Here is a 72,089-nt window from a genome sequence, read left to right as displayed (position 1 = left end):
GAACTGTTTTAAAAAATTATGATAAACATCTCAATAAATTAAAATAATTCCTTAAATATGCGTATTGACCTTAAATGGCGATATAAGCGACTTCCTGCATCAAAAGGTTCTCTCATTTAACTATGCAGATTCATTGTTTGTAATACGAAGTGGGTGCCACTTTTCTGCGAAATCATGGCATCAATAGCAGCAAATTCTCAAGCAGCCATGGCACCCAGGATTGTCTCTTTGGCCAATGCAGCGCAACAGCCTTATGTATCGGAGCTGCTCTCATATACTCTCGATCGATTGCACAAGGTTCGGATTTTCATTTATGTGTATGCTTCTCCACAAATATGAAAATTACATTGTTGTCATTATTTAGGGTTTGGGCAAATAATTTTTGCAGGAGCCAGAGCTTCTTAGAGTCGATGCAGAGCGCTTAAAGAGGCAAATGCAAGAGGTGGCTGTTGGCCATTACAGAGCATTCATTACTGCAGCTGATGCATTGCAGTCTGTTGGGGAAGAAGTAAGCTCAATTGACAAGCATTTGCAATCATTGGTAAGATACTTATATTTTTTTGTCTATTTTTGCAAGAATGAATTTTAGAGCCCATCTATAACTTACTAGAGCTGCTGCAAACCTTAGGTCTGAAAATAGAAATGTAAATCTGCACCGTAGGAATAAAAAATGACAAATTTTGAATCAGCAATTAGATGCTGCAACTTTAGGGCAGACATCCTTGATCGCGAAGCCTAGATCTGAACTGAAATCTGAATTTTCATCTGTTCATGCCGTTTTCCTCTTCGTATACTGAAAGATCTGACTGCCTCTTGAAAATAAGAAGAAACAGGAACTGCAATATCATTTAGGGGTTTCTGGTGTTAATTTTAATGACATTTCGGGTCCTACTCCTGAATTCATCTTCGGATATTTATGTTCAAGGTTTTTGGAGTCAATTGTAATTTTGAATTATTTTCCAACATTTCGAATCATTCACCTGGAACCATCTCCAAGGAATTCTTAAGGTAGAATCTAATTATATTATTAATTAATCTATAGGGATTCTGGCATAATCCTAAAAGCCTTATACATATAAAGAACCTTTCAGGATATCAACTCAGGCCAAATAAGTTTGAGATTGCAGTGCGGTCACCACTTCTGGTCAAAACAGTCTCCATCTAACCGTCCACAGATACTCTCTTCTCAAATATTTCCTTAGATGAAAACACCCTAGCTAATTCCCCCATTAAGGTCTCTCTCTCTCTCTATATATATATATGATCAAGAAAAGCTTCTATAGAGCGTTACTATTATATAACAATGTAGACAACAATAGAAGCCAGCAACAGAAATCCAAGAGTCACACCTTAGATAAGATGTCACTTGGGGGATTTGAACTTCGGTTTCCACAGTGAGAACCCATTGATTTAGTCAAGTGAGCTCAATCCTTTTGACTTGAATAATAGTTTTCCTAGTGTCTTCATTTCTTATATATATTTGTATCCCTTATCATTTGAAATTTGAAAATAAAAAAGAGCTATTTATTCTGATTTCTACTTTTATCTCTCGTGGACATAAATGTAATTTGAAATTTGAATCATGAAATTTCCACAGTCCATAATATACTTTCATCTCATTTTATTTTATTTTGTTCTTTATGTTCCATTATTAGGAGAAATTTTCTCCTTTTTATCCAATTTCCTTTTTTGTTTTATTATTAGTTTTTCTTAGTATTTTATTAGTTCTTTATCTTTGTCTTTTTACCCCTCTTTCTTCTTTTCTTTGGTTTTGTTGTCTTTAAGTTTTTCTTATTATCCTTTTAATTTATTTTGGTTTTTGTGCCATTGACATTGTGTTCCAAATATTCCCCCATCTATTTCGACTTCTTGGGCTGCTAAAACTATCAATTTTGCTCTCTTCTCATTTTTTCTAAAAATCTGCACAGTTGAATCCAGAAGAATCTCAGTGTAAAGGTAATTTTTTTCTTTCTTGTGTTTGCTGTTTCACATTCAGAAAAGTTGCTTATTAGGCTTTACTTTATAATATATCCTACAAATTAATGAATCTGAGATTGCTTCTTGCAGATATCAGAAGCCCCAAAGCTGAGCAATGGTTGTAATGAATTTATGGACTCAGCTCAGCAGATATTAGAGAAGCGGAGGCTTAACCATACACTTCTTGCAAATCATAATGCACTACTTGACTTGCTCGAGATTCCTCAGCTTATGGATACGTATGTTTTTGCTCAGAGCCTCCAAAGTTCATTCTTTCTTGTTTTGTCTTCCATATTATAGAGACTGCAGTTGACAATTAAAATGAAAAGGAGTATTCTTCAAGTGAGAAAATGAATTGTTTAAAGCAACCACATCCGTCGGTGGTTGGAAGTCAAGCTGACATGTGTGACATTATGAAGTATTTGATGGGTCTCATACAAATCTTAGACAGAGAAGGTAACTTCACTAGACAATGCATGTACAACCTTAAAAAGACCCAAAGCCGTGATTTATGGTAAACTAGCCCTAAATTGGCAGTAAAGTAGATTTAATAGTCATTGTTTTGAATCTGGACAATATCAGGAAGTGAGAATATTCAGGTTACAGTCTAGTTCTATCTGCAATTTTTTTTCCGAAAAACATTAAAATTGTCTGTTTGTTAGTTGCATCAAATGATCTAGATGCTTAGTGTGTTACAAGGTAAGTTTTTAGCATATTATTTTTTAACAGCATGCCACAATAGAGTTAGAACGATGAATGCCAACCTAATGAATTGAGCTACTGAACCTATCTCCCAGCAGAACCGGTAGTCGGGTTATGAGATTCACTCAATTGAACCGGCGGGTGCACTATAGATGTGTACCCACTTGAATTGAACAGCAGACCTGGATTACAGAGGGATTCAATCTACATTGACAAGTAGTTAAAATCGTTTATTTCCTTTTTCTGTCTGTTCTTTTTGAGATATTCTAATAAGACAACATTTATAACCAAGTCAACAATGAATCTGTGATGTAATAACTAAAAGTAATAACCTAAGTTGGTGGTTCTGGTATGCTGGTACAGTGAATTTTTTTTCGTTGGGTACGCTATGGCTGGGTACAACTGTATGTATATATATATATATATATATATATATATATATCTTATATGCGATTCTTAAAAAAAAATATACAGAATTGTAAATATATTTGATATAGATATATTATATAATATTATATATTGAAACTTTGATAATTGATAGTATGATACTTCATCATTGATCAATGGTAGTGATAAAGATAAATTTCAATATCTGTGTGCTTGCAGAATGCCTCAAACTCCCCAGAGGAAAACTTCCCACCATTATTTAACCTTTGTTGTTTGTAACTAGTTCGAAAATTAATTATAAAGCAAAAATCAAATTGCCCAAGGCAACATTTGATTTTTGCTAAATAGGGTTGGGCCCGCCCTTACTTGTATCCTAAGTCACAGGATACGGTGATTTTCATGGATGAGGTTCGAATTTAATCGAATTTCAAACTTTTATAAAAAAAATCGAATTTAATCGAATTTCCTCTATAAAGCACTGCTATCTGCCTCTAAACACAACTCAGCTGGTCGTGGGTATTCTTTGTATATGCTTTGTATCTATTGGGTCATGGATGTCTGCAACTGCTGGGTTGCCCTCGGATTTTCTCCAACAAGGGTCGCTATTCTGATAATTTATTAGAAGTATATATATATTTAAAAATAAACAAAATTATAGAAGGCGAATTTTATCCGAATTTTTTTCGATTTTTCCCTTGTCGAATTTCATCCGAATTTCATGGCTGTCGAATTCGAATTCGAATTCGAACCTTGTGACTTAGCTTGTATCCACACCCAAAGGTAGCGTGGGCATTCAAACTAACACTAGCGCCAAATTCAATATAGGGCCGACCCTATATAATATAAGGTGGAAGCATTCAAATATATATACATTAGCGTGGAAATCAAATTTGAAGTTGGCGCCAATTACTTATTGGGCCGACCCAATAAGTCAGCAAGCACCATATATATATGGTGTCATTTGGAGTGCATGATATAAGTTTTTCAAGCAAGCAATTCAGCTCCAAAAGATTGATGCGAACTCTACCTTTGCCCTATGGTGCGAAATTCTCCAGTCGTACAGTGCGAACCTTCTCAGCTATTATGTGCAATCAGTATATGAAGAATCTGAGCCAACTTGGTGTGAACTATCCCTGCTGTTAGGAGCAATCCGTGCCTGAAGAATCTGATCCATTGTATGTGAAGAACTGATGCTATATAGATTAAAGGCGAATCCCATTCATGGGCATAATCCTAGATGCATATTGAAGACAGGTTATCAAAGCTCTGAGACATCATATCAGACCTGGAGCAGATCTAAAGAAGAAGGCTATTTTGGTGCAGTCTTGGTCAAGCTTGTGTGCTGACCTAGTAATCAGATTAGAACAAACAGATTGCTGTTTGTTCATCATCATTAGCATTAAAGGGATAAGTATTGTAATCTATCCAATTGGTGACTATCAGATCTGAGGATCATTCTTTGCTGGGTTTTTCCTCCAAGAGGGAGGTTTCCCAGGGTAACTCGTGTTTTGTGTTATATTGTTAATGCATTTCATTTAGACTATGTTTGTTTAATTGTTCAGCTAACCTTCATGTTAATATAAGTTGTCAAAGATACAATTCTGATTTTTGTTCTTACTGTTAATCTGAGACCTAAAATCCAACAACCTTGACACTTTAATCTTCTTAATAGCTTGATTTTTCACAAGTGCTTTAAATTTCTTAAAATTGAGAGTTACTTCAGACATTTTCCTAAGAAAATATGTCCAAACCCAAGCATGTCTAGAATAATTATGAATAAGAGAGACATAGTACCAGGACTTATTGATTGAGTGTACATCCACAGGACCAAAGACATTTATGTAAATTACTTCTGAAACATTCCTTGCTCTAGAACTTATCGAAGTAAGCTGCACTTTTTTTGCTTTCCAAACACACAATGTTGAGAAAACTCAAACCCAACAAAATAATTTGAAAGACTTTCCACCCTATCTTTACTTACCAAAGTTTTCAGACCTTTTTCTTGAATATGACCCAACTAGTGATGCCCCAACAAACGTGACTCAAGTAACATTGAAAGAGCTACACAATGTTGATGCCTCCAACCTAAATAGAGTTCCCATGCTTCACACGTTTAGCCAACACCAAATTGCTTCTAGCCAACCCGTCCCTGTTTCATCTAATTTGATATGCACACCAGTCACTCATTTTAGAATAGAAATCAAATTTCTAGCCAAACATGGTATAACTATATGCAAAAGATTAGAGAGTGATCTCACTCACTCATTCATGAAAGACATTTACAGCTACCCTCGACCAACTATTTTAAGAGAGCTATTATCACCAAGGAAAGTCTGTCCTCCATCGCACTTCTTGTAATCAGAGTATTATAATTCACAGGACAAGTTTATGCTATTTAGTGTGCTTCAGTTGAGCCCTTGAGTTCCATTGAAATCGGGTGTATGCATCTCAAACGCCTATGTCACTCCCCAGGACAAAATGAAGTTTATTACAGGCAATACACAACCACCTAGTGGTCAGTGCAATATATTCCAGGTATACATTTTAAAGGTAAAAGTGGACTGCAGCATGCCATATCTTCGTGCATTGGTCTTAGGACTAAATCTCAGTCTCAATTCTGGTGCATTTAACCTTGCTTTCCAAGAAATAGCTTATACAACAGGGTGTTCATTCAGGATACCATGAGAACAACACGTGATAGCACATTAGTGCTAGGCAATAGGTTTAGAGTAGGTTTGTTCCTCAGTCCATAACCCTTCTGATCTGCACACTTCTGCAGGATGTAATTGTTGCCTCCATTCAACCCAAGGATATTTTGTTTGACTACTATGCAACCCGAGAATGTTAAAGCAATATACTTGTACCTTTTATCCATAGCTCATTATCTAACAATTCGAATTGATAAAATAGCCATATAATAATACCATATTTTTCTTCCCATTACTCAGCAAGCATGCATCTAAGGCATACATAGCTATATCTTTCAGTACAACATGACTTTAATATTATAAGGTGCACAACACTCACAAATTCATCATTATGCATTTAAGTACACAAAGGTCGTTCATGCCCTTTTCTTTTCAATATTTCAATGACTTAAATTCAACCAATGGTATAAACCATAGCATTTCTTGAGCTTTTCATAAGCAAATAATAGGTGGTCACTTTTAACAAGGTTGCTAATATACAAATTGCAATAAGTATGGATCACTCAAATTTTTCACATATTTCATTATAGCCACATTCTCTCTCAAGAGGCATGAGTTAGAAAATATTGTATATCCATTAAGATTAGGTGTTGTACACCTTGTAAATTTGGGTAGACATTGTATTTATTTTGTATTGTAATATGTTGTAATATGGGACCACATGGAAAAGGGTGCTTCACTTGGGAGGAATCTCAAAATTCCTTTGGTATGAAATATTATGCCACTTGGTGCTAGTATTGTAATTTTAGTGTTAAAGATAATATATTGGAAAACCAATGGACGAATCGATATATAGATTCTCAGATTTGCTTTACAAATTGCAATTACCAATAGATCCACTTTTTCAGCTTTAACAAATCGCATGAAGGACTCTAAATCAGAGGATTGCTTACCTCTCCATCAAATATGACATCATCAAATGCCATAGGTTGTAGCTTGGCACACTAGTTAACCCTTGGGGTAAGATGATATAACATGCACTGTAAAACAATCAAGCCTCACAGAGATTTATTACAACACATCACGCAGTTCTTGGATGACTATGCCCATGACTGTTTTGCAAAGGTTCCAACGGGAGAGAGAGAAGGGAAGAGAGAAATTGCTACACCTATATTTTGTCACCCGTGCATAGCACTCAAAACATCCGACCATTAGGATGAATAGGTAGCACTTATGCATACATCAATTTATGCTTTATCAGAAAATTCTTTTTCACAAAATTACTCATTTATTTACCATTGATGTGTAGCACTTAGAACCCTTGGTGACCTTAAAATGAATAGGCAATGACCCTTTGTTATGCACCTAATATTCTATCTTCCCAAGTGTACTAAGGTTATGGATGGCCAACTTGTGGCATGCTTAACCTTAATATTGTCACATACCAGTCCTATTTAGTTTTTACGTTGACCTAATTAGGATGAAGGGGTGTGACCATACATAATTATGTTTATAACTAAGAAAGAGCAAGCTCCCTCAAGTCATTACAAGCTTTATTATTGAATTCATTTCATTATATTCTGATTTTTGGAGGTCACTCCCTGGTCTTATATTTGTCTGTTTTTGCCTTAATTCTAAAGAAATATCCTATCAAGCAGTATAAGACCACTGGTTTGGTGAAATAATATTTTTACATCATAGCTTGTAAACCATTTTGAAAATTTCAGTGATTTTTTTTAAGGAATTTGGGAATTTATGCAAGGAAGCTACCCTTTGATTTTTAGCTTACTGTGATCATTTTTGACCGAGTTATTGTGATTTTACTCTTTTTTATAAATTTGCTATATAGGGTGCAATTTTTGGAACTTTTTTGTTTTTTTTAAACATTTTCAGAAAGCTTGTAAAAATTAGGTAGGGCCTATTATTTTATAGTTTTTGAGTGGAGGTAGATTACATTCTGTAATTTGGTGGTTAAAGTTTTGTGAAAGGAGGAACACCATATTTAATTATAGCTCATGTTTTAAGTTTTTGTGGTTACAACTTGCACCAGGTATTTTTCTTTCCTACTTAATCACAAAACCTAGATTTTGGAAAACAACCACATTAGAAGCCATTATATCTTTTTTCGTCTAAGGATACCTAGTACTGCATCACGATAAGCATAATATTTTTATGTTTCAAAACAAGGAATGTAAAGTGTAGGGGCCTATTATTTTATAGTTTTTGAGTGGAGGTAGATTACATTCTGTAATTTGGTGGTTAAAGTTTTGTGAAAGGAGGAACACCATATTTAATTATAGCTCATGTTTTAAATTTTTGTGTTTACAACTTGCACCAGGTATTTTCCTTTCCTACTTAATCACAAACCTAGATTTTGGAAGCCATTATATCTTTTTTCGTCTAAGGATACCTAGTACTACATCACAATAAGCATAATACTTTTATGTTTCAAAACAAGGAATGTAAAGTGTAGATGTTTCCAAATAAACATTCAAGCATAGCTCTCATTAAAACATAAGTGGCAATACAAAATGATTAACGCAATGGTGGGGCTTAGAATTGTCACATTGTGAACCCTAGGTACGTTTAGTCGGAAAGAATTTCTAAGTAGTTAATGAACTTATTTATCATGTGTATAAGTTGCAATTTTGGGACTGGTTCAAGGGAAATATGGGCTTGGGTGTCTGCATATGCTGTTGTAGGTTCTTCATTCCCTACTGGGGTGTAATAGGAAAGATATCCTGACTGGTATCACACTTCGTGTATTTTTTCACGGTTTGAAGGATGCTTTGTAATTAGATAAATATGTTTTGCATTATGATGGAAACCAATTTTGGAATCACATTTTTAACTTACATTTTTAAAGTTTAAGTTGTGTTTAGACAAGTAATGTCTATAGTCTAATGCCATCTGATATGGGAACTATTCTTAGTTTTCCCAAATTTTGTCTTCTATTTCTGTCATCTGAAGACTGTTTGTCATAGTATTATAAAATATTGTTTTAGACATTCCATCTTTGAACTAGAACAACCCAACTATGCAACATTTTGTGTTAATGTATGTTTAAATGAGTTGTGCATTCCCCAATTCCATCCAATCAGACATCATATTTTATCTTTCCAAAGTATAACCTTCTCCAACCTTATCTGCAACCTTTAGACTTTTCGCTTAGATAAGATGTTTGTTATTGGGTTAAATCTATATGACATTGGCATTAGAGCAGTGTCCCAGCATCAACAAGCAATAATGATGCATGAAGTGTTGTGTATTTTCCATATGTGCATTTAAAATAGAATTGCACTCATGTCTCTTGAATGTGCTTTCGTTCTTTTGTGGTGCAACTGAGGCATTTTTTGTGGAACTGGCCATTTCCTGTAAATCAATTTTGATGGCAGGTTGAATGTATCACTGAGTTTTTGTAGTTCTTTCACTAATTAGGACTCATGATCTAGTGCTGAAGGTATTTTTAGTAAATGCTTTATTGATTCCTCAAGAGTCCAGTCCAAGACACTGCACCATGTTCGCTCGTTTATAGTATTATACTGTTAGTGTGTGTTTGTCATCAAAATGGAACTTTTTTACGTTTGACTGGAATTTTTATGTGTTAACCGAGTTATGAAATTTTCACATTTTACTATGATTAGCTGCATGAATTCTATTTTCATGCTTACTACCTTTAAGCGTGGAAGTTATGATATTAAAATTGACGGTATTCTTTTCTCTTCTCTTTCTTTAGATATTTTTTTCTCCATGTCAGTCTGCTATTACCAAAGCATGCAGAGGACTCTTAATGCTGGTTGACCTGAAATAGTTAATTTTATGTATTTTTTGGAATGTTGAATGGTAAGAAATTTTATAGTTGCTTTCATTGAGTTTGCAAAAGCCTGAATACTGAGAAAAACTTACACTTCTTTTTGTAGGTGTGTCCGAAATGGAAATTATGATGAGGCTCTTGATTTGGAAGGATTTGTATCAAAGCTGGCAACCATGCATCCCAAGTAGGTTCCTTCCTGAATTATATCCGTTCTATGTAAGGCTAAGATATGTGGTCAAATTGGAAAATAAACTACATGCTCTTTCCAGAATGAGCTATACTAACAATAAGCTGCAGCCCTGAAGGCCGACCAAGGCTTGGAAACCTGCTGTTCTGTTTTGCAATGTGTTTTATTGTTTATTTTTTTTACATTAATAAATCTCTTCTTCAATTAAAAAAAGAATGAGCAATAATTTTAAGGTTTGAGTGTGCTGCCATGGCTAAGATTCTTCGAAACATGCTGATCAGCATGATGCATTCGTTTTTACCTTTACATATTTACTTTCTCCCACAGAGTTCCCCAGCTGCTATGTAGCTCTCTTAAAGTTTTACTTCCTTTTTTCTTCTTTTGTTTGACTATGGTTTCCTGCGCATTCCCTTTTACCTTGATTTTGTCTCTGGAAGTGTCTTCGGCTTCCTTGGCTTCAGTTTGCTTTATTCATGCCTCTTATTCTGAAAATTTGTTATTAGCATCATAATTTTGAACCATAATGACATATTTCAATGAGAAAGATTGTCCTTAAAATTATCAATTTATCCTTTAGTATTGAAATTTCAGATTACCCGTCATTCAATCATTGGCAGCGGATGTTAAGCAGACTACACAATCTATGCTTTCTCAGCTTCTTCAAAGACTCAGATCAAATATTCAGGCAAGTATTTGATGACTATATGAACTTAGAAATCTCACCTTTACTTCTCCAAGTTTCACTTTAGATGAAAAATGAACAGTCAGCCAAACTATGAATGATGCAGAGCAGCATCATTGACTATGCATTGATGACTAAATGCCAATCAGTATAAAGCTTTTATTGCACATTCACATTCTCTTTCAACCTGTCAATAACCTTTGACTGCAACTTTTTCTTGATAGAGTGCAGTTGCCAGAATGTCTTCGGGTGATTGGATATCTTCGACGTCTAGGAGTATTTAATGAACAGGAAATGCGCTTACAGGTTTTCAATATCTCTGAACTTTTCAATAATCATCGTGTATTTTGCTGGGTGTTTAATGAGAGGTATTGAGGTTACAAGGAAATATATGCATTATCATAGAGCTGTGCTTATTTGGTTTTCAAAGTTTAAGACTCTTTCCTTGTACAACAGTTCTTGAGATGCAGAGAGGCATGGCTTATGGGTATTATTGATGAATTGGACCAAGGAAATGTGTCTGAATTCTTAAAACGCATGGCAGATTGCCATAGAGTACATCTTTTTGATGTTGTCACCCAGTATCGGGCTATATTTGCTGATGACACATCTGGAAATGAAGAAAATTATGATGGTGGTCTACTTTTCAGTTGGGCCATGCACAGGATAACATCACATTTGAATGTCCTCCAAATCATGTTACCAAAAATAACTGAAGGAGCTGCATTAGCCAATATTCTTGATCAATGCATGGTAAGAGCTTTTAGTTTCAGTGCTATCTGTTATGATAGTCTATTATGTTAATTATTTGAGAAGCTTAGTGACGAATGCTTTGAATATTAGGATTTTATTCAATCTCTTAATGAATTAGTCATTGTAACCTTATTGATTTTTTATCATTCTCATTTGTGATATGTAATATTTGTTTCTTGCCAGCATTATTTATCTTCCGTATGGTTGGTGTTAACCATTAGATTGACTTTGATGTTTTGGTGATCTGTTTTGCTTTTCTTTGTAATATGTGTGTGATGTTTCATAACAGATGTATATCAAACTTTAATGGAGTTCATTGTATATAAAAAATGCTTCATAATCTGCTGTTTAATAGTAAAGCTAAAAATCTTTCTATATCTGTTTGCTTCTTTTACTGAGGTACTGAATCATTTATCCTGACATAAAGTTGTGTTTGATATTTTTCCAGTATTGTGCAATGAGCCTTGGATGGGTTGGGTTAGATTTCCGAGGTCTTCTTCCCGCGCTTTTTGAAGCGTAAGTAGGCTGGTCAACATTGGCAATCTTAGGCTGTGAAATATTATCAGATTCTCTTTGTCCTCACTTTTGTTTCTTTGTCACCATTTGTTTTTCTTACAGGTCAATGCACAATTTATTTGTGCGCAATATGGCTGCCACAATTGAAAATTTTCAGGTATCATGTAGTCTTTTCATGCAATGTTCTCCTTAGTTGGAATCCAAACTATATTTTTAATGGCTCAGTGAAACCTGATAAGATTCATACTGACTGTTATCTCAGTTCCTAGCCATTCTTGATTGCTTCAACTTTACTAACATTTAGCCTTTGGGTTTTGTTTCTTGAGCTTTAGCTTGTGTTGGATTCACATCGTTGGGTACCACTTCCTCTTGTTAAATTTGTTAACAGAGGTAATACTGATGAGACTGATGATGGTATGGCTCCTCCTGACTCTTTGATGGAGCATCCACCTTTGGCAATGTTTGTGAATGGTAAGGTTATAACTTATAGAGGAACAACATAATTAAGTTCCATTTATATCTGGTTCTACTTATATGCAAAGTTGATAAGTTCTTTCCATCTTGTTCTGTGCAAATTCCTCAGGCCGATCTCAGGATATTTATGTCAGGTGGCACACACAGGAATCTTAATTAGTAAATACTAAATAGAAATGAGACTTCAAACTATTTAATTCTTGTCAGAGGGCCACATGAATCTTGGTTAGTAGAATAGAAGATAATAGGTTTGAGTTCCCTACTTCTATCTGCTTCACAATATAAACATGTAACATTTCTCACAAGGGCAATAAACCCATTTGTCTGACCTGCCATTGGAATTCCATGGAGTAGTCTTGGTGCTTGTTGAATAATCTAATACGACTTCTATCTGAAGAGGTTTGAATTCCTTGGAGGATTTATGCTTGTTCTAGAATAAGAATTTCCTGGATTATTAACTACATTCATGTCAAGGATCTGTCAAATGTGTTATTAGTTGTGTAGTAGAACGTCATATGCAGATTGCTTTGTTTAGTAAACAAATGTCTATATCAAAAACTTTGTTGACAATTGGTAATATTTGAGTGGGTGAACGGAGAGAAGAATAGTGGGCCAAGGGCAATGCAGACGAAGTGAGCTTAGGTCAAAGTCAATGGATCACCAAGGAACAAGTAGATGAAACGGATGCATGGGTTTGAGATGACACAGCATAATGGGTTACAATTCAAGCAAGTGTAGCTAGTATCACTGGGTTAAGGGCTAGCACATCTGAAAAAGTACTGCAAAAGAACCAAGGAAGCACTTAACACAGTGGCTACTAAAGCAAATGCTATATGAGAGAATCCAAGTATGATCGTAGAAAAATGTGTGATGGCATCAAGATAGCATGACTACATTCACTTGAATGAGCGCACCTTCTTATCATACTAGTAGTGTACATTCCAGAAGCTAGGTTTGCAGGGAAAAAAATAAAGGAAGAGATTGAATAGCTCAAATTTGAAAATGTTTTTGAAATTGTATGGTATCGAATAATTGAGAATGGAAGGAATACTCTTTATAAAGAAAATACAATACAGAAGTTTCTAAAACAGAAACGAGGAACAGAAAATAGAAACTACCTAAACAATTGAAAATAACCAAATGACCATTGAATACAATATAATAATAATTACTTTAATACTAATAGTTCTGGATTCACCGTAGGTGGAAAACATCCTTTAAGAATGGATCTGGTTGTAGCAGCAGGTGTATGAGCCTATCCAGATTAATCATCTTCTCAAAGGATACTTGATAATAATACACATCCAGTTTAAAGATGTAAGTTTTTCTTAAAAAATTTTGTAGGAAAGGTCATGGAAGCTCAAAGCACTGGAGCTCTTGCCAAAACCATGGATCCATCACAGCTAAGAGAAATCTAGCTAAGGCTATATGGTTTCCGTTTACCAATTTAGTATTGAAATAACAAATATCATTGGGAACAATTCAACAAAAAATTGAAGATTGATTTGTAGTTGTATAGATTTTTTTTCCCCTCATATGCCATGATTTCAGTGTGTCAATGGATGTGGCTAGCCCCCTTTCGAAAGTGATTTAAAATTTTAGGCTGCTCACAGTCATGTGGCTCTAAAATTATTCCACCTAATGCAAAAGTTGAAATACATAAAAACTAAAATTTTAAAAAATTGTTTGAAATATTTGAACAATAAAACCTTTGACAATATATTCGCTGAAAAGGCATCATTGGAGTTTTACTTGGAAAAAAACAAACAAAAAAAACATCAGCTTCAGCCAAGCAATGATGAAACACTTCACAAGGAGGTAGAGTTTCTAGGTAGATTGGATTAGTTGGTACTTAAAAGAAGAAATCTTTTGGAAACAAAAACTACTGGAAACTTTAATAGCAGAGTGTGAATGCAAAATTCTTTCAACAATTCATAGTTTCTAGAGCATAAGTCAACAAGGACTGGGTCTACCAATTGAGCCAAAAATGCTAAAGGTAGAGGTGATAACTTTCTCTGAAGTACTTATTGAGAACTCAAGTTCTTTGTTGGAGAGAAAACATGGCATCTTTAGTTCAATTTTAAATCAGTGTTCCACGGAAACACATTTCCCCTCCTTTTGACCCACGTTTTCGAGATGTGGATGTTTCAAGACAAGGAGACGGGGGGACGTTTCCGGGACAAGGAGACGGGGACATGGCATCTCCCGTTGTCCCACCATCACCATTGGTGCTCTGCTGGAGAGGGGGAAACGTCTCCGTGTCTCTAAGGATTCTTGGAGACGCCGAGATGTCTCCATGTCTTCGAGCTGGAGAGGGGGAAACGTCTCCATGTCTCCAAGGATTCTTGGAGACGCCGAGACGTCTCGGCGTCTCCAAGTCTCCTTGGGAGACTTCTCAACATCGCCAAGAATCCTTGGGAGACGCACAAACGTTTCTTGGGGGGTGGGGACGTCTCGGCGTCTCCAAGTCTCCTTGGGAGACTTCTCAACATCGCCAAGAATCCTTGGGAGACGCACAAACGTTTCTTGGGGGGTGGGGAGACTTCCAAAAGTCTCCCGTTGCCCAACTGTAAAAAGCATTAATTTTTTTTTTTAAATGAGCTATTTTTTGGGGTTGGGGGGTAACCCTAATTTGACGTGGGCCCCACCACTTCCCCCAATACAACACAAAACCATCAAATTTGATGATTTCATTCACATTTCTAAGTCTTTTTTTTCCAACAAGTTGAATAGGAGAAAAAACTTGGTGAAGTCTGATTGAAGGAATGAAAAGAGAGTGCAAGTGTGAGAGGAGTGAGAAGGAACAAGAAGAAGAGGAGGAAGAGGATTCTACAACATTTTGGAGAGATTTTGCAAGCACAAGGTAGGGTTTTTGTTTGTTTAAACTTGTTTTTTTTTATTCGTTTCAAAATCAGATTTGATGTTGAATCATTCATCATTTTGCCCTTAAGATTCAACATCAAATTTTAAATAATAATAAATATAAAATTATAAATTATAAACTTTGTAACTTGTTTTCAAAATTGAAATTTTAAATTTGTATTTCAATTTGTTAAAACTAAGCTGAATGTATTTTTGTTTTTATTTTGTGAAATGCAGTGTCACTATCACAGTGAGCTCCCATGACATGAGTGAGGATGAGATGGAAATCCATTCTCATAGTGAAAATAATTTAGATTTTGAAACTGAGGCTGAGGGGGGTGACCATGGGGCTGATCTTGGAGCCCAATCTAGTTCCATGGCGAGTGCAACAACTAGTGTAGGTTGCCCTTCAGAGTTGTTGGCACAGTATGCTAGGGGTGCTTATGATCCTAAATGTCCTCTAAGACAGTTTGTTTCAAGAGTACAAGGCACATCACATACAGGTGGGGGAACAAGGTAGTGGCAGTGCAACATTTGTGGAGTTGCATGGTTTGGTAGCATCACTAGAGTGAATGCACACTTCCTTTTTTGGAAAGGAAAAGGTGTGGACCATTGTAAGTTTTTGGCAGAACCTAAAAATATAGAGTACAAAATTGAGATGAACAAGCTTTTTGGGGCATTCCTAATGATAGAGAAGTTTCAGTCTCTACTACTTCGTCTACTAGGGCGCCCCTTCAGCATGGCCAGCAAGTGCAACACACTTCTACTCATACATCGCAAATGACAGGAATGATGTCTAGAGCTTCACCCACTTCCACTTCTAGTGCCATGCCCCAATCACGAGGGGCTAAGGGGACAGGTTAACACACGATGCAGAGTAAGCCCATAGCTGATTTGTTTAATGTGCAGCTGAAGGATGAAATAGATGAGTCCATTGGCAGGTTCTTCTTTGCCAATGACATCACATTTCATGTTGCACGATCTCCTTATTATAGGGAGATGATGTCTATGGTGGCGAAGGGAGGACCATCACATGTGCCAACAGGTGAGACAAAATTGAGGACCACGATCTTGGATAAGAGCTATTCCAAGATCAATATTTTGATGGAGAAGATGAAGGCATGTTGGGTGGCATCTGGGTGCAACATAGTTATGGATGGGTGGACGAACATTAGCCATCATCCACTCATCAACATCATGGTCACATGTGTAGAGGGCCCATACTTAGAGCAGTTGATTGTACAAGGCATCACAAAGATGATGATTTTTAGTTTCAGGTCCTTAGGGAGGCTATTGAGGAGGTTGGGCCACAAAATGTGGTCCAACTAGTGACAAATGCAACCCCTGTGTGTAGAATAGCAGGGAAACTCATTGAGACAGCCTATAGATATATTTGGTGGACTCCATGTTGTGTGCATGCCATGAACAATGCACTCAAGGACATGGGGAAGATTGACTGGATTAGAGGAGTGGTCGACGATGTGAGAGATGTGCAGATGTTTATCTGCAACCACCACACTTCACATGCACCCTTCAAGACCTTCGGGAAGGAGTTCTTGAAACCAATTGAGACCAGATATTCATCCTATTTCATTCTCTTGGAGAGAATGATTGAGTTGCAAGAGGCATTGCAACAAATGGTTATGATTACAGAGTGAAATAGGTGGGCTAAGGCCAAGACAGAGTAGGGGAGAAGGGTGAAGGAGATAGTGAAGAGTGATGTGTTTTGTATTGATGCGAAATACATTGTCTCTGTCATTTCTCTAATATTCCAGGTCATTAGATATGGGGATGGGGATACACCTAACCTTGGAGAGGTGCATGAGTGCATCGGCTCTATGCTTGACTAGATGAGGGCTGCTGTGCAAGTGAAGGACCCCACTCTAGCATTCTATAATGAGCACATCCGACCAATCATTCCACACAGATGGGACAAGTTGAACACTCCTTTGCATATGGCTGCCTATGCCTTGAACCCTAAGTGTTACAAGGCTAGACTGGGTAGAGTGACACCGATTCAGGATGATGAGGTGAAGGTAGGGTTCTTTAGGTGCATAGAGAAGATGTATGATTCTAGAGATGCTGACATAATTCGCTTTGAGTGGGGAAATTTGCCACTCTTAGAGGCTATTCAGATGCGGCAAAGATGGATATGGAAACTATGGCACAAGAGGACACACTTTTGTGGTGGAATTGTCATGGCCCAAAATCTTTGATCACCACTCTAGCTATTCGTATGCTATCCCAGGTTTCCAGTTTTTCAGCTGCTGAGAGGAACTAGTCTACATATAGCTTCATCCACTCTCTTAAGAGGAATAAACTTACCTCTAAGAGAGCAGAGAAGCTTGTGGCTGTACATAGTGCTTTGCGTCTCATGGACCGCAAGACATTTGTGTACAAGGAGAGTTCAGCGGCATGATGGGATGTAGAGCCAGAGGAGCCATCACAGATTAATGAGGATGATCCTACTACTTCATATGCAGGGCTGGTTGGTGTGAGCTTGAGGGATATTGACTGTGTGGAGTCCAGCAGTTCCAGTGATGAGGAGTTTGCACTTGCAGATGATTATAGGCCTCCCTTCACTACATTTTGAGTTTTGACATTTTGTCTTTTGTAATGCTATTGATATTTGCTACTCAATGTAATGATGTAATCATCTTTATAGACTTTGTGATATCTCATATCAGATATTCATATTTTCGATATAATAGAAATCTCCAATTTGACAATTTCATTTGTCAAATTTTATTTAGCAATTAGCATTCAAGAAATCTTTGTATTTAGATTTAGTATTTCAAATTTTGCTATTTAGTATTTTAGTATTTTACTAATTTCCTATAGTTTCATTTGAAATGTAATTCTTGTATTGTTATACATATTTTCACAACTAGTTTTTCAAGTACTATAAGTATATGAATAACTATATCAGCAACACCACCCTGCCACCCCCCGTCGCCACCCCCCCCGTCTTCCCCCTGTCGTCCCCAAACTTAGGCCCTTTGTCCCCGAAACCCATCCTCGTGCCCCCCCGTCTCCCCGTCCCCAACGGCTGTGGAACATTGTCCTAAATTGATATTTGAGTCACAAAGTGATGAGCTGATGAAACCATTCACATAGGAGCAAACGAAGGCTGCCCTATAGTTGACATAGAAAGACAAGGTTGATGGACTGGACAAGTTTCCATTGTTAGACACAATTTCAGTGTAACAAGGTGGGTTTATGAAGGGAAGAAAAATACTGGATGGTATCATAATTATTAAACTTGGAGATTGCACATCATCTCCAAAAGATTCAGGATAGAAGCATGTTATTAAACTTGGGAATTTGCAAAATGTTATGAGCATGCCAGATGGTCATTTCTCTAAAAAAATTCTAAATTCCTTTGGCTTTCTTGGTCACAAAAGTGGCATTTGGAGTATTTTTCTCTATCTTGGTGAATGAAAGTAAGATAGATTTCTAAAAACTACAGGGAGATTAGACAAGGTGAACCCCTCTTGTTAATCCAAACATCATCATGGTGCAAGCTTTAGGAAGGGCTCTATCAAGGCAAGATCAGTGGGTAATATTGAGGGATCTCTTCATCCTCCAATCCTTTTACTCATCTGTCATTTGTCAATGCCAATATTCTCTTTGGAAAGGCTGAGATATGAGAAGCCAGAGATTTCAAAAGAATATTGGATTTTTATGAAAAAGACTTTGGAAGGCTATAAATGATGAAAAATCCAAACGGAATGAAACACTACCCTCCACAGGAAACAACAAATTGTACATATTTTCAAATTTCAAATTGAATCCCTGGCTAGCAAATACTTTGGAATTTGCTAGTTCAGAGCTGCTAGAAGAGATAGATCTGACTAGTCCAGGATAAGGTTAGAGTTGCATTTGCGACTTGGAAAGCAAAGTAGTTATGCATGCAGGTAGGATAACTCTCACCACGGCGATTCTTCAAGGAATCCTAGTATGATATTTTCTGTCCGTCAAGCTTCAAAAGACATTATTGAGAAAACAAACAAAATAATAAAAGATCCTTTTTAGTTTTTACGGTAAATTTTTGAGGGAGGAAAGAAAATCATCAATTCTGACATGGAAAAAGGTATGCAGAGACGAGCAGAAATATGTACCTAGAATCAAGGGCCTGATGATCCAAACCAAGGCACCAAGACTAGAAGTGAAACTAGCATGGCATATATACGAGGAACATGACCAGCCATAGAACTGGCAACTATAGAGTAAATACTTGGGATGTTGGAGGTTCAACAGGTGTTTTCATGGCCATTCCCCTTCCCCAAAGGTCACACATTTGAAACTTAACTGCTTTTGCATGGGAAGTTAGTAATAGACATATGCTAAAATTTTGGGATGACTCATGGTAGGTTTATCAAGTTCTCAAAGACATTCCTGAGCCCACAAGAAGCTTGGGTATATTTGAATGTGACCAAAGTTTGTGATTATTGGATGAAGATCAGGTAAAGGAAAGGACATGTAGAGAATGGATGCCTCTTCGTGACTGCTGCATTTCAGAACCAGCAAATGATCTGTTTTCACAATACTTGGACAAATGTTGTATGATCTATGGGTGAGTATAACCGCTTCAGATGGAATGGAAATAAGACAGGATTCTTGTAGGAGATGGATATGTTGCAGTGACCAAGGATGATCCTCAAAGAACATGGATTACCAGCAAAGTTTATCTGGAATGGCTTATACTCCAAAAACAAACTCTTTTGCTTGGTCTGCAAGGAAAAACAAGATTCTCACTTAGCACAGGATTCAAAGAATGGGCATGTAGGAACCCTTAATATGCATCCTGTATAAAGAAGTAAAAGAGACTACATAACATTTCCTGCACAAACTTTATTCAGTGAATTTGGAACCACCTGTTGATTAACCTGTGTAAGTTGTAGATGTTCTCAAATCCAAGAAAACCCTACAGTCATGGATAAGAGGATCAAGGAATCTTGAACCAGTATGGCAAACAAATGTCTGCCAACATCTTAAGGAGTTTATGGCCTGAAATGGGCAATAGAATTTTCCAAGAGAAATATTTGCTATTGGGATGATGTTTGGTGAGAAAAGAGATGGTAATACTGTCAAATGTATCCACCAAATTCAGAATTAGAGGCCAATCTAGCGATTCGCATTTGAGATGTTTTGGGGGTGGGAATGATAAGTCTCCTCCTGACCCTTTTTGAACTGCTTGTTATTGGATACATAAATCTTATCAGAGTAAGAAAAAATAACAAATGTAAAAGGAAATGATTGAAATGATAAGTCTCCTCCCCATGCTTTTGAACTGCTTGTTATTGGATGTGTGGATCCTATCATTGTAAGAAAAAAAAGAAATAACCAAAATTAGGTAAGGCAAAGAAACTCAGATTTGGGAAAAGCAAGGCATGCCATCACAATATTGTAAAGTGAGAAGGTTTATGGGGCTGTTTAGATTGAAAAAAAAGTTAGTGGGGTGGAATTAGTACCCACTTTCATGATGATATTAATTCTGCATGTTGCCACCTCTAATTGATGGACACCTCCCTAATGTTAAACTCTACACAATTATGTTTAGTATAACTTTCAGTAACTAAACTGTTAGCCATTGATAATCACCTGATATTCTCAAGGTCCGTTTTCTATCTATGGCCGATATCTCTAGCGGTCTCCTTGTTGAATTAGATGTTTTAGAGGCAGAGTTTGTGCAAGAGTGCAGAAGCTGCCCCTAGTGGCTTTCATGTAAGGTGAGGCTCTTTGTGATGCTTTTTAGTTTTTACTCTGCCGCTGTCTCAAAGTTGCTGAATGAAGCATACCTTTCATATAGAGAATTTTGGTACTCCAGAATGACAACACAAATTCTGGGAAGAGGAATTGGGAATATGGGGTTGAAGATGACAATGCTTCAATTGAAGCTGATTTCCAATATAAATGGGTTGCAATGGTAAAGAATGAAGCTTTACAGTTCTGGTACTGGACAAGATAATGTTCAGCAAGCTCTACATTCCATGGGAATAAGAGCAAAAGGTAGAAGAGGATGAATCAAGAACATGAGGAAATTGCAGTGCTGAGGGCAGGGAGGCAAGTTGTCTATGAGAGGTGGTAAGTAGTAAAATGCAACTATCTTGATTTTTTTTAATATTTTGAAGGATTTGGGGGTAGTCCACAACTGCACACAAATGGCCTATTGTGATTGGCAAGCTGCACTACCTTCCTGATCCTGAAGTAGTTGAAACTTGAAAGTCGTGTATAAGACTCTTTAGAAGTATGCTTTGTAGGAACCTGGTGCATGTTTAGGCTTGACCTTAAATGTGCCACTGAAGGAATGGGATTCCCTGTCATTGGATGTGGGCGTTGCTGCTCCACATGATTAAAGGGCTAATTTTGAATTATCCAGGTCTCTTGACTAGGCCACTGAAGCCTTTTAAAGATAAATCTTTGATAGTTGACGGTTCAAGGCATTAGCTCCTTTTTTGTTTTATAAACTATGTTTCTCTGATGGGGTATGTTCTTTGATAAAATGTTAACAGACAAGTTCTACTTCCCGTGTCACTGCATATATTTGAAACGGTTCTTTAAAAAAATAGATGAAAAAACTAGGGGAAAATCAGAATGCCAAACAAAAAAGAATGATTTGTTTTGGTGGGTTGGACTATAGAACACTTCTCTACACTCCTTTCTGCTTTGATTTATTGTTTCACATAAAAATAATATAGAAGCCAGTGAGAGATCCTTGGATGAGAACGCTGGTCTGCTGCAAAGTGAAGAATGTAGCAGCTGGTAGACTATATGTAAAATTCAATCACGTCTTTTCATTCAACAAGACAAGGTAATTCAAATTTACATCAAATATAATATGTTGTTTTTTCTATTTTGCAGTTGAGGAATCTTAAAACTGTGCATGGTTTCTGTAAACTTTCATATGCATCTGGTTTATTGTTTTTCAGCTGTATTCATCACTTATGGGGACCCATTGCAACTCCCAGTTTACTGAGCATTTTTTTTAATTGACAATTTGTTTTGTTCTGTCAGATTTATCATTAAGAATGCAAAAATTCACTGATTTTTCCTATGCTTTACAATGATGCCATGTTTAACACTTCTAACTAGATCATCATGCTAGTGGATTATATTTAAAGCATGATGAGGAAACACATGGACTAAATTTAGATTCCAATCTTGATGTTTATCTTCTGTCCTTTATTAATGTTTACAGGTGTATTGGCAACACTCAATGAATTACGGTATTGTGCACCAATTAATTTGAAATCAGTATTAGCATTGGAGCTTGTACGCACATTTCAGACTATTTCAGATTATCTGGTGCTCTACAATAGAACACGAATACTGAGAGAGAGTGAGTCAACTCTATTCCTGGCTATGTGTCGGGCATTCATTGAGGTGAGGCTAATTTGTGTTCCAAACGTGGTGGTTCATATTGTCTTGGTGTTTACTCCAATTTTGTTATATATATTTTTGGTTCAACGATTTAAGAGACAATTATCTTGCACTTCACTATTATTCCATCATTTAACAATTTGATTGAAATTTCAGGTTGCATGCCCCTACTGCATACGCTGCTTCAGTCGTAGCTATCCCGGTGGAGTTAACTCAACTGAATTAAACAAATCTCTAGAAGGGGTGTACAATCTTGTTGGAAGTACTGCATTGAGTCCTTCTCTAAGTCATAGCATCCTGAATGAGACATCGGGCACTCAAATATTGCCTTCAAAGCATAATAGCCTGGATTCAAGAAAGCAGGCCTTGGAAGATAATCTTCGGGACCCTAACGTTCTCGAAAATGGAGGAACAGCCATGTCTGAGAATGGGGATCAAATTTTGGTAGGCAGTTCTGGTGCAAATGATAGCAAACTTAGTAATTCTGAACAAGTACAGAATATGATTGACAATGTTGATGGTGAGTCCTCCACAGTGCCTTTGAGGCAATCACGGACAAATCTCCAAACATAACTTTCTACAATCTTGCTGCGATCACTTGTTTAGCAAAATGTACATGATTTTTGAACTCTATTCTTTGTATATCTTACCCTGATTCAGTTTATATAAAATGTGTTCCTCCTGAAATTGTAACCATCAAGGATAATATCCTGTCAAAGCTCAATTTTTTTTTAGGGAATCTTAGTTTATTGTCATTGAATTCTTATTCGCTATTTGGCAATAAGAGCATTAAGGACAAGAATATACCAGATATTAATGCGTTAGTCTCGGATATAACATTAAATTGTAATATCAATGTTGAGCAACGAGTAAAAAACTTTTGAAAGAAGATTCAAGTTTGAACAGGACTATTATCGCTGAGAATGCCCATGCATAGCCTAGATTTTTGAGAAGAAATTTCCTCTTGATTATCCTCTTGGAGTGTCAATGCATGTCTAGTTTTTGCCGTAGAAATTTTGATGTGTTTGTATTCTCTTCGTTAAAATTGGCTGGCTAGTTCAAATGTGTAAAAGCATGGGCATTTCATCCACAAAATTGTTGTCAATGTGAGCATTTTAATACAAAATCCATTTAGATATTTGGTCAACTTCTCTATCTTGCTTATGGCTAAGAGTCATAATCATACGTGTGTTTACTGTAAATGTGCAACGTTTTATGACTATAAGCCTAATGGTTAATGCTTAACATAATTTTTTTTGTTCCTGTCAGTAATTAAATATTTTATTAAGGTTGAAGTGATCCAATAGCTATATAGAAAAATATAACATTATGAAAAACAATATTTTTTCATCGACGGTCTGTAGAAATATACCAATTTTAAATTTTATATAACTTTAAACTAAATTCAAATTTAGGCCCAATTATAATGGTTTTGAGTTTTCAATGTAGAACATTTGCATTTGCTGAATATACATTTGAAATGTGCCATTAATCAATTTTCTATAATAAATCTAATTATCAATTAAAGAATAGGGGACCATTTATACCATCATTTGTTCACGCTCTGCATCTTGTTTCTTTCATATCTTACAATACTATTTGAAGCCAAATAATCTCTCGGTGAACTTTTTATTTGGCATTCTTTTCAGTTTTGTTTGGTAGTCTTCTGAGAAAATAATCTCGAAAAGTTGTTTGCTCTTGATAGGCAAAGGCTCGGGGCCTCTAATTACAATATAGATAAGCTCATGTTAAAGGAGGGAAAAAAATAGATTACAATATAGATAAGCTCATGTTAAAGGAGAGAATCATTTCCAATATAAAACCTAAAATGAATTTCCGACTGGAATTCCATAGGACCTGTTGGATCTCAAATCAACAGATTGGGTAGGTTCTAAGGAAATGTCAACTCCTATGATCAAACCCTCCAATTTGATTTGGCCAATTTATAGAGTGAACCTATTTGGTTACTAACTCCTTCACTTTAGGCTCTGCAAGACCTAGGTGAGTATACCTATTCACTAGTGTCTTTCGATGACTAATGTTTTTTATAGCAGATTGAGTATCTTGATCTAAATTCTTCCCTACCTCAGAATGACATAGGTTCCTAGGATAGGTGGCTTTTATATAACTCCAAGATTGTTGTTGTGAAAGCTATTTGATCTTTGTACTTAAAATTTATATGTTTACACTACTGCTAACTGATTTTATATGTCCTACTCAACTAGTCCTATTGCTTTAATGTAAAGGTAATTGATATGGTAAAAAGTTATAATTTGTGAATGACCAGTGTCTTTCCTGTTATTTGGGCTACAAAGTTTATATTTCTCTAGGACTTAATGTATGATTTGTGAGACAGTTTTTAAACTTACCCCCTTTGATAAATCTGTCAGTTACTGTTTCTTATGAGATCTGCTAAATGTTTATATCATAAACTGCTTGAATGAATTTAACCCTAACCTTAAGGGACCATTCAAGGAAGAACTACAAGGAACAATTACAATCCACGAGTAGATATTTTTAATCCAAATTTATAACATAGGAACATAGACTTCATTGTAAGAATACAAATAACCTTATCTCCTTTAGATAATATCACAAACAACTGCCTACAGAAAATGAGATAATCCACAGAACATATGCGAAGGAAAACAACTGATTGAATTGATGGTTCAAAAATAATACAGTATTATCCAAAGTATATATTATATTTCTCTTCTATTTCCTCTTCTTCCTCTCCCTTCATATCTACATTTTTTAACCACTTATATATGTGGTTGAATGGGCACCATACCCCTTTTGGGGGTGAAAAATCACCATTTTACATTAAATTAACAAAACCCTTTGAAATTAATATGCAAACTAGCTAGTCAATAACCTTGCTTTAAGCTATTTTTCGGGTTTTTGTTTGGTTGGCAACCTTAAACTTTAGATACGAATTTGAATTTTTTTTTTGTGGTAGGAAACATCTATTTCTAAAATTGGTCTTCATCAAATTTGACATTTACATACATTTTCATTCCAAATCGACATCTTCTTTCATGTAGGTTGAAATAACAGGCTTTTCAGCCTTCTTACGGTCTTCTGTATGGTCTACAACCAAAAACACATTGTACAGTTCTAATATTTTTACTGGAACTTGGAAACTTGATTTTCTGAAATGGATATTTCTTATATTTTCATGTTTCATTCATTTTAATTCTCTGTTCATATCATATTTTCTACAGATAAAAAACACTAGTCTTTCATGGGGTCTATTGGAATTAATTTATTCATATCCTCCTTTACTCTAGGTGTTCAAATCATTAATCATCCATTATGTGTCATTTCCATGAAGTGACCACCATTTTCAATAGTAGGGTGCTTTAAATTACTTGGAAATTTGAAGCCCCAATAGTGGCTCTGCCTGGGGATGTATGCCCCTTGCGGGCATAGCAAGAATTCGGATCTCTGGTGGAGCAGACCATGTGCCTTATTCATTGACCTGATTTGGTGGCCTCAAGCCCCAACAGTGAAAATCTATTTTTCCCTCTATCAAATACCTGATTTTGGGCATGTAGCAACATTGCATTTTCAAAAACATCATGATCAATCATCTTGGTACTATCCCAATCAACCATGCCATTTATTGCTTCTAAAACATTTCCCAATTCTTCATGCAATGGTGATGCTATAGTGTGTTCATTTGGTGCAGTTGATTCTATCTTAGTATAAAATGTATTACTTGAAAATATTTCTTCCTCATCATATAAAGGATTTGAGAATACATGAAAATCCTTTTCACACATACCATGGTGGTAGGGAATATGATTTTCCTCTATCACTTCATCACATAAGGGGTTTGAAAATATTTGAAAGCCATTTTCAAATTCACATACCTCTTCTTTATCAATTGTATCATCAAGATACTCAGGTACGGATTCACTTTCCTCATGACTGGTACAATATTCCTCATCAATGTTAGCAACAATTTCTTTAGGTTCTGACTTGTACTCACAAACATCATCAATTGCTTCTTTATCAGATGGGACTTCCAAAGGGATAACTGATTCTCCTATATATTCATCTTCATTTGCATCTCTTATGTTGATGTTACTCTTATCACGCAAATCATGTAGTGCCCTGATCATCTCCATAGCAACCGAACACGCTAATTCCAAATTATCAGGTCAACATTCCCTCATGAGCAATTCTGTGAGCATAGATATATTAGGCCTTATATCATCAGGTATTTACAAATAAGTTGTCATCATTCTACCAATTAATCTTTTTATAGATTCACCTTCCTTTCTCCTTATGCCGAAGAATGCAATAACATGTGCCAAGGGATCAATATAATGATATGTCTAAATCTGATTATGGAATGTAAAACATTATGGAGAATGGACTGATGGATTGATGACAAATACATTTTCTTCAATGATTACATAAAATTCCTCTAGGAACCACCATTCAAGTTCCTCCCATGATGAGATGCTTTGCGGGGATAACAACCAAAAAATCTTCTCTGCAACATCTTCCAAAGTCATCACGAACAATTTCATGATCAATTCCTCTGCACAAATCTGAAAATTTTCAATAAACCAGTAAAATGCTTTCAAATGCTTAATTGGTGATTCACCTTCCGCTCCAAGAAACCTCAACATATGAGTTTTAAGCTCACACGGGAATGGATATGGATACATAGGGATGTTACTAAAATCCAATGGCTTGTATGCTTCATAAAGTTGCCATCGTGTAGATGTATGTTGTATCCCTAAACAAGGAGCTTCATAAGAATATGGATACTGATACATTTTGGATTGATATTGTATCAACCACTGATCTTTTCTTCGTTAATTATACACACAGTCACCACCTCCTTTATAGAGGACAAAATTTCTTTTTATTTCTTTTGAGTTTCTTTTCTTGTTGAATTCCAACTGCACAATGGGATGGCCTTGTGTTAATGACCTTATTCTGTACATAAAATTTCTTATTTCAGAGTCCCCACCTTTCTTCTTGAAAGGAAATTATATTTTGTATATGAGTTCTTAGGAAATTATATTTTGTATATGAGTTCTTTCCCACAGCAGGGTCTTTCTCAAATGAATGTTTCCCCAGCAGAGTCGCCAATCTGTTGGATCTCAAATCAATAGATTGAATAGGTTCTAAGGAAATGCCAACTCCTATGATCAAACCTTCCAATTTGACTTGGCCAACTTATAGAGTGAACCTATTTGGTTACTAACTCCCTCACTTTAGGCTCTGCAAGACCTAGGCGGTATACCTATTCACTAGTGTCTTTCAATGACTAATGCTTTTTATAGCGGATTGAGTATCTTGATCTAAATTCTTCCCTACCTCAGAATGACATAGGTTCCTAGGATAGGTGGCTTTTAGATAACTCCAAGATTGTTGTTGTGAAAGCTATTTGATCTTTGTACTTAAAATTTATATGTTTACACTACTGCTAACTGATTTTATATGTCCTACTCAACTAGTCCTATTGCTTTAATGTAAAGGTAATTGATATGGTAAGAAGTTATGATTTGTGAATGACCAATGTCTTTCCTGTTATTTGAGCTACAAAGTCTTATATTTCTCTAGGACTTAATGTATGATTTGTGAGACAATTTTTAAACTTACCCCCTTTGTTAAATCTGTCAGTTACTGCTTCTTATGCGATTTGCTAAATGTTTATATCATAAACCGCTTGAATGAATTTAACCCCAACCTTAAGGGACCATTCAAGGAAGAACTACAACGAACAATTACAATCCATGAGTAGATACTTTTAATCCAAATTTATAACATAGGAACATAGACTTCATTGTAAGAATACAAATAACCTTATCTCCTTTAGATAATATCACAAACATTTGCCTACAGAAAATGAGATAATCCACAACACATATGCGAAGGAAAACAACTAATTGAATTGATGGTTAAAAAATAATACAGTATTATCCAAAGTTTATATTATATATCTCTTCTATTTCCTCTTCTTTCTCTCCCTTCATATCTATATTTTTTAACCACTTGAATATGTGGTTGAATGGGCACCATACCCCTTTTGGGGTGAAAAGTCACCATTTTACATTAAAATTAACAAAACCCTTTGAAATTAATATGCAAACTAGTTAGTCAATAACCTTGCTTTAAGCTATTCTTCGGGTTTTCGTTTGGTCGGCAACCTTAAACTTTAGATACAAATCTAAAATTTGTTTTGTTGGTAGGAAACATCTACTTCTAAAATGGGTCTTAATCAGATTTGACATTTGCATACATTTTCATTCCAAGTCGACATATTTTTTCATGCAGGTCGAAATAACAGGCTTTTCAGCCTTCTTACGGTCTTCTGTATGGTCTACAGCCAAAAACACATTGTACAAATCTAATATTTTTACTGGAGTTTGGAAACTTTATTTTCTGAAATGGGTATTTCTTATATTTTCATGTTTCATTCATTTTAATTCTCTGTTCATATCATCTTTTCTATAGATCAAAAACACTAGTCTTTCATGGGGTCCATTGGAATTTATTTATTCATATCCTCCTTTACTCTAGGCGTTCAAATAATTAATCAGCCATTATGTGTCATTTCCATGAAGTGACCACCATTTTCAATAGTAGGGTGCTTTAAATTACTTGGAAATTTGAAGCCCCAACAGGACCAACCCAAATATAGACAAAAGACGATTAAAACTCAGCCTTACACCCGAAACCATAGACTTAACATATTTGTAATGCTTCGCCAAGGCATGATGAAACCCTGTGCTCGCCCATTTACTCTTGAGAAGAGAAATTCAAAAGTCCCTCATCAACAAAGAGTAGAAGAAACATTGCATTTGAACCTCAGGATGGCAGAGGGGAGGCCAAAGGCACAACCGAAAGCTATCCAAAACTGGAGCACAACCGATATGCTTGATAACTGAAGCCACCAACATATAAAGATCACTTTCATTACTTCAAAGGCTTCATTCAGACAAAAAACATGATTCTATAGACCAAAAGAGTTATGCTCCATTTCTAGATTCTTGAGAAGAAGCTATGTCAACGATTCGGGAAAGAAGAAGAGTACCCATGTGGGCCAATCTGCGAATGTGTATGGAGCTCCCATATTGCTTGAAATTTTCCCAACATAGTTGAGAACACATGTTCTCCAATTTGGCTTGCATATAGTTGCAACCAATTGAAGAAGGGTGCAGGGGAGTCATAGAAGACACCATTAATGAAGGATATCAGAAGCGACTAGGGACTAAATCATCCATTTTGTTCAAGAAACCCCCAATCCAAACATCCCTAGAGAAGATATTATAATTGGCAAGCTGGAAATTTAACTCCTCCCAAGTATACAGGGATGACTGCACAAAAGAACCAATTACAAGCAGTAAAATCCGACGACCATGTCAAATCCATTAACATTGTTGCAAGTTTGGAGATGACCACGAATAGAGGGGCAAAAGGATTCAACAATAGCCATTCCTCTCCTAGAATATGCCACAGAGCCCATTCAATATTAACACAAGGAAATTGCAAACACCTCCTGTAGAGATAATCGACGAACATTTCCTTGAGGCCACACATTATGGAAGAAACCCTACAACACGATTCTAGCCGCCATGACAACTAAACACCAACAAAGCCAGACTTGAGGAATAAGCAATCCATTCCCTGAATTTAAAAGCCCATAACATGTGTAAAAATCACAATAAATTCATATGCATCTTTGCTCATGCGAGTTTGCTACACATTCATCAGGAAGGGCCATAAAACACCTAGTGTCCCAGCCCGATACATACAAAAATCAAGAAAAAACTTATTGCACTGAAACATCATCTTTCAAGTTGAGATAACAGTCAATCAAGGCACATGGAGAAGGCCTAAGGTACATCCAACCGAAGCAACTTGGTCCAGAGAGAAAACCATCCTTATGCCATCTGTCTAGGCACAGGTGTACACAAGAACGCAGAGCACTGAATGACCCCTAATTCGGAATTAATAAGGCACATGTGTATGAATTTGATAGGCTATGAAAGGTACTGAGCGAGTTCAGCAAATACTTTAGATTCCTCACACACAAACATCAAAGAACTTCAAGACATGAAGCGTGTGTATGGCTTGTGCAAAAAGATTGGAGCCGTCAAGGAGATAATTAACTGCAGAAATTAACCGAACTAAATCAATACTTAGAGCCTGCCAAAGCTAAAAGCCATAACTAAATTGCTACAAACAAATGGGGAGAAACATCATGTCCACACATGTTAGAAGAAAAGAAAACAACCCATAACCATCAGTGTTATATCTATACTTGATTATGATCTCGAGATATGAAAATTGAAACCACTGAAACTAGGAAAGGATTTTTCCAGACACCATATTAGATGAAAATTCAAACAAACTCATTTACCGACTCCTGTTGAATTAGTTTCTTCAGCTCATTATTTTGCAACACATCATCAGATGAAAGGGTTAAATTACCTTCTTAAATACTATACCCTTGATTTGCTAAAAAGTCAGCATCTCTGTTAGCCTCTCTGTAATAGTGCGAGATTGAGAAATTTTAAAATTTCTGCATTATAAGGATGGCTTCTTGGATGATATAGTTTATCCTCTAGCTTGGTGTGTGATACCCTTTCAATGCCAAGATAACTTCATAGAATCCCCTTCAATATCCAAATTTTGAATTTTTTCCTAGAAAACAATTTTGACTCCAAAGAGAAGTGCCATCACTTTTGCAATATTATTTGAACCATCCTGAATTCTTTCTTGACCTAACCTACCTTAATGATGATGACTCTATGATCTCTAATGACACATCCAATACCTGAGATACCTGGATTACCCTTGGAAGCACCATCAAAATTCAGCTTACAAGAGTGAGTGTTAGTTAAGATGAGAAAAGGGGGGGGGGAGGGGGGTGAGGGGGGTGAATCATAAAAACTTAATCTTCAATATATTCAATAGATTCAACCTCGGTAGCCTTTACTAATATGCAACTATTACTGTAAATCATTCAATACTCATAAACAGATACACTTAAAACATCATAACACATTTAACACCAGATTTAACGTGGAAACCCAAATAGGGAAAAACCACTGTGGGATTTCAGACCCACTAAGAAATATACCCTTCTAGAGTATGCTCAGTTAAAAGCTAATCCTGTTAAAGATTACAAACACATTGCTAGATGTGACTCGGTTAAGGGATTTCCCTCAGACTTGTTAGAGTCTTGCACTTTGTTAGAAGTGACCTTGTCAAAGTATTTCAAACACTCATTTAGAATGTTACCTTGCTAGAGGGTTTACAAATAAGACTGTTAAGTCCACTCGGTTAAGAGATTTCCTGTCACTTACAAAATAAATAACAGTAATAAAATATATCTGCAACTTCACATCTAAAATGCTAAAGAAAAATTCTATTTGCTCAAAACAATCTTGTCATAAGACTTATCTTGTCCCTTGTTGGGCTTGCTAAGCTTCTCAATCCATTCTTCAATAAGATCTTCAAGCTTCTGTGCTCGGTAAACATTACTGTAGCATTGTTGTGCATACATTTGCTTGCATACATTGTTCATCAACAATTCCTTATTTATAAACAATTTCTAACCACTTAATCTCCTTGATCACATTTCCCATGATCAATCTTAGCCATTAGATCTTCAAACTTGACTAGGTTCAATGTATCCTTCGATCTGAAAAACGTTTTACCTCACCTTGGAACTTGCATTCCTTCCTTGGAATTTGTGCTAGGATATTGCGGTTCAATCTGTGCTGTAGATCTTCCTCTTGATTTTCCATGTCGTCAATCCTCAACAAACTTCTTGCACGACATACCAATCATTTATTCATCTCCATCTCATCAACATCCTTCATTAAATAATGCTTTTATTCATCCAATGCGATCTATTATAACTTGGTTGTTACTCGGTAAATACTGAACTTCACTCGGTAGACATTCTGCCTTCTTTAACCAATATCGATAACCTTAGGGTTTACCGACTAGGTACCTTAGGGTTTACTGACTAGGTTCTTTGTTCAGTGACATAGTACAATATTAAACTTATAATCAACAACATATGTAGGATATCAAAACAATCAAAACAACATGATCTCATCATTGTCTAACTCGGTAATAGTTGCCCATTGAATAACTTATTATTCCGCTTCATTATCACATTCTTTCTGTGTCACTTACCGACCTCTTGATACTCATCAAAACATACTTCTCAAGATATGGCAACATCATACTGAATCAGAGAATCAATTTCTTGACATCAATGACAAAATAATATGATTAAAACAATAATCATCCTTCTTCAGTTATATCAATAATCTCCAACAACCTTCTCAATATCCTAATTGAAATGCCAACAATCTCCTTTGTATTGTAATGCCAATAATCTCCTTTCTATTGTAATGCCAACAATCTCCCCCTTTGGCATTGATGGCAATACCAACTTTAAATGGCAATACCAACTGATTCGGATTCAGATTGCTGTGTAGACTTCTCCTGTTATCCTTGAGCTATTTAAACCTTCTCCTGAAGTCTTCTCCCCCTGTCATTAGTCTTCTCCCAACTTCTTCATTTAGTCTACTCCATTTAGTCTTCTCCCCCTTTGACAACAATGCCAAAAAGAAATACTAATTCATGATTTCTTCCTTTGTGAAGTAATTTCCTTGTAGTCTCATTCACGTTCAGAGCATCTTTGTCTTCAATCACTTTTTCTTGTACAACTTTAGGCGACCTCCTAAAGTGTAAAGCAACATCAACTCATAAATAGTTATCCTTTAGATTCATAGAATTGATGCTTTCACCGAACTCTGTCAGTGATTACTAGATAGGGGTAGGAACCCTAACTGACTTCTGAGATACTCAAAAGTGTCCCTTGGCAATGGCTTTGTGAAAATATTTGCTATTTGTTCCTTTGAACTGATATATTCCAACACAACTTTCTTCTCTTGAACTTCTTCTCTGAGATAATGATACTTTATAGAGATATGCTTTGTCTTAGAGTGCATTACCAGATTCTTTGAAATCTTGATGGCACTAGTATTATCACAGAATATAGTTACTGGCTCGGTAACTTTCTCAATCATACCTTCCAACAATTGTTTGATCCATGCTATATTGGTACAATTCAATGCTGCAGCGACATATTTAGCTTCAGCTGTTGACTGTGAAATGCATCCTTGTTTCTTGCTAAGCCAACTTACTAGTCTATCTCCCAAAAAGAAAGCTCCACTGCTTGTGTTTTTCCTGCCATCGATGTTTCCTGCCCAATCAACATCAATATAGACTTTTAAGTCAAAAACATTTCTCTTTTGATACACTAAGCCATAATCTTCAGTGCCTTTCAGGTATCTGAAAATTCTCTTGATTGTTGTCAAATGAGTTTCTTTGGGATTTGCAGAAAATCTTGCAACTATACCTACTACATGTGCTATATCTGGCTTGCTGTGAACCACATATTGCAGCTTTCCAATCATAGATCGGTAAAGTGTCTCATCAATAGATGCAGATTCATCACTCTTTGATAGTTTACAATTGGTAGTCATAGGAGTACTTACAGGTTTAGAATCCTCCATTCCAAATTTCTTCAAGATTTCCTTTATATACTTGGATTGAGTAATGAAAATCTCATTTTTCATTTGTAGTATCTGTAAACCTATAAAATACTTTATTTCATCAATTAATGACATCTCAAATTCTTTGCACATTTCATTTCCAAAGTTCTTGCATAAGGAGTCATTTCCACTAAAAATAATATCATCAACAAATATGGCTGAAAGTAGTATACCATTGTTTTCATCATTTTTCATATACATGTTGCTGTTTTCGCTTGTCCTTATAAATCCAATCTTGATCAAATAAGAGTACAATCTTTCATACCATGCTCTAGGTGCTTGCTTTAAACCATATAATTCTTTGTTCAGCTTACGTACCTAATCTTTATTCTTGTCTTCAATAAATCCTTCAGGTTGTTCAATGTAAACTTCTTCTAGTATACCATTCAAAAATGCAGATTTAACATCCATTTGATATACCTTGAAATTTTTGTAAGCAGCATATGCCAACAATGTTCTCACTCCTTCAAGTCTTGCCACAGGTGCAAAAGTCTCACCATAATCAATTCCTTCTTCTTGAGCATAACCTTTGCAAACTAGTCTTGCTTTATTCCGAATGACCTCTTCTTTTTCATTTAACTTGTTTCTGAAAATCCACTTTGCACCGATTACATTTTTCTCTTTCAGTCTTGGGACCTATGTCCATGTTTCATTCTTCTTGATTTGATCAATCTCTTTTGTCATAACATTTATCCAATCTTCATTACTAAATGTCTCTTTTACTATCCTCGGTTCAAATTCAGATATCAAACATGTGTTTTGTCTCAGTTTGTTCCTTGTCATCACTGGATCATTCTTATCTCCTATAATCTGACTTGATGCATGATTTCTTTTGACATACTTGGCTAATATGGGCTGGGTATGCTCTGTTTGATCTTCTTCATCACTCGGTAACTGAGTATTTTCTTCATTTTCTTCATCAACTTTCTCGGTAGGATTTCTCGGTTGAACATAAACAAATTCTTCATAATTTTCTGGTTCTTTGGAATTTCCTTCATCATTTCTTTCTGCAAATTCATCAATTTTCACATTTGCACTTTCTACTATTTTGTTAGATGATTTGATCAGACATTTAAATGCTTTACTTCTAGAAGAATAGCCAAGAAATGTTCCTTCCTCGCTTTTCTGATCAAACTTTCCATTTCTATCATCTTTGTGAACATAACATCTACTTCCAAATATTTTAAAATAACTTACATTGGGTTTCTTATCATACCGGATTTCATATGGTGTCTTCAAAGTTCCTTTCTTCAGTTGTACTTATAGGAGTTGAGAAAATACAACACCACAGGAGCCTGAAGATCTTCTGCAAGCCGAATAACCTGTTACAAGGAGAAGCAATGAAGCAAAATCTGAAGAACATACAAAACACAGAGAATATGCTCAAAAAGAGAGAGCTCAATATTCACAAAAATATGTAATGTGATTCTTACAATGAAAAGAAAGAACTCAACCTTGAATAGGTCAAGAAACCCTAAAAAGGGAAAACCTAGGTTCGCACATAATAATTAATTAAAACAATTAATTATATGCACCTAAAGTTAGCTTAAGTGTAAAAGAGATAAAGGGAACTTAATTAATTAAACAAAGAATGTTTAATTAATCAAGTAAATACCCGAATACTCTAACACCCCCCCTTAAGCTAGACTTAGGGAGAAGCTAAAACCTAGAACAGCTACTGAAAGCAATAAAGATGGGTCTCGGCAACAAGGCCTGATCAGGTACCCAAATACAATGAAATCCCTATGAACTAGAGAAATAGAGAAAACCACGTGGGAATAAAACTCTACTCCAAAAAGAGATGGAAAAGAATATCACTGAAGCATGAAGACCCTGCAAACTCTGTCGAAGAATAATTGTTGATCTGAAGAACATCCACTTAACTAGAACATGACCAGGTAGAGAAGACTGTAATCTGCATGAGTGCCCTCAAATGACACTACTCGAATCAGGAGGCAAACAAGGCAAAACAAATGAAATCAAATATACAGATGGCATGAGAAACCAAAGCCTGAAGAGCTGATCAATCGAACCATGGAAGCATTAGAACCAACAGGATAAACCTCCCCATAATGCGGAAGTGGGAGAGGGACAGGAACACTGAAAAGGACAGCCAAAAACAACTGCATGACGAAGAACCAAGAACATCAAAGGTGCTGAGACACATCATCATGAGGTGAATGTCGTGGAAGGAACACTCACTTGACAAAGGAAGATGGCAAACAAATGCAAACATCAACCCCCTCATGGCACTTGATCAATAGTGCATGTACAACGAGACACAAGATATGCAAGATTCCAAGTAAACAATGCATGATGGCACTTTATCTCAGTGCATTTGCATAATTACAAGCTACAATGATAAGAAGACTCAAAATAGAAACGAGAATCAAAACATAGACACCCTACTCAAAAAAGAGATCCCAGGACCTGAAACAACCACGATATCCACCAGAGTGCTGAAAAGCAAAAAACTGAATAAAATATGCATGGAGCAGAATCTGAAAAAAAAAACTCATATTTCTGGAAAGTATACAAAACACGCTTTCCGAAAATATAAAGTTTTCAAAAAACGGAGGTTGGATGCTCATTCTACGTCTCCCGGAGTGCAAAAAAGAGACCTCACTTTGACTGTAAAAAAACACAGTCAAATAGAAAAATTGGAAAAAATTACCAACACCATGAGGTCGGCCTCAGAACCAGCTTTCCGACGCCTAATCGTTCTTGAAAAAATGACTCTGTATGCCCAAGATAGGGCCAAAAAACCAAACCCCCCCTGAAAAAGCCAAAAAAGGGGGTCTGGTTGCTTGTTGGTGGTCCGGTGGCCAGTGGGTGGCGCACCGGTGGCGGCCGTGCGGAGATCCGGTGGCTGGGCGGTAGCCCGGTGGCGGAGCGGTGGCCGGCTGGAAAAAAGGGCCGGTGAGCCAGAGCAGTGGCCGGGAACTGAGCGGCGACCGGGGACTGAGTGGCGTGGGCCAGGGTGGAGGCCACAGGTTGAGTGACAAGCTGGGGCCATAGGCTGAGCGGCGAGCTGGGGCCACAGGCAGGCGGCGGCGGAGGTGCAGGGAGGTTTCCGGTGGCAGGGGCCGCAAGGAGGCTGGCGGTGAGAGCAGGGCCGGCAGAGCGAAGAGGCACGCAACCGATGAAGCGGAGAGGCACGCAGCCGGAAGGCCAGGCTGCTGGGAAGTGACGGTGTAGGGGACTGGAGGCGGCAGAGGCCGGAGACTGCAGGGCCGCCGGGGGCCAGGTGTAATTGCCGGCGGGGGCCGTAGAGAAACCGGTGACGACGGGGCCGGGCCCACATGGACTGAGCAATGGCGCTGTACCAACGCCCGCAGGGCCTGCAACATGGCAGGGGCCCCACGTACCCTGCGTACCGTGAGGGCCCCCAAAAACGTTTTGCCCAAATTTTTTTTTTTTTTCTTAAAAAGAAACAAAAACTTCTTTTTTTTTTGCTTTTTTTGAAAGATTTTTTTAAAAGCAAATTTCGGCCTGCATGCCGTAAAAAGGCAAAAAATATTTAAATTTTTTTTTTCTCGATCTACATGTCAGGGCCGTACGACCTGGATCTGAGAAAAAAATTCACCCAGAGGCTCAGGAACCAAAATAGGTCGAATTTTATATGACCATAGGGGTTTTCAGGCCTTCTGAGCATGATGGTGAGGTCCGTTTAGGCCCAAAGTGCTCAGAAAAAAGAGCTCAAACCCTAGGTACACAAAAAAATTCTTGAAACCCCAGATCTACTTCCAAAGCCAAAAATCTCAAAACAAGAACAGGTAGCTGCAGATCTTTTGCTCTGGTACCATATAGGAGTTGAGAAAATACAACACCACAGGAGCTTGAAGATCTTCTGCAAGCCGAATAACCTGTTACAAGGAGAAGAAATGAAGCAAAATCTGAAGAACATACAAAACACAGAGAATATGCTCAAAAAGAGAGAGCTCAATATTCACAAAAATATGTAATGTGATTCTTACAATGAAAAGAAAGAACTCAACCTTTAATAGGTCAAGAAACCCTAAAAAGGGAAAACCTAGGTTCGCACATAATAATTAATTAAAACAATTAATTATATGCACCTAAAGTTAGCTTAACTGTAAAAGAGATAAAGGGAACTTAATTAATTAAACAAAGAATGTTTAATTAATCAAGTAAATACCTGAATACTCTAACAGTACTCGGTTCAGGGTGTAAGCTGCAGTGCTGATTGCTTCTCTCCAAAATGTTGAGGTACCCTCTTTTCTATCATCAGGGGTTTGACACAATCTACAATTGATTTGTTTCTTCTTTCAGCTATCCCATTTTGCTGAGGTGTTCTCGGTGCAGACACTTGTCTCTTTATACCATGATCATTGCAAAATAGGTTAAATTCATCAAAAATGAATTCTCCTCCTCTATTAGATCTTAGACATTTCAATTGTCTTCCCGTTTCTTTTTCAACTCTAGCCTTATACCATTTGAACATTTGAAAGGCTTCTGATTTTTCTTTTAAAAACATAACCGACATGATTCTTGAGTAATCATCCACAAATAATATGAAGTATCTATCTCCATAATAACTTTGAACTTTCATAGGACCACAAAGATCAGTGTGTACAAGATCTAAAATTCCTTTAGAAGTGTAGGACTTACTTGTAAAGCTTGACCTTGTCATCTTACCCATCTGGCATCCTCGACATATTGCATTCTCTGGTTTTTCCAGGCTCGGTAGACCTCTTACTCGGTGCTTCTTACTTATTTTGATTAGGTTATCAAAATTTACATGACAAAACCTTTTATGCCATAACCAGGTATCTTCTATTTTAGCATACAAGCAATTGTTCCAAGTTGAGTCAAGATGAAATGTATTACCTTTTGTTTGTGTCTTGGTAGCAGCCAGTTTTCCATGTTTGTCATGAACTTTGACACATCCCTTCTGAAATTCTATTCGGTATCTTGTATTGTTTAGCTGTGCTACACTCAACAAATTGTATTTCAAACCTTCAACCTAGTATACATCATCACATTTAGCATTGTCAAGAAGTGTTATAGATCCTTTACCTTTCACTGGACATTGTGCATCATTACCAAATCATACATATCCTCCATCATAGTCTTCTAATTTAATAAACTTGTGTTTATCACCTGTCATGTGATGTGAGAATCCACTATCTATGATCCAAGAATCATTTTTATTTATGTGAGATATTAGGGCTTTTTCTTCATACCTTTCTTCATCTGATCCATCTTTGATAGCCACATAAACAACTTCCTCTGTATCAGTCCCATCAGATTTATCATCATTGGATTCCTCATCAGCTACTAGGCATGTCTTTCTATCTTTCCTTTTGAAGTCTTGGTGTCCTTTGTATTGGTTGTCTTTCTGTCTGTCATCTCGGTATTCTCTCTTTTCACTAGATTCTTTGTCAGGACAGTTAGAAGCCATATGCCCTATTCTATCACAGTTAAAACATTTTAAAGGTAACTTTCCTTTATACTTACCTTTGCCTCTCGGTAACCTTCTGGCTAATAATGCTTCAAACTCTTCTTGCTTTTTGATTTCTTCATATAGTTTGTGTACCTCTTCCATGTTTTTACGAAATCTTTCACTTGCTCCACTGTGATTTCCTTTAGTATACTTATACATTCTATCATTGTAATCATCAGATTCACCAATATGAAAAGAACTGAATGCAGATTCAACTTTATTTACGTAGGACCCAATGTTATCAAAATTACTTAACTCAAATACATGTAGCTTACCGATAGTAGCATCCAAAGAGACTGGCATGTTTGGCACAAACCTTAATTCATTGATTGCAGAGACTCGAATGGCATAAGCAGGTAGAAGTGTTCTAATCAACTTACTTGTTACATCCTTTTCTTCAATAGTTCCTCCCGCTCCTTTGATTTGATTGATAGTTTCCTTTAACCTTGTATTGTATTGGGTTATGTTCTCAGCTTCATTCATTCTCATGGATTCAAGTTGACCTCTTAGACTGTCTACTTTTGCTCTTTGAACATGTTCATCACCACCATACACAGATATAAGCTTGGTCCATATCGCTTTGGCATCATTGCAGCCTTCTAGGTCATTAAACTCTGAGTCGGTTAATGCAGATGTTATTTCAATCATAGCTTGAATATGTTCTTGCTTTGCATTTATCTCTTCCATTGTCATTGGGTTGGTGCTGGGTTCTATGTAATCATTTTCCAAATAATATGTTGCATATTCTCCAATTCCTGATAAATGTAGCTTCATCCTTTTCTGCCATGTGGAGAAACTTGACTTGTTTAGCTTTGGTGCATCCCTTTTATACATCTTCGGATCTTGCGTCAAGTACCTTTAAAATTTTCTTCCGAAGTCCAAAGCTCTGATACCAACTGTTAATTAAGATGAGAAAAGGGGGGGGGGGGGAGGGGTGAATCATAAAAACTTAATCTTCAATATATTCAACAGATTCAACCTCGGTAGCCTTTACTGATATGCAACTATGATTGTAAATCATTCAATACTCATAAATAGATACACTTAAAACATCATAACACATTTAACACCAGGTTTAACGTGGAAATCCAAATGGGGAAAAACCAATGTGGGATTTTGGACCCACTAAGAAATATACCCTTCTAGAGTATGCTCGGTTAAAAGCTAATCCTGTTAAAGATTACAAACACATTGCTAGATGTGACCCGGTTAAGGGATTTCCCTCAAACTTGTTAGAGTCTTGCACTTTGTTAGAAGTGACCTTGTCAAAGGATTTCAAACACTCATTTAGAATGTTACCTTGCTAGAGGGTTTACAAATAAGACTATTAAGTCCACTCGGTTAAGAGATTTCCTATCACTTACAAAATAAATAAGAGTAATAAAATATATCTACAACTTCACATCTGAAATGCTAAAGCAGATTCTATTTGCTCAAAACAATCTTGTCATAAGACTTATCTTGTCCCTTGTTGGGCTTCTCAATCTGTTCTTCAATCAGATCTTCAAGCTTTTGTGCTCGATAAACATTACTGTAGCATCATTGTGCATACATTGTTCATCAACAATTCCTTATTTATAAACAATTTCTAACCGCTTAATCTCCTTGATCACATTTCCCATGATCAATCTTAGCCATCAAATCTTCAAACTTGACTAGGTTCAATGTATCCTTCGATCTGAAAAATGTTTTACCTCGCCTTGGAACTTGCATTCCTTCCTTGGAACTTGTGCTAGGTTATTGTGGTTCAATCTGTGCTGTAGATCTTCCTCTTGATTTTCCATGTCGTTGATCCTCAACAAACTTCTTGCGTGACATACCAATCATTTATTCATCTCCAGCTCATCAACACCCTTCATTAAATAATGATTTTATTCATCCAATGCGATCTATTATAACTCGGTTGTTACTCAGTAAATACTAAACTTCACTCGGTAGACATTCTGCCTTCTTTAACCGATATCGATAACCTTAGGGTTTATCGACTAGGTACCTTAGGGTTTACCAAATAGGTTCTTTGCTCGGTGACATAGTACAATATTAAACTTATAATCAACAACATATGTAGGATATCAAAACAATCAAAACAACATGATCTCATCATTGTCTAACTCGGTAATAGTTGCCCATTGAATAACTTATTATTCCCCTTCATTATCACATTCTTTCTGTGTCACTTACCGACCTCTTAATACTCATCAAAACATATTTCTCAAGATATGGCAACATCATACTGAATCAGAGAATCAATTTCTTGACATCAATGACAAAATAATATTATTAAGATAGTAATCATCCTTCTTCAGTTATATCAATAATCTCCAACAACCTTCTCAATATCCTAATTGAAATGCCAACAATCTCCTTTCTATTGTAATGCCAACAGTGAGGTTGTGGAGCTCTCCATCTTATCTCCTTTCTGTTCACCTTCATGAGGGAGTTTTGCAAAAGACTACCTTTGAAGGATAATTTTATCGATTTCTACTCTTTTAGAATATTGTTGTCCCAAGAAGTAAACTAAGAATCTACTCTCTTAGTTTTTATTGTATGAGCATTTACCACTTATGAAATGTTTAGACTCTATTTTAGAAATAACCTCATGGAGATTACCAGATTCCTTTCTAAATATACATCTATTTATTTCCCATCATATATTCCATATGATGAGAGCAAGGGTAACTTCCCAAACTGCTGAGAAGAAAGAATCTCTAAATAATTGTGACCACGAATCAAATAAATCTTTCAACCTTGATTGAAATGGAGATTCCCAATGCAATTTGCACAATGCCCATTTCCAACAACCTTGAGCAAAGGTACAATTGAGGAGGAGATGATCAACAATTTCAACTATTTGGTTACACAAGACACAATTGAAGGGATGAGCAATACCAAGTGAAGAAAGTCTATCACTAGTCAGAATTCTTCTTTTTAACACTAACCAAGCAAATGTTCCATCTTTTTGGAGACCTGCTCTGACCAACAGAAAGAAAAGCCCCTCACTTTGCTTTCCATCTTTGTGTTAAGGATAGCATTGTACCCCTGTTTGACTAAATAGGACCCAGAACTAGAAGGTAACCAAACAAGTTCATCCTTAGAATTATTGAAATGAATCACTCTTTTACCGAGTTCCTGGAATAAAGTTTGTTTTTGAGGGCAAGGAGTAGGAACCTCTTAAAGATCTTTCCATTTTACTAACCAAAAACCATCCAACCAAGAACTCTGAAAGTAGTCTCTGAACAAACTACCCCAAGAGGATTTCATAATAACTTTTAGATCCTCTAAACCTTGAATATGCTCTAAGGGAGAATGACCATTCTAAGAGTCCTCCCAGAATCTTGCAAAATTGCCATCATGAATCACCTAGAATAAATTTGGTAGGAAAATCTTCCTACATTTCAAGAAAAAGTTGCACATTTGTGAACCTAAAGGAGGATCTAAAATGTTGAAAATTCTTTCCAATTCCCCAGAATCCATTTACTTAGCTTTAATGATTGAGGTCCAAACTGAGTTCATCTCTTTGTACAACTTCCAAACTAGCTTGCCACCCAAAGCTAGGTTTCTTTCCTCAAATCTATGAATACCCACACCTCCAAAAACCTTAGAAGAACATACACTATCCCAAGCTAATAAATGAACTTTGTTTTTGGCTTCTTTGTTACCATTCCAAAGGAATTTTTAAAGTAACGATTCTAGATTTTCTTTAATCATCTTCGACAATTTGGAATTGTGGCCAACACTGTCTTGATCAACAAAATTCTTTCTGCTAATGAAAGCCAAGTGTTTTTCCAAGACGCTATCCTGCTCTTAATTGAAGTTACAATGTCCGACCAAAAGCTTCCTTTGTTAGCACCTGCAAAGAGGGATACCAAGATACTTACAAGGTAAGGATCCTTGTTTGAAACAAAGAAAATCAGATAATTTGTTTGCCAAAGATGTGGAGCAGTTCATAATAAAGACCTTTGACTTGGAAGCATTTGTTTTCTGACCAAAAACTGCACAATACATATCCATAGGTCTTTTTATAGTTTTAGCCTCTCTAACAGTGGCATCCCCAAATATCATAGTATCATCAACAAATAAAATATGAGTTACATATATTTGATTTTGAGGAATCAGAATTCCTCTCCAAGTATGAAGGGAATGCAGTGTCGAGATTTTCCTACTTAATGCTTCAGCCATGATTATGAATAAAAAGGAGAAAGAGGGTCCCCTTGATGCACTCATTGGGATGAAGAGAAGAATCCTACTGGTCACCCATTAATAATAACAAAAAAAATTAGCCCTTGACAGGCAAGACACAATCCATTTACACTAGCTTTTGGAGAAGCCAAATCTCAGAAGAACTTGGTGCAAGAAAGACCCTTTGAGTCTATCATAGGCCTTCATCATGTCTAGTTTGATTATCATTGATTATCATTGAGTCCACTTTATGAGAAGAGAGCAAGTTTATAACTTCATGAGCTACTAGAGCTCCTTCCGATGTCTCCTTTCCTGGCACAAAACCACCTTGGTGTTCAGAGAAATTTTGGAATAAGTCTAGCCAATCTCAAGGAAATTGATTTTGATATAATCTTGTAAATGGTATTACAAAGAGAAATTGGTTTGAAATCTGCAAATGTGGATGGATTTGGTAACTTTGGAATTAGTGCAATAAGAGTGGTGTTGAACTATTTCAGCATATTTTCGCTTTTTCTGGACTCAACAACTTTCCAAATATCTGACCCCATAAAATCCTAGCATTTTTGGAAAAAAAATAGCTGTGAAACCATCCCGACCTGGAGCCTTATCAGGGTGCATGGAAAAGATTACACCTCTAATTTCAACAAGAGAAAAAGGTTCCATCAAATGAATATTATCTTGATTACTAACCAAGGGAGGAATGTGATCCAATAAATCTATAGGGTTGCTATCTAAAGTTTCCTCATGAGCAAAATTAGATAATAATGAAGAGAAACAATTAACAACCTCAATGCTAATATCTTTAAAATCAACAAGATTAATACCTGCTCCATTTTTGAATTTGGGCAATCCAATTGGAGATTCTTCTTATAATAGCAGAGGAGTGGAAAAACTTAGTATTTCTATCTCTTGCTTGCAACCAAGTCTCTTTGGATTTTTGTGTCCAATAATTTTTCTTTCTATGCAAAACCTCTTCCAAACAACAATTCTTTGTATATCCGCTTTTTTTTTGGGAAGTCAAGATTCAATTGTTTCAGTTGACTATAAGAATGCCCATTAATACCATGAAGCAAGATCTCATTATTAATAGATGAAATCTTTGATTCTAACTCCCCTTTAGTCTTGAAGATATTTTTGAAAACTGTTGAATTCCATTCCTTGATTTTTGTTTTTAGCCAATTTAGCTTCTTACAAAATTGAAACATCCTTGAACCATCAAAGAAGGGAGCATTCAACCACCACTTTTGCAACTGAGGGAGAAAACCAACATCTCTAAACCACATTTTTTCAAATTTGAAGGATGCTATTGACTTTTGTCTGATATGAGAAAGAGGGAAATCTGCTCCTATTGCTAAATGGTTTGATCCCGTTAGAGGAATAATATTAGTTAATAGAATGCCAAACTTAGAGACCCAAACTGCATTGACAAAAAATCTGTCCAATTGTTTAGCAATGTGGCCAAATCCATCCTATTTATCCAAGTCATATTGCCATTCATAGGGACACGATCTTAAACCATTATTGCTAACAATTTTTTTGAAGTCCTGCATGGTTTTAAGAGGTGGAATAATGCCCCCCAATTTATCTCTTATAGAGAGGACTAGATTCAAGTCCCCTCCAATAATAAATGAGGCACCAAGATATTTGGCTAAGGAAAAGGAAATAGACTCCCACAAGTACGGTTTTCCCATAGAAGAGTTAAGACCATAAACCACAATTAGGTTGAACTTAGCCTTAGAAGAAGAAACTCTGGCTAGAATGTAATTAGCCTTAATGTCAACGCTTTGGATTGAAACACTGGATTCCTTCCATAAAATGGCCAGATCCCCTGAGGCACCAATATATTGAGAAGCAATATATTTCCATTTCTTCTAAGACTCTGAAAGTTGGGAAAACTTGGTTTCTGGAATCAACACTATATTTTCCCCACAACCCTCGATTTGAGACTTGATGAGACGTCTTTTGTTAGGGGAATTAATACCCCTAACATTCCAAGATACTATCTTCTTGATTGCCCTTGAGAGTCTTCAACTCCCATTGGGCTAAATTTTTCATCCAACGTAGTTTGCAATATGTCATCTGTAGTGTTCCTAACCATCGTCTTCTTCTTAGGAGGTCTGCCTACCTTCCCTTTTGGTTTCTTAATTGGGAAAATCTTCTTCGATCTTGTCTGGTAAATAGAACTAGTAATCGGTGATTGAATAGGTGATTCATTAGGAATATCTTGCAAAACTTGGTTGTTATTTTCCTTGTTTAATAGTTCAAATTCTTCATTATGATATGTTAACAACACAGAGTCAGCTAGATTTACTCCAGGGGTGCTCATAGGAAGAGAGGACTCCAGTAGGTTGAAGGATTCTTCCTTCCCATATTTATAGATTGCAAATTGATTATTGTCATCTTCAAACCAACACAAAGCCACCTCTTCATTTATAATGTGCACGCAAGCTTTTCCAAGCTATTCGTCAATAACCATATCTATATCCCTTGCCAAAAAAGGGCTTTGAATTTCATTAGAAATTCCCTATTCTCTCATAGCAATTGTGAGAGTTACAAATAAGGAGTTGCAATAGATATAGGACAAGGGATTTTCAAATTAAGAATGAATTTCTTATCTACATAAACCTTAATAGGAGAATACTCCTTGAGAAAAGAGGACTAGATTCCTTCAACCAAAATTTTCAAGAGATCACAATTTGGCACCAAATTGGAATTAAGCTCCACTATCACGTTGTTTTCTTGCGAATAAGCACCTGGGGGATCTTGAGAAGCCATCATAGTAGCTTGTGCTAGCCTACCTACTTTAAGTCCCTCCATCATGTTGTTATCTTGATCAGGGGAAGTAGGAGATTCCTGAGAAGTCAACATAGCAGCTTCCACACGAATAATTTTAGAGCTTGAGTAATATAAACTATATTGAAGAGGGTCTGAAACATGATCTTCACAAACTCTAATTTTGAACATGTTTCCCCTTGGAAAGCATAAGTAAAATGACCAAGGTTATCTTTCAAACCCACCACAACCTCCGGTTCCAGCAGATTAACCTCTTGTTCCCAATTCCCAAATTTAGAAGACAAACATAATTGATGCAGAAAGAGTTTGGACACATCAATGAGAAGACAAACCTTAGCAGGAAGAAAAGTCTATTCAAATGGAACCAAGTCATGCTTTAAGAAAATACCAATATGATTAGCAAACATCTGGAGCAACTCTATATCTCTATATTCCATGGGCAAAGATGGAAGTTGAACCTAGAATGGAGCGAATTTTATGACTGAGTTTTTGGGGTCAAAGTTCGGCTCCCAAGGCATAGTAAACAAACCATTTACCCTTCACAAAACCAACCTTTATTTTTATGCGCTTTATCCCTAAAAGATTTTGAGGAAAATGCTACTATAAAATAGCCATTACCATTATCAATGTATATAATTTCTTGCACACCACACCATTGCTCCCTTACCTATAAGGGGCCTTATATCACGTCAAAATGGTTAGTAAAGATTAGTCAAATAACATTAAACTAAAACCATTTTAGTGTATACCAAGAAACATCTAAATAAAGCATACGAGACATGAACGAAAAAGACAAACTCCCTCATGACGCTCCCATTGCTAATAAACTCTTTCTTGTCTTCCTCGTCTCCATGAATTTTTCTAGCTCCATTGTTGACTAATGGAGAGTGGGAGAGAGAGATGGGGTGAGTGTGGAATGCTCTCAAACTCGCATAATAACATGATGTAGATGTGTGGGTGATGATTTGGGCATGATGAGGGTGCCATGATAAGTGGATATGCAACCAAAGGGGAAACATAAGACTATGATGACAAGTGCATCCTTTGATGAGAGTAGAGGCTTCAATTTATAGAGTTTGGAGCCTAGAAACAAACGGTCAGGATTAAAAGGGTGATGAGGGGTTCAGATTAAAAGAGAGTGCGGTCTCAGATTTGAAGGCTCAACCTTGTGATAAGTGTCACAAGGGGAAGAGTGGTGCAAGGGTAAGTGTACTCATACATGTGTGAGCACATCTTGGGAAGAACAACCATCATAGGGAAAAGGGGAAGATGTGCTCACACATGTGTGAGAAACCTTGTGAAGTCCAAGAGGTTAACAAGTGGAACATTTGAAGAAATGAGTAAGGACTAGGAAAAGGGGGGATACGATATACAGGCTAAAATAGGAAAGTGTAGGGTGGATCTATGGGAAGATAAATTCACACACATGTGTGAGAATCCCTTGGTCAAAGATGATATAGATGGGTGAGATGACTTGGGTAGGTGTGTAGTATTTTAAATTTCAAAAAATACTAACAGGGATTAGGATTTGGGTTAATTAGTTTAATGAGGGGATTAAGATGCGGGTTTGTAGGAATCAATAAATTATCCTAATTAATCATGGATTAATTTAGCTAATTAGGATTTAGGGATAAAGTTGGAATATTCTCTAAGGCTGAGTTTGATTTATTGAAATAAATCAAACTTTTGGATAAATGAGGCATGCATAATTAATTAGTAAATTAATTATATATGAGGAAGGAGATAATCATTTAAATGTAATTTAATTAATTTGGGGGTGATAATAGTATAAAATGATTAAATAAATTAATCAAAATGATAATTAATTAAATACTGATATAATCAATTTTATGTGTCTACAGCCCTAGCTCGCAAATCCGCTATCTGTGGCTCAAGGGAATCATCTAAGAGGGCTATTTTGTAGCTTCCATGACAACTCCTCTACATGTATTCAAAGAGGCCTTTCTCACCAAGATTTGAGAAGGCATTTTTCATTTCCATACTTTAAGGACTCATGTATTCTGTTGAGTGTTAACAGGAATCAATGCCTCTCTTGGTTTAAAGGGAACCCCCAGATGAATGTTATTAGAGAATGTAGGAAAAAAACCTCCCTTGTAGAGGGGATCCTTTCAACCATTTGTATTCTTCAAAGGAATATTATTTGGGTAGGAGATAAAGTCTTTCCTCGATGAAGACCACTTTGCTTCCCTATCTGTGTGGTAGCAATCCAAAGACCCCATCTTCCGATCAACAATGTCTCTATCATTTTCACAAATGTCAAATACCTCTTGCTTGTCTCTGTTAAGTCTTCTCGATCTATTAAAGGGCACCCAATAGGGCCTCAAGAACTTATCTAGAGCAAGTTTTGGTTGCTGCCTGAGAGGTTTCCCAAATGATGCACCATACCATTTATTCTGCCATCAATGATCTTGCCTCTGGCTATCTCAAAAATGTGTTATGTTGTTGTGCCATTTTACATCCTACCATTGTCAATCCATGAGCCGAGGTATGTCTATAGCCTGCCATTGTCGATCCCTGATCTGAGCTATGTCTCCATTATTTTTTTGAAATTTTTTCCTCGCTCATGGCCATCCTACAAACACAACCCTCATTGCTCCCGTTTAGGTATGAGGTTTTACCACTCTTGATTTTTTATTGGTATCTTTAATTGATTTCAAATTAGGCATAAAATACATGTTATAACAACTAATCTTGGAATTGAATTTGATCTTTTGTTGTCTTTCTTGCTCGTAAAAAATATCAGTGATGATAATGACGAGAATGACAACTTTTAATGTCTTGTAAAACAATTGGTTTATTGGAATTATTAAATATATCTTATACCCCTTCAAAACTTCAAACCTTCAATCCTTCAAAACTTCAAACCCTTTTATGGGTGGGAAGGTTTTCATTGGAGGAGAGGTTGATGAAGATTTAGAGGATGATGATTTTGATTGTTATATTGACTATTGGGTTGAGGAGGATGATGAGCTACTATTGGACATGTTTCTCATAGGTTGTTTAAAGAGCTATCAACCTAATTCCCATGCCATTGTTAGGAATGTCCTTGGAGAATGTACATGATGAACCTGATTGGGGATGTGAAGGGATTTTCTAATCCTTCTGAAGGAAGCCTCTACCAATCTTTTGGACATGGAATTTTTTGGAGACATGTTTGTTCTATTGTGGAGGCCAATGGGGTTGTTTCTTTTCATTGTGGGTGCCTTGTGAGGGTCCTAATGAGTCTTGGGTAGCTATCACAGATGGAGTTTTTGCATGATGACACTAGAGAGGGCTTCTTTATTGCTATGGAACCTTCTCTTGTCACAAAAGTTCTTAGGACATTAGGCCTCCCTCCTATTGTTTCTTTGTAATCTTTTGACTTGGACTTACAAATGGATTGTTGTAATTGTTGGCAACAATGCAACAAACTAAGAGGGGGGGTGAATCATTTTGCACAAAAACTCACTACAACTTATACCACACATCAAATCTGATAATTAATAGTTAAAGCATGAAACAACACCACATCAATGACACACATAACACCAAGATTTTTGACGTGGAAAACCTAGTTAAGGGAAAAACCATAGTGGGAACCTACCAGCCACAATGAGATAATAGCATGTTAGGAGTAAATATAAGTATTACAATGGGAATGCACATGCATTCAGGCACACTGCCTAGAGCTCACTACTCAAATAAGAAACCCAAAAAGGCTACAACCTTTAAGGAAGGCTAACTGCCTTACAAGAAGTCTCATTGAATTACAAAAACATTTGGAGAACAATCCGTATTACATGAACTATGAAAATGGCATCTTCATATGCTTGAGTATAGTTCCAATTAAGTTCTCTGTCAAATCTTCTCTGCAACACACTTCTTCAAACAAATCCCTACTACTGAATAATTGATACAATATTCGCACATAGCACACTATCTTTCGATGATTATTACATTTATTTATATAAGTTATCAACCTCTATTTCAAGGTCATCCAAACCTTCAATACAAATAACAAAATAATAACCTCACATGCTACAACAATACATGCAGACCAAGACAATATTGACTAAGACGTAGTTTGGACACAAATCAATACCACAAACACACAACACTTCAGACAATTACAACTCAATCATACACAACACACTACAACCACCAAGAATGTCGTATAACACGAAGAACATCACCAGAAAAAGAAAATCTTCAATAACGCACACAATAATCAATGCAAACCACTAATACACCTAGAAAACGATCTAGAGATATTCACAAGCAACATGAATTGCACACCACAACAACCACAACAACTCGGATCACTAGAATAATCATCATCTTTCCACTGAACCTCAAGAACACCATCATAACTAACTATCAACCTGAAAGATTCACTTGTGGATTTCCAAACCATGAACCAATCAAACCGAGGACACACATAAATGTCAAGAATACATCCCATACATCCACAACTAAAGATATAGAAATTCCGGAGCAATACAAAGCACAAACTAGAATACCGAATAACACGAACAACTGAATATCATCCTCAATACCGAATCTCATAACTTTATCAAAACATCATGTAGAACTCTACAAATAGTAATGAACCATCTTAATACAACATACTAAAAACCCTTTAATCTGTATTAGTTCATCTGCAAAATACAGGCTAAACAACTCATCTAACCAAACTACAACATTGGAACACACAACAAAATATATTGACATCAATGACACCACACCATTCTAACAATCTTCTATGCGACATCCAACAAATTCCCCCTTTGGAATTGATGGCAACATATGAATGTGAAAAACAATCAATGCAAAGAAAGAAATCAACTCACAACAATCTCCCTCAAAATTACAAGGATCAACAAACAACTCAAATCTCAAAAATGCTTCAGAATTTTTCACATGCTTCTCTCCCCCTTTGACATCAATGACAAAGGCTCATGAATCAAAATTTTCTCCCCCTTTTAATTAGCTTCACAAATCTATACATCGGAACCAACACCGAACACCAACACGAACTACTCCCCTTGAGTAGCAACCTCACTCACCAATACAGATCATAAGATATCTCTGTGAAGTTCACTAGACTGTTGCGAATCCATACATCTTATTTCTCATCAGGAGGGGAAATCACCTCTAACTTATCTCTGAGATACTCAAAATTATCTTTAGGCCAAGGCTTCATAAAGATATTTGCAATCTGTTCCTTTGTAGATACATACTCCAATTTGACTTATTTCTCATTCACCCTCTCTCTCAAGAAATTAAAATTGATTGATATATGCTTTGTTTTGGAATCAAACACCAGATTCTTTGAAATATTTATAGCACTTGAATTGCCACAATATATAGCAAAAGACTTATCATAAATAACTCCTATATCCTTCAACATCCACTACATCCAAATTACTTGAATACAATTGCTGGCAACAACAATGTATTCAACCTTTGCAGTAGATAAGGAAATAACATTCTGCTTCTTACTTGCCCAAGAGACCAACTTCTTACCCAAAAAGAATGCACCACCTGTAGTACTCTTTTGGTCATCAACATCCCCTATCCAATCAACATTTGTAAAAGCACTCAAGGTAAAGTCATCATTCTTAGAATACCACAAACCAAAATCAATTGTCCCTTTTAAATATCTGAATATCCCTTTTATAGTAGTAACATGAGATTCCTTAGAATCAACTTGAAATCTAGCAACATGACACACAACATTCATTATATCAGGTATATCTTGAGTCAAATACAACAAACCACCATTCATAGATATATATGGGTCTGATTATCTTTCGGTTAATCATCATCTTTTGTTAGCTTACATTTGATCGTTGTAGGTGTACCAATAGGTTTAGAGTCCTCAAAACCAAATTTCTTCAATAGTTCCTTCACATACTTAGACTGAGATATGAAAATACCTTTATCCAACTGAGTAATTTGCAATCCCAGAAAGAATTTCATCTCACCAATCATAGACATCTCAAATTCATTCTGTATCTCTTCAACAAATTTCTTACATAGGCAATCATTTCCCCCAAAGATAATGTCATCAACAAAAACTTCAACAATCAAAATGTTTTTATGATCAATCTTGAAATAAAAATTACTGTTAGTGGTACCTTTATTTAATCTATTCTTCATCAAATACTTATCTAATCTGGCATACTAGGCTCTAGGGGCTTGCTTCAATCCATACAATGCTTTCTTCAACCGACAAACCATGTCCTTTTCATCTATTAACTGAAATCCATCCGATTGCTCAATGTAGACTTCTTCTTCCAATTCACCATTGAGAAAGGCTAATTTGACATCCATTTGATAAACCTTGAAATATTTGTGAGCAACATAGCCAAGAAATAATCTAACAACTTCAATTCTAGCTACTAGAGCAAGAGTCTCCTCATAATCAATTCCTTCCATTTGTGAATAACCTTTACAAACAAGTCTAGCTTTATTCTGAACAACTTCACCTTGTTCATTCAACTTATTTCAGAATACCCATTTAGTTCCAATGAAATTTTTATCCTTAGATCTAGGAACAAGAATCCATGTACCATTTTCTCAATATGATTCAATTCTTCTTTCATAGCTTTAATCCAACTTTCATCTTTGCATGCTTCATCAACATTCTTACGTTCAATCTTAGAAATCAAACAAATTTCTTCAGCAAGTCTTCTTCTAGTCATCACACCTTTATTCTTATCACCAATAATCTATTTTTCTGAATGATTCAACCTTACATACCTGGGAGTTATAGGATTTTCTTGAATTTCAGGTTCTTGAACTCTTTCTTCTGCACTAGCATCTGCACCTTCATTCTTAGGCTTTTCTGGACCAATCTGAATTTGACTTAGTGTCCACACTTGCTTTCCTTTATTTGAACTAACATCTTGATTATCAGAATCATATCTACAAGATTTGATTTGCCTTATATTACCTTCATCAACCTTTACATTAGCACTTTCAACCATCTTTCTCAATCTTTTATTATAACACCGGTAGGCCTTACATTTAGTAGAATAACCAAGAAAGATTCCTTCATCACATCTAGCATCAAACTTTCCAAGATCTTCATCTCTTTTGATATAGAATTTAATACCAAGCATTTTGAAATATCTAACGGTAGAAGCATGACCAAACCATAACTCATAAGGAGTCTTACCAGTATCACCTTTGACATTTACCTGGTTAAGAGTGTATACTGCAATACTCACAACTTCTCTTCAAAACATATGCATAACATTTCCTTCAATCATCATGGAATTGGAAGCTTCTTGAATTGTTCTATTCTTTATTTACACAACACCATTTTTTGTGGTGTCCTAGGAGAAGATAAATGTCTCTTAACTCCATGCTCTTCACAATATGCATTAAACTCACTGAAGGTGAATTCTCCACCTCTATCAGATCTTAGATTCTTCAGCTTCAATCCAGTCTTAGTTTCAACTCTAGCCTTGAAAATCTTGAACTTCCCCAACACTTCAGACTTCTCCCTTAAGAAGGTAACCCACATCATCCTTGAATAATCATCAATTAGCAACATGAAATACTTGCCACCCTGCAAACTTCTCACTCTAGAAGGATCACACATATCAGTATGTACAAGATCCAACAATCCATTAAAATTATACTATTTGTGTTGGCATTACAATAAGTTGGGAGATTGTTGGCATTACAATAAGTTTGATGGTTGATGATATTGAGAAGGTTGTTGGAGATGAATGATATAATTGATAAAGGATGATTACTGTCTTAATATTATTATTTTGTCATTGATGTCAGGCAATTGATTTTTTGATTCAGTATGATGTTGCCATATCTTAAAAAGTATGTTTTGATGAGTATAAAGATGTCAGTAAGTGACATAGAAAGAATGTGAAAATGAAGGGGAGTAATAAGTTATTCAATGGGCAACTATTGCCGAGTTAGACAATGATGAGATTATGATGTTTTGATTGTTTTGATATCCTATATATATGTATTCAAAGACTGAACAAGAAGGGGAAAAGATTTCATGTAATAGAATGAGTAAAGTTTTGATACTATTCTATTTTACCAAGCAAGGAGCTAGTCGGTAAACTCCAAGGTTATCGATGTTGGTTAATGAAATAAAAAGTCATCGAGAAGAGAATGTCTACCGAGTAAAGTTCAATATTAACCGAGTATCAACCGAGTAGTAACAAAATGCATTAAATAAAGTGTATACATTATTTAATGAAGGATGCCAATGAGCTGGAGGTTTATTGAAGATAGGAATGTTGTGCAAGAAGTTTGTTAAGGATCAACGATAATTAAATTATACAAGTTTCAAGGCAAGATAAAACATTTTTCAGATCGAAGGATACAATGAACCTAGTCAAGTTTGAAGATCTGATGGCTAAGATTAATCATGGTAAATGTGATTAAGGAGATTAAGCGGTTGGGAATTTCTTATAAATAAAGTAATGTTGTTGAACAAGAAAGGTGGGCAAACTGAAGCACAGTGATGTTACAAAAGTGATTACCGAGTACAGAAGATTGAAGAACAGATTGAGAAGCCTAGCAAGGAGAAAGATAAGTCTTATGACAAGATTATCTTGAGCACATTGAGCACATAAAATCTACTTTAACATTTTAGATGTGAAGTTGCAGATATATTTTATTACTGTTATTTATGTTTGTAAGTGACAGGAAATCTCTTAATCGAGTGGACTTAACAGTCTTATTTGTAAATCCTCTTGGAAGGTAACATTCTGAATGAGTGTTTGAAATCCTTTGACAAGGTCACTTCTAACAAAGTGAAGATTCTAACAGATCCGAGGGAAATCCCTTGATCGGGTCACATCTAGAAATGTGTATGTAATCTTTAACAGGATTTGCTTTTAACCAAGCATACTCTAGAAGAGTATATTTTCTTGTGGGTCCGAAATCCCACAATGGGTTTTCCCTATTAGGGTTTCCACGTTAAATATGGTGTCCAATGTGATTTAACGTTTCATGTTTATCTGTTTATGAGTTTGAATGATTTACAGTCATAAGTTGCATATCAAGTAAATACTACCGAGGTTGAATCTGATTGGAGTAATTATTATTGAGGTTATCTGATTCACCCCCCCTCTCATCTAACTAATAGTTTTATCTTATAAGTAACTCTTGTCTGCTTCCCTAATTGACATTCTTTACATACCGGACTAGAAGGCTTTATTAACTTTGGTAGATCTCTCACTGCTTGAGTAGAAATTATCTTAACCATGTAGTCAAAATTTACATGACACATCCTTTATGCCTTAACCATCTTTCATCATTTTGAGCAATCAAACAAATTTTACCACCAACATTCAAGTAAAATATATTAGCTTTAGTCTTTGTCCCTGATGCAATCTCAGTTCTAAAGCTACTCAAGATTTCACATTTTCCATTCTTGAATTGCAAGTTATATCTCTTATCAACCATTTGTCCAACACTCAAAATATTATGCTTTAAACTTCAATGATTTGATGTTAGGATCTATGATTGTTGCACATGTATGATTAACTATTACAACGATTAAATTGAATGTCTTAAAAACATAATTGAAATGCTTAAATGATCATAACAATAATAAAGTGATGAATTAACAAAGAGAGAAATAAGAGAGAAGACAAGAACATGAGCTGATAACAAATTTCACCAATATGGCTATGTCTTCGGGCTCCTCTCCAACAGAGTGACCGATCCTTGATTATGCTCCACCAATAGTTACAAGGTCTTCAACTTAGACAAGCTACAAGTCTCCTGATTACAATGAGTACAAGTTCCTTCTCCTTCAAATGCAATAGCAAGACGTTAGCCTTCCAACTTGCATAGAGATGAACACTCAAACTCCATAAAAACTTATCTCACAAATTACCACTAACTCAAACTCCCCACTTACCCCTCTTTTTATACACCATGTTTGCCCAATTTGGCTTAAAACCAAATGATTTTAAAAATCATCCATATCTCCTATTTACAACATGTAATATTTAAAAATCCCCCTTAAATAACATTAGAATCTTGTTAATTTGTCAAGAATAACCCTAACCCGTCTAAAATATCCCCATATAATATTTTTGGGTTTATAATTTTCATTTTATGTTTAATTTTTGGGGAGCTCGGGCTTGACCCGAGCCCTCCAATCTCAGCCTTATCTTGACGGGCTTCTTTAAATAATTTTTTCCCCTTTTCACCACAAAATACGTGGGCAGTTCAATGGTAGAGAGAAGATTGTGAAACATTGGGGTCAGAAGTTCGAACCACTTGAACCCTAGATATCGGCCCCATCATACTTAAAATAAAACAAATGCCCCTTCTAGAATAGAGTGCATCACGTGGTGTATTGGTTGAGAGGAAAAGCTAGAGATGAGAGGTTGGGGTTCGATTCCCCCAACCAACTTTTGACCAAACAAACTATTTGTTGTAGGAGAATTTCATAGGATTTCATGTGGGTGTCCCAATTTGAGCATATCCTCTTGGATCATTCAACATAAAATTCATCATCAATATTGTGCTTACCATAGAAAGAAATAGAGACTCTACCACGGATTACACAATATTTGTTATCACCAAATCTTACTATGCCACCATAATACCTTTCCAAATTTACAAATTTACTCTTATCACCTGTCATATGATGAGAACAACCACTGTTAATTACCCATTCATCTTTCTCCTCAACTTTAGAAACCAAAGCTTTCTCCTCATTAATGAAACTTGTAAAATCTATAGTTACATGATCATCTTCCTTGATAGCAATGAACACAAATTCATCTCCTCAATTCCTTTATCTGACTCATCATCTGTCACACCTTCATCAACACCATAATATCACTTATTCTGATATTTAGGCTAATATGGCTTAAATGGCTTCTTAGGATTTCTATATTTTTCCAGACACCTTGATGCAAAATGTCCTATCTTATTACATGAGAAACATTTAAGAGGTAACATTTCTTCATACTTACCAACACCTTTAGGCAATCTTTTGGCAATAAGTGCTTCAAGCTCCTCCAACACTATTTCTTCATCTTCCATCTCTTTCATCTCTTTCTCACATCTAGATACTCTTGTAGAAATTTCTCCTGGATCATATCTCTGCTTCCTGGAAATAGTAGCTTTGAATGCAGATTCAGTCTTAGGAAGAGAGTCTCTAAACTCACTCAACTCAAAAGCAGCAAGTTTACCAATCAACATGTCTCTTGTCACATTTGTCATAGTCTGGATCTCATCAATATCAACAACTTTATGTTTGTAAGCAAGAGGCAAGGATATCAACACTTTAGCAACAATCTTGGATTCTTCTAATACTTCACTGACACATCTAATTCCACACACAAGCTCATTCACTTTCTTCATAAAAGAAGTAATGTTCTCATCTTCACTCATCTTCAAGTTCTCATATTTTCTCTTCAAGCTCTTCAACTTAGCAATCTTCACATGACTATCACCTTCATGCAAGGTTTCCAATTTTATCCAGATTTCATGAGTAGTCTCTAAATCCATCACATTAGTCATCTTAGAATCCGACAAGGCACTCAACAATGCTTCCTTAGCTCTAATATTGAATTCTGCTTCCTTTATCTCATCAGGAGTAGTAGGACCATTCTAAGGAACATTATATACATGCTCAGTAATCTTCCAGTACCCTTCTCCAATGCATCTTAAATGACATTGCATATGGCTTTTCCAGAGAGTGTAGTTTGTTCCATCAAATCTCAGACTATCCTTTTTGAAAGCAAAGGTTGCCATCCTGGATCTCCTTAAGTGGTCAAGCTTCTTCCAAAGGATCTAGCTCTGATACCAATTGTTAGCAACAATGCAACAAACTGAGAGGGCAGGGGGGGGGGGGGGGTGAATCAGTTTGCACAAAAAATCACTGCAACTTATACCACAAATCAGATTTGATAATTAATAGTTAAAGCATGAAATAACACCACATCAATAACACATATAACACCAATATTTGTGATGTGGAAAACCCGGTTAAGGGAAAAACCATAGAGGGAACCTATGCACAATAAGATAATACCCTGTTAGGAGTAAATGCAAATATTACAATGAGAATGCACATGCATTGAGGCACACTGCCTAGAGCTCACTGCGTAAATAAGAAACCCAAAATGGCTACAATATTTAGGGAAGGCTTATTGCCCTATAGGAAGTCTCACTGACTTACAAAAACATTCGAACAACGATCCAAATTACATGAACTGTGAAAATAACATCTTCACATGCCTGAGTACAATTTTGGTTAAGATCTCTATCAAATCTTCTCTGCAACACACTTGTTCGCATAACTTCGGACAACTTCCCTGCTACTGAATGATTGATAAAATATTCTCACATAACACACTATCTTTAGATGATTATTACATTACTTTATACAAGTCATAAACCTCTATTTCAAGGTTGGCCAAACCCTCAATACAAATAACAAAATAATAACCTCACATGCTACAATAATACATGTGGACCAAGACAATGTCGGCTAAGACATAGTCTGAACCCAAATCAATACCGCAAACACACAACACTTTAGACAATGATGCCTTGATCATTTGCAACATGCTACAACCACAAATAATGTCGCATAAAATGAAGAACATCATCAGACAAAGAAAATCTTTAATAATGCGCACAATAATCAATGCGAACCACCAATACACATAGAACACAATCTAGAGATATTCACAAGCAACATGAATTGCACACAATAATCAATGCAGACTACCAATACGCATAGAACACGATATAAAGATATTCACAAGCAACACAAATTGCACCACAACAACCACAACAACTTAGATCACTAGAATCATCATCATCTTTCCATTGAACCTTAAGAACACCATCATAAATGACTGTCAACCTGAAATATTCACTTGTGGATTTCCAAACCTTGAAGCAATCAAACTGAGGAGACACATCAATGTCCAAAATACATCCCATACATCCGCAACTAAAGATATAACAATTTTGGAGCACAAACCAAAATACTGAATAACACGAACAACTGAATATTATCCTCAATACCGTATCTCACAACTTTATCAAAAAATCATGCAAACCTCTACAAATAGTAATGAACCATCTTCAGACAACATACCCAAAACTCTTTAATCCACATCAACTCATCTGCAAAATATAGGCTAAACCAATTCATCCAACTAAACTGCAACACAGGAACAGACAAAAGAATATTTTGACATCAATGACAACTCACTTGTTAGGCCATGGATTATTGTTCACCTTGCATTGAATGTTTTTTCTCCCTTTTCATTTGGTTGCATACTTATTTGAGTTTAAGAAGGGATTTCCTAAGGGAGTATGCTCAAGAGTTACTTTCATAATTTCACCCTTTTGATTCTAGGATTTGAGCTTCTTTTTATATTTGGATTTACTTTTGTATTTTTTATTTTTATTTAATTCCTTTGGTAGGCTTCTCTTTAATTGTTAATCCATTTTTAACTTAAATTTGCACCATCATTTTAATGGCTTTCACCTTTAAAAAGATGCTAGACCCAAGATGGTCTTTAACAAGGATGTAATGTTTATCATGTAAGAAATTTCTTGGTATGCCTTAGTTTTCCTTTGTTTTGGATCCAACATATGTTTTTGCTAGATTTAATTCTATATTGCATCTAGAATGTGGTCAAACTTGAACCCTTCAAAAAGTCTTTAAACCCACAATATCTTTTCTAGATATAATCTTAGTACTAGCCTAACCTACTTTGATATCATGTTAGAAATTAGGATCTTGGGATACTAATCATTATAAAAAAAATATAAAACAAATGAAATGATAATCATACATTCCTAGATGTTCACATTACACAAGATATACATGGGGAAAATCCTTTCGGGTAAAAAACCCATAAAATATCATTTTATTAAAACACTTACAAATGTAGTATATAACAAAATATACTTGAACCTGGGGATACTCTTGCATATATTTCCACACGACCAATAATACCTCTCCGACATAGTGACAATGCTATTGACCAGAGAATTATTGGTCATGTGGAAATATGTTGGAGAGGTATTATTGGCCGTGTGGAAATATATGCAAGAGTATCCCCAGGTTCAAGTATACTTTGACACAGTATCTATCTGCTCGGGCATATTTGCATCGTGGGCGATCCCTACACAAAATTTGGCTTGAGTGAGCCTCCTTCTTGAAGCTGTGACTTGATCTATTGAGAGGATCTCACCAAAAGAGCTTCCTATACCTAAGAAAATACTTTCTGCCCAATACTCAAGAGGCAGACCTGGTAACTTAACCCAAACTGGGACTTGCACCAGAAGAGAATCACTCATATTTAGATTCGGATGCCATTTCTGGAGGACTAGAGCCATCTTTCCAACCAACCAAGGGCTACCACAGAGGATCCTTATTTTGTCTTCATCACATGAAAAAGAAAAGGTGAGAAGACCTTTGGGCAAAGCCGAAACTTCAACATTACCTTTCAAAGCCCATTTCTGTTTAACATAGGCCCTAACAACCTCAATCTTTGGACGTGGTCCCATAAATTTACCCACCAGAGAGTTCAACGTGCTGCTTATGTTATGATCCACTATCGAGTCAGGGATAGAGATGGCAAACTTGTCACCTTTCAGATCCGATATATTCTTGACAGGAGGCAGGGAAGATTTCCTAGAAGGTCTAGTTCCAAAGAGGGTTGACCACTTTCTAGTTTCTTGTCCACTCTCACAAACCACTTCTAATGGGCTGGACCCCCAACCGCATTTCCAGGACCCACATTATTCTCTGGCAGAGTACCATCAGCCTGCAGAATATCCGGAGGCTTGTCCTTCTCCCCCATCTGGTTAGCTCCATTGATCTAGCCGCTTCCTCCTCTGGAATCAGAGTTCCTGCCTTGCAGAGAATTCAAAATTTGAATTCTACCATTGTCACCTTCTCCTCCTCCACGCGAGCTCTCCATGTTGTGTGGACCAAAGAATGCGTATCCCTAAAAACCAATGACAATGCTATGGACTAGAGAATGGTAGAAACTAACAACAAATTCAACAAAATTGAAAAATGCTTCAGAAGCATTGCTGAACAAAGCCATAACATTCTGAAGGCCTCGTCTGACAACACCAAAATTCTTATCAGCAAGCTGGAGAACAAGAAGGATTCCCTGGAGCTAGAACCTGACATGTAAGATATGGGAGAGGTGCAAGGACCTAGAACGAGGACCAAAGGCAAGAAGAAGGAGAAAAAGCCAAACAAGGAAATTGAAGAACTCAAAGTTGCTTTGACAAACTATGACCTGCTGGTCACTAAGGCGGTTGATCTTCTTAAGTCTTTGTAGTTGCTGTTTGCTGTTTAGGTCTTTTATATGGTTTTTTCGCTTTACTGTTCCTTTCTTTTGCTGTCCGTTTGGTTTACTGGCCTTCTTTCTAGTCTTTTGTATGCTGTTTCAATGCTGGTCTAGTTGCTCTACACTAAACTATCTTATGCTCCTTTGTTAAAGGTTTCAGGTCCTTAAAACCTATTTTTCATATTAATCATAACTCACTATAAATCTCCAAATTCACGCTCCTCTCAAATGAGGGAGAACCTCCTTAAATATAAGAGGAAGGGTGACTTCACTAGTCACACCTTTTCAATAACCCCCATTCCCAAATAATTAATAATTTAATAGTTATTAGATTATAATTTTTTCAAATGGGATATGCTTATAAAGCATATAATATATAAGGTTTTATAACCTTCTATTAGAACATTATATGTAAATGTTATAAGGATGTGACCCCTAATAAAATTATGTTCTAACAAAAAATAATTTAAACATTATTCATGAAGCCTATCGTTCTCTCTTCCCTATCACTTTTGCACTTAATGCACAATTTGCACATTACCACACATTACACAATGATATCACATGATATCATGCATGTCTTGACACCTTGTTCATCACATGCTTGAGTACGCTTCTTGTACAACACACCTAATAACTTTTATAACACTCTGTGTGGAAATATTTTAGCCATGTAAATAATTCTAACAATAAAAAAACATAACCAACAAGATAGTTGGAGGTGGATAGTTTATACCATTACATTTTCCCTTTCTCATTATGTAATTATATTGTAATCTTTTGTGTGTACATGCCTCTCAAGTTAATAAGGTTGTTATATTATACAATCATAGGAAAAACCATTGAGACAATTTTCCCCTTTGTGGTTCATAAGAATATTCATTCCTAGTTGCAATCTTTGTACAAAACCATTGTACCCTATTCAATATATATGCAAATACAAGTATCACATTTGTTAAAGTATTCCTCTTCAATTATGTGAGTTGGATAATTGTAAATATTTTCCTATTCATATAATCTACAAACCCTATCATTTATAGGAATTGTTTGTCCTTCAGACAACTACAAGGATTGGCCCAAATCATATACAATCCTTATAAATCCACGAGTTAAGTATTTTCACCAAAAATTAAGACCAAAAAATATGATTCTTGAGGCTTTAATTTATAAGGAAGTTTGAAATTTTTCTCCACATATATTATTTTCCTAGAGAGACTCTCCTTGTGGGTGGAATTGGTGTAATATCACACAAATAATAAATCTCCTAAGCTCATTTGCATAATTGAAAATAACCTCCAACAAGAGAATAACAAGAAAAGAATTGCTTGATAATATGGATGCAAAAATGATAGAATGACACATAATGTATATGAGAGGCCTTGCTTATATATGAAAGTTGAGTGGATAGAACATCATAAGATTATAAAATTTTTCACAATTATATGAAATGAAACACAAACAATAAATGAACTACTAAAAGTGTTCTACATAAACCTAAGTACTAGTGTAAATGAACCTAGGAGGTAAACTAGCTAGGCAATATATCCTATTCAAACCAACAAGTCCCCTTAATTGAAACTTCAAGAGGAATAAATGTGTGAATGTATAGATGGATATTGACTACAAGGCCACATTAATTACCCATGTACAAAAGATCTCTCACAAACAAAGTTATGGAGAAAAATATGTAGGAAAAAATTTTCACTCCAAAAGAGAGATTGCATTAAAAAAAAGATGTACAAATTATGGAAGGAAAGAATCAATGTGGTCCCTAAGGAATACGTCCATCACAAATATATAATAAAAAAATACTCCACAAGAGAGAAAGAGTGAAACTATAAATCCACACCATAATGAAGTAGCTCTTGTGCCAATGGTGAATGTATGAACATGAATGATGATGAATGTCCAAGATTATAAAATAACATTATCCTTTGGGAGGAAAAAAATCCAATTGTGTATGTAGAGGAAACTCAATCTCCATGATAGAAAATGGCATAACAAAATTAGGTGCAATTGTAAAAATAACATGACAAGTCGAGACCATGTGAAAATTCATGAAGAACAATCTGCAAAGAAAAAATGATGTGATTAGTAGTGTTCTATTGCTATCATCAAAGAGGACATTAAATTCCTCAAACATGTCCTCAAAATCTACAGTATGAGAGATAAAACAAATCTACAATATTTTTTAAGTAGTCAAATACTATGATGATCATATTGAACTGAAGTAATAAATTTCATGACAACATTGATCTCTGAAGAAGGAAACTATTGAGAACACTGAGGTTCAAGTGACCAAGCTTCTCTTTAGAAATATTATTCACACCAAATGCATGAGTGTGCATACAAGTCAAAGAATCATCATCAGGGGAAAATATGAAAAGGTGAACAAGTGAGATGTATGATCAACCATACAAAAAATAATGATCTATCTACTCTCTAAGTCTATGAGAATAATAGAATCAGGTGTGAACTCAATAATATTCTCTACTCTACTATGCATATTTTGATAGATAGAAAGTCAATTGGTCAACAAGTATGGAATACAAAGTACATCATTGAAAGTTCCTTCTACCATGTTAATAGATTCTTTCCCATAGACACATATATGTGGTGTTTCCCATCAAAATTTGTGGTAAAATGAAATAATCAAATGGAGAGAACATACACTACGATGAATCCATATGATATGAATCTCTCCATAATCAAGTAACTATCTCCTTGACTTAGGACTTGTATAAGTAAGAAAAGCTTTACCTCTCATTTTATTTGCTCCATTAGCTAAGATAACTATCCTTAACTTCATAGATGATGATGGTTTAGAAAAAGATAAATAACTAGAAGACATTGATGAAGGCAATTGGATATTATACTTTTGAAGGTGTGTCAATTTATCAATCCTTTTTTTACAACACTTATGCTCATCGTGTCCCTATTTTTGTAATATGCACGCACATGTTTCTCCTTCTTAGGTTTATCCTCTTTAGAAGAGGTGGGAGGATCATAAAATTCTATATTAGTTTTTTTCTTCTTTTCTTTTCCCTTGGGTGATTAGAATATCAATGTTTGATCTTGGGAAATGCACTTTTTTGGATAAGATTAGCTTGTTCTCTATAAAAAAATTACTAAATGTATTAAAAGAAGTTATTAAATTCATCACCTAAGGAATCCATGGTGGATAGAAAGTATAAGAAAATACAACAATTGCCCTTTTTACTTAGACAAAGCAAGAATATAGATTCCTTATCATACCCACAACCATCCAATTGAGATCTCAAAGACTTGAAATCACCCAAATAATATTCATTGGAAAGAAATGTATCAAGAGAAAGATAAGTAAATTCCGCCTTTATTTGCAAATTACAAAATTCATTAACTAGACGAAATGAATGTTTGTATTTATCCCATACATGCTTAGGTGTTGTGCATTTCTCAACGTGGAACAAATTCTAGAAACATGCAAGGAAATCAAATACATGTCCTCATCCTATTTGTTCTTGTGAGAAAATCTCTCATACTCCTTACTAAGATCAGGTTGACATTCATTAAAAGTAGATCATAGACTCTTAAAAGGGAGTAAACATACTGTTATCATCGATTTTTGTTTTACGAGAATCTGAGGGTAACCCACAATTTTTGTGCTCATTTATGGTTTTGATACTCAATTCACACTTTACGATACATTACGTCGTCATGAGTCCGTTTTCCCCCTTACTTTCCATTTTCACTTAACTATGACATTGTGGTGCAAATTGGGTTTGTAAACCTGATTTACATCAATTATACCATTATGGTGCGAATTAGGTTCGCAAATCCGATTTACACCTCTTTTATTTATTTTTGTCCATCTAGGTGCAAATCAGGTTCTTAAACCTAGTGCAAATAAAGTTTACAAACCCAATTTGCACTTATTTATGACACATATTAATTACCCATTTGAAAATTTCAAAATAAGACTCTTTCTCTTGAATTTTAAGCTTATTTTCTCATTTTAATTTCCATTCGATTTATTTTACTTCGCTCACAATCAAGGGAGAAGGAACTTTTCATACTTTTAAATTCGGGTATGTATTCTTCCCCGAATTTCTAGGGTTTTAAAAACCCTTAATATTTTGAAATCGTATCAATTGTTTCCCTTTTTGATTTTGTATCGACTATTTTTTCTATCACTATGTTTCCACAATGGTTCAGGGTGATTGCTAAACTGGTGCACGGTGGGTTTGCGACCATCGCCACACATTGGCTTTTCATATTATGTCTCTCATTTTTACTTACCATACTGTGTTGTCTATTAGGCAAGGCCATAGGTATGCCACACACCACACAATGGTGTCTGATGGATCAATGGCTCTGAAACACACCAATTTTATTTCCTTGCTATGTTCAAACACTGTGGTATGGGGCGGGGCCGTAGGCCTGCCCCACACCACACTGTGATTTTGGGTGAGGCCGTAGGCCTGCCCCACACCTTACAATGGTGTTTGGTGGGTTTGCGACCCCAACTACCACCATTTTTACCTTTACACATTTGCAATACCCAAAAACGGTGTTTGGCATGGCTACTGGCCCACCATACACCAAAAATGGTGTTTGGTGGGTCTGTAACCCCGCCAAGCACCGACACTTACTAAATATATGTAATGTGGGGGTAGAAACTTGCACTACACTTCATATTTATTTACCTCTTTTTTAAGGGTAATTCGGGTCTCTAAACCCAAATTACACCTATGTTTTGTTTTACCGAAGTGAAATTCGGGTTTAGAGACTGAAATTACACTTTGATCCACACTTTTTCTTAGGTGGTTTTTTCAAGCTTATAAACTTGAAATTCGCTTAATGCACACACATAAATCAATATTTTATATTCGATTTACTCTAAAGTTCTCAAGTTTTCAAGAGGGGTTTTTGGTAACCCTAATGTCCCAAATGTATCATTTTCTCAAGATTACTCAAATGAACAAAAATGTTCATGAAATGTATCATTATAATATTGATGAGTGTCCTTTTCTCAATGGTATTATTATATCAATGAAAAAAGATTCTTCAAACAAGAGAGGGATGAAATTCAAGAAGTAGGACCCCCATCCGGTCGTTTTACCTTTTTTAGTCACATCCAATATTGATCATATTAGAGATACATAAATAGGTCATGTGGACCTATCTAAATTTCTAAAGAGGATTGAGCAGTCTTCTTCCTACCATAAGATGTAATTCATCATCGACAGTGGTATCCACTTGGTAGTGGCTTTCCTAATGTCTTCTCAAGACCTTGAGTTCGTGTTGGAAATTGCAAATCACTTCGATCGTATCAATAGAAGTGTAAAGGATGAAACTGGGAAGAAATTGATCAGGATTGATGATTAATTCTTTGAATCTATCTTCAAGTGTCCCATTATTGAGAAGTATTTTGATATCACAATGCTATTAGCTATAACCTATTTTGATAGAAATTGTAACAAGTGGAGAAATAACATGAATGATAATTAGCTAAAAACCTCGAGACCTACCATTGCAAGGTGGCCAAAAACTCTTCCTAGATGTGACTTCATTGAAGAATTAAATGGTTTGATAACTCTCTTGAGTAGGGTGAAAGGTATTCCCACCTCCAATACCTTCTATAAATGGATGTATCAATACATTCATGTGATCAGGAAAAATATAGAGAAGATATTTTGGGGAAAACAAATTATTGATGTTGTCTGCGAGCAAATCACCAAGGTACCTACCACACAAGTTTTATATGACTTCATACTTGGTGTATGCTGTGACTTCTATGAGATATTTCCCTGGGTTGTCTACAAATGGTAATAGGAGATAGATTGAGGTGCATAAATACTATTCTTAGTTGGTTCTTCAGAAAAGTCATAGTCATTTCTGGAGAGTAAACATTGCATTCTTTGGTTATTATATGGTTATATGATGAATAAGAACATGTATAAAAAAATGAGTATCTGATCATGCTTGGGAGGTGGTGAACCAATATGGATGCATGTTCCTTCAATTCCCAACCTTCACATACCTCAAGGTTGGTTGTTTTGTTGGCAATCCTTTTATGCTCCCCAGGTATCCTTCTAATAATATTTTATTGATGGACCTAGCTCATCAAATGAATGCAGTACATGAGGCCCAATCAAGTTCTCATAAAACAAGTTTGAAATTATCCCTTACCATTGGTAGATATTCCATCAATTCCATGTTTAAAGCTAGAGCAATGGAAGAGGAGATGAGAAGAGTTACTATGAGGTTCTTTAAGGGTAGGAAGGACTTATATTAAAGAAGAATATGAAATAAGCCGAAGAAGGCATATGTTCATGTGCACCGAATTGAAGATGTTTGGGCTGATTGCAGGTCTGAGCATGGTGTGAGAAAAATTGACTATTGCTGGTTAACAATTGAACAAATTGAAAACTTTGGTCTTGCTGATGTTCTTGATGATATTGAGGAAGATGGGGACATCTTAGATCCTATGTATGAGAAGAACAAGGTTTCTTATACTCTTTTGCCTCTCATTCAATGGTTGCAAAAGGAATGTACTTCCATCAGGGAGTGGTTCCAAAGTATTCTTATAAATACCAATATATGGTTGAACCTTCATGGTGTTCCAATGAAACCTTTCTCTTCTAGTTCTAATGATGACACTACTGGCCCAATGGGAAGAAGATCAGAAATTAGAACCAAGAATAGACAAGATCCCACTACTCTGACCAAAGCTCCCAAATTGAAGTTAATAGTTGGAACTAAGAAAGGGAAAACCTATGAAGGGCCATCTTCCTCTAATGTTCATGAGACACAAGACTCAGAAGTACCAAATGAACAAATGGAGGGTGAACATCTCGATGAAGAACCAATTGATGTTGATCAATTCGAAGAAGGACAAGAAGGTGATCAAGAACTTGATGAATTTGATGGAGGAATTGCCACAAGTTGATGAGTCTTTACCCCAAGTACCTCCTTCTTCATCTATGTTAAAGGTTCCTATTTCTACTTCTGAGCCTGAGCCCCAAGTGATTACTTGTGTTTCTCCTTCAAATGTTATCCATTTATTCTCCACTAGTGCTAGTGAGTCCACCCTAGACACTCCTCATGACAATATTGAGATTGTCTTCTTAGCTTTTCATAGTTTTCCAAAGTGTCTGCAACTATGATGGATGATTTTGATAAATTCATGAATGAGTCATCTCCTAGATCTAGTGAATCATCCCTTAACCACCATTATTCATGATTATATAAATTCCTCTTAGGATGTGATGGCAAGTGAGAATGATGAGTCATCTTTAAAAACTTGGTTGTTTTTCAATATGCCAAAGAGGAAGAAGCAGAAAGTTTCTCCTGAAGATTTTGATTTCAACCAACTTATTCCTTTCAAACCCAAGACTGTTAAAAAAGATAAAACTTTGTCAAGGGTAAAGTTTGACAAGAATAAGAGCAAGTATGTTGAGGTTGCTATTCCTCCTTCAGATGCAGTTATTGGTTAGGTTCAAGTTTCAGATTATGTGATTCATAGAATCGAGTTGGGAAATCAAACTCATGATTCTGTGGCACAAGATGTATTAGAACCTATAAATAAATGAGTTTTCCACAAGATCATGGTATTCCAAATTTATTTCCCATTGCTATCTATACATTTGAATTAGATAAATTCAACATGTTAAGTTACCTACCAAACATAATTCAATGTGTTTTCTAGCCTAAATTCCCATACCATAATGTAAATCAACCATTAACAGGCTTATACAAAGTCCTTATCCCTAATTCATTATTACCCTACCCCTCTAAATGTCCATTTATTATTCTATGAACCATCCTAAGGACAAATTCTCAGTTTTCTCTATTTCATGGGATTTATTTAGTGAGGTTTTAAGTATTCCGTGAAACAATGACAAAATAAACATTATCTCTATTTCACATGGTCATATATTTGTTGTACCAAGCATCCAACGAAAAAGTGAAAAAGGGAATAAGGAGAACTGAATTTCGCTATCTCACAAGACTAATGCCATGATATACTAAACACTCAGCAAAACGATGAAAAGGGGGCATAAGATGCATCAAGTATCACTATTTCACCAAAATCAAATCTCACTAAATAAAGTATATTGCGAGATAGCAAAAAAGAAGTAAGGTGTATTTAGATTTTACTATTTTGTAGGCCACATGAAACATCATATTAAGATATCCGGGAAACAAAAATTTAAGGTGAACGATGTATTATGACATCACCATTTCATGGGTTTTACAACCTCTTATATTTGGCAAGTAGCCAAATGGTGATTAAAAAGGGCAATCTCATGCGGTGTTATCGCTATTTCATCGACGAAGAATATTGAGGATTTTAGAAGGTTGCATTTAGCAATAGATTAATAAAATATCGCTATATCTTAGGCAGGACATAAATATATGAATAATGAAATAAACAGGATGTATATTGAAAATGCCATGTTGAATGAAAAGGTGGAAAAACAACCTAAAAATCAGAGTGGGTCTATTGTTCTGCATAAGAATGCTCCATCAAAGCCAATTGACAGAACTTAAGACAACAAAGAATGGGGTGAAGAAAAGAAAAAATATGAGAAGGAGATCCAGGATATGAGGGTAGCCTATGAAGAGATCCTGCAAAGAATGTCACAAAAAACCTTGGACACTTTTGAACAAATATTGTCACACAGGGTCAAGCTTATACTTGACAAATTGGAGGAAGTATATGAAAGTTATGAGACTTTGTTGAAGATGGTAGAAGTGTTAAAAGAAGACAAGCCCAAACTAGAGAGCTTATAAAAAAGATGGCAACTGGCATACATCACTTTGGTTACTTTATGTAGAGTAACTCAAAGAAACCTTGATGTTTCTCCTAAGATAAAGGAAACTGAGCGAATGGTGAATACCATCAATGAAGGACTAAAAAATGTCATAAATGAGGAGCACAAAGTAAAAGTCAAAATTGGCTCCTTCCACACATTTCAACATTGGACTATCCCTTCCATCACAGACAAGGATAAACACCTCCATGACTTCAATGATTGGAAGAGTGAATTTGGTCAGATGGTGCAGAAGATCATTGCACACATGAAGGATGAAATAAATATCAGTGTTTAGTGTTTCAATGTGTTCCAGGATAGGATTATTACTTAAGATATTGGTTATGCCAAGTGTTTTGCAGAAGTTTAGTCTTTAACAGATAAGAAATGGAAGGATCATTTGATGAACATGCCAATCATCTTGAATTTTGAGTGACCTAGTGATTATGAAGTGTACTAGTGGGAGACTACTCATCCGAAGGATCTTTTTAAATTAAGAACATAGAGTGCCAGCCGGTGAATGAGAGAGCCACCCAACTGAAAGTATAACCTTTCCAGACCCAAGGGTCATGGGTTATCACTTGCAGTATCTTGAGAACATGGTAGTTTGCATTCTCTGGCTAAGTTTAAAATCATATTTCATCTTACTCATGCTTTCTTGTTTAAGAAAAACATTTCTTAATCCCTTTATTATAAGTTGTTATGAAAAGATGCATTGTAACAGTTTGAAGCTTGTCGCTTCTCCTCATTTTGTATAAAGGGAGAAACCAAGACCGATGAAAGATATATAGGAAAAAAGGTAAGAAAAAGATAGCAAAAATAGAAGAATACTACACAAATTTTATATCTCATTACTGTGGCGAATATAATACAAGAATCCAAAGTTTCTGGCTCAGTTGTTTGTTGATTATTGAAGATAAAATAGTGTGTGATTGTCTCCAATTTCTTTTCCTCCTTACATGTTTAAATCGATTATCAAGGATAATTCTGATTTATCAAATCAACTCTTACTATTTTATGTGATTTAGTTGATTGGGTATGCCAGGAAAAATTAAAAATCCATTTGATTAAGTTACAACAGTTTGAAGAGAGTAATTGGATTAACAAGAAGTGTCATACAATATTGCATTCTTGCATGTTTATACAAGGTATAAACGCTATTAATGCCAAATAACTTGAATATGATCAGAAATAGGATTAAGTGACAATGTAACCTGAAATGAGGCATTGATCATTAATATACAAAAGAATTTGTTTGAAGTTTTAGTTTCAATTTGTTTGTTTTTTTGAGAAATAAGATAGAGGTAGGAGTAGAAGAATATTAAGTATTCACTTCATGTATTTGTGTTGTACTGAGTGAATTTCAAATAAGAATCAAGAGAAATTATAGATATGCTAAATCTTCAAGGTACACTCGCTAAGGTCTTGCAGAGGCCGAAGAGCAGAAGATATCTCTTCATAAGAGAATCTTGTTCATTGGCCAAGTTTATTGAACCTGATCAATAAAGAGCCTA

General features: G+C 35.9%; 2 protein-coding genes across 2 annotated transcripts; one reads left to right on the top strand and one right to left on the bottom strand.

Annotated features, from left to right (window-relative positions):
- The first annotated feature begins 87 nt into the window (after positions 1-87).
- On the top strand, positions 88-23,288 carry LOC131030396 (conserved oligomeric Golgi complex subunit 8). The gene is made up of 12 exons (XM_057961206.2): positions 88-297; positions 389-541; positions 2,068-2,216; positions 9,635-9,712; positions 10,307-10,400; positions 10,629-10,703; positions 10,854-11,150; positions 11,599-11,666; positions 11,769-11,823; positions 11,999-12,137; positions 22,204-22,388; positions 22,542-23,288. Exons 1-12 carry the CDS (start codon positions 175-177, stop codon positions 22,956-22,958), a joined length of 1,833 nt encoding a protein of 610 aa, XP_057817189.2. The 5' UTR covers positions 88-174; the 3' UTR covers positions 22,959-23,288.
- A 13,111-nt stretch (positions 23,289-36,399) lies between these two features.
- On the bottom strand, positions 36,400-61,276 carry LOC131856817 (vegetative cell wall protein gp1-like). The gene is made up of 3 exons (XM_059208750.1): positions 61,196-61,276; positions 36,836-37,416; positions 36,400-36,424 (listed from the first exon to the last, which is right to left on the bottom strand). The coding sequence occupies exons 1-3, from the start codon at positions 61,274-61,276 to the stop codon at positions 36,400-36,402; spliced, it is 687 nt and encodes a 228-aa protein (XP_059064733.1).
- Between the last annotated feature and the right edge of the window lie 10,813 nt (positions 61,277-72,089).

This window comes from Cryptomeria japonica, chromosome 7 (genome assembly GCF_030272615.1).
Source record: "Cryptomeria japonica chromosome 7, Sugi_1.0, whole genome shotgun sequence".
In the NCBI taxonomy this organism is placed as follows: Eukaryota; Viridiplantae; Streptophyta; class Pinopsida; order Cupressales; family Cupressaceae; genus Cryptomeria; species Cryptomeria japonica.
Note: the sequence above shows the minus strand (reverse complement) of the source record. Positions and strands in the feature narration are given on the sequence as shown.

Bases quoted from the DNA above. Each gene is read 5' to 3' on its own strand.
- LOC131030396 (XM_057961206.2), top strand. From the start codon at position 175: ATGGCATCAATAGCAGCAAATTCTCAAGCAGCCATGGCACCCAGGATT. The intron at 11,151-11,598 runs GTAAGAGCTTTT...ATATTTTTCCAG, and splicing joins ATATTCTTGATCAATGCATG to TATTGTGCAATGAGCCTTGG. The intron at 22,389-22,541 runs GTGAGGCTAATT...TTGAAATTTCAG, and splicing joins TGTGTCGGGCATTCATTGAG to GTTGCATGCCCCTACTGCAT.
- LOC131856817 (XM_059208750.1), bottom strand. From the start codon at position 61,276: ATGGGGGAGAAGGACAAGCCTCCGGATATTCTGCAGGCTGATGGTACT. The intron at 37,417-61,195 runs GTTGGGGGTCCA...TTTCTTTTTAAG, and splicing joins ATGTGGGTCCTGGAAATGCG to AAAAAAAAAAAAAATTTGGG. The intron at 36,425-36,835 runs GTGCGCCACCCA...TGGTTGTTTCAG, and splicing joins TCTCCGCACGGCCGCCACCG to GTCCTGGGATCTCTTTTTTG.